The 72,089-nt window shown below is 34.5% G+C and overlaps 2 protein-coding genes and 1 non-coding gene across 3 annotated transcripts; all 3 read right to left on the bottom strand.

Moving 5' to 3' along the window:
* Window positions 1–7,437: 7,437 nt before the first annotated feature.
* On the bottom strand, window positions 7,438–9,223 carry LOC112795032 (uncharacterized). The gene is made up of 2 exons (XM_025836988.1): window positions 8,171–9,223; window positions 7,438–7,485 (listed from the first exon to the last, which is right to left on the bottom strand). The coding sequence occupies exons 1-2, from the start codon at window positions 9,221–9,223 to the stop codon at window positions 7,438–7,440; spliced, it is 1,101 nt and encodes a 366-aa protein (XP_025692773.1).
* Window positions 9,224–11,230: 2,007 nt separating this feature from the next.
* On the bottom strand, window positions 11,231–14,109 carry LOC112796975 (protein OCTOPUS). Its single transcript, XM_025839683.3, has one exon. It carries the CDS (start codon window positions 14,078–14,080, stop codon window positions 11,426–11,428), a length of 2,655 nt encoding a protein of 884 aa, XP_025695468.1. The 5' UTR covers window positions 14,081–14,109; the 3' UTR covers window positions 11,231–11,425.
* Window positions 14,110–49,089: 34,980 nt separating this feature from the next.
* On the bottom strand, window positions 49,090–49,198 carry LOC112799142 (small nucleolar RNA R71). The gene has a single exon (XR_003200723.1). It is a non-coding gene; the product is annotated as a small nucleolar RNA R71 (small nucleolar RNA).
* Window positions 49,199–72,089: the final 22,891 nt, after the last annotated feature.

Here is a 72,089-nt window from a genome sequence, read left to right as displayed (position 1 = left end):
TTGGTTTAGAAGCTATACTTTTAACGAGACTTTATTTGTAAAATTCTTTATTAGCAAAAGTCCGATCGTTAGGGAGTCAAATCCTGAGAATTATAATGATGGAATGTTGGAAGCGGATTATAAAAGTCATGATGGTTCTATGATCAAAGACCCAATGATGGATCCTTTTCAAGCTAATATATGGCTCGTAACCCACCCACCTACAATAAAACGATAAATTAAAATTTACACAATAATAAACATTAACTTACATTAGCTTACGTGAAAATGAACATAATTTCTTAAATGCATATAATACCTTTCTGCCAAAGAAAATCGTCGCTGATCAAATCCAACAGGTCGACAGCTAGGGATGTGATGATATGTCCAGGATAGAAGCAACTCCTGCATTCACCAACTCCTACATCCACTCAAGTTTCGTTGCCTATAGTCAGTTGCATGACACATCTGGTGGTACAACCATGCAAGCACAATTAAACCCGTAAGATAGTCGGCCACAACAGTCCAGATCCTCCAACAGAGATAACCACCTCATGTTCATGCAGGAGTCAAATGCGTCTGGAAACAAAATGTCTCCTAAGATCTGCATGATGTATCCTTGGGTGTATTGAAATAGTCATTCCTTCGTCGCATCCTCAGCAAAGTCACTACATACACTCTCTCTAAACCATGATAAGTGGACAGTCCACTTATTCTGCACCTATTTGTGGTTCGGACTTGGTACATGTCCTAATAGCTATTGGCATAGGTTTTCCATGGAACGTCCATCGTCGAATTGCTTCCATCCACCGATTCAACCATTAATAGTATCTCTATCAACGTTGAAACCCAACTTATATGCCACATCCTGTAAAGTTATCGTCATTTTCCTAAATGACAGGCAAAAAATATGAGATTCTTGCCGCCATCTCTCTACCAACACAAAAACCAAAGTTCGATTATGATCCCAATCAACCATTGAAACCAACCCATCTGAAATGTATCCTGACGCGTTCATAACACTCTACTAGACTAAAAAAAATATGTCAAATTCATGTTTGAAATAATAGAAAATTTATATTTATTAGAAACATAGATTAAACATTATATTAGTTGGCCAACTCTATCAGCAATATGCTATGTTTGATCTAATTTATACAATGTATCCTAATAACCTACTAACTCTTGGTTCATCAACGTAGCTAAAATAAAATTTTTATAAAATTAATATCAGTAATTTTAAACTAACATATATATTTTACAACAAACGTATTAATAAATAACTCTAATTAATTAATAATAAAAATTACAGAAATTTATCTAAAATACTTAAATAAGTAATATCAATATCTTGGAATAATTAAGTTTACAAAATAAAAAAATTATAACATATTAAATCTACACTAACTTATCTAATAAATTATTTTAAATAATTAACAAAACATCTCTATCACTTGCCACTAATTTCAAAATAATTAATTCTAAGTAACTATTACACTAATTTTTAAATAAATAACTCTAAATAATTATCTCTATATTTCTAAATACATAACTCAAAATAATTATTTTTATATTTCTAAATCATTAACTCAAAATAATTAAAAGATATTTTTTAAATAATTAACTCTAATAAATTATTTCTATATTTCTAAATTACTAACTCAAAATAATTAATTCTATATTTTCAAGTAACTAATTTTCAATAATTATCTCTATATTTTTAACTAATTAAGTCTAAATAATTATCACAAAATATCTATTCTAAACTTAAAAAAATAACGTTAAATAAATAACATAACAAAAATATAATTCAAAAATAAAGTAGTAATTTAAAAAACTTACCTCCTGAAACTTGACTTGAGATGAGAGGAGAGTAAAAATAAAATATTGGGAGACAATAAAAGTGAGAGGAAAAGAAAAAATTATTTTTTATTGGGGGTGAGAAATGAGGGGAGACCACCAGGGTTATATACCTCACTCAAAGCTTTTTACACTAGCGGATGAATTTACTATATTTTATGATGTTAGTCGATGTAACGATTAAATTCTCATAATAGTCTCTAAAATTGACGCCTTGCATTAAAATTGTTCTTAAGATTTTAATTGGACCAATTTTAAGTTTGGAAAAATTACACTATAATAATTCTTGACCTATTTTTCATTAACTACATACTGACGTGGCTTGATGACATGGATTTTTGGTAATACGTGTCACCTCATGGTTTAGTCACGTGTAACAATATGATGATATGTCAGTCAACGACACGTGGCATGCTGATATGGATGAGTATGTCACGTGTCACAATACTATTTTGCCACGTATTAGATTATGCCACGTGTCGCAATGCTATTTGTCCATGTGTCATCTACTATGTCATCGTTACATGTGCACTAAATTAGTCCCTTATTTTACATCAAATTACTCATTTTAGTCCTTGAAATTGAATGTCATGCACCAAATTAGTCCTTTCATTAGTTTTTTCTCATTTTTTTATAAATTTAAAATTCTCATTATATATTTGAATACACCAATTTTAATTTTATCTTTCTACAAGTTATTTAAATACAAGTGTTTTTATAAAATATTTTTAAAATATTAGTTTTAATTAGACAATTTTTTTTACAATATTTTATTAAAAGAATTATGTGACATATTGATATTGATTTAATAAAGAGTGTAAGTTAAGAGTATAATAATATTTCTTAATACAATTTTTTTAATATTTAACACTTTAATAAATATTTTAGGAATACTTGATAAGGCACTTATTAACTAATATAAATTTACTATTTTCATCCATTTTAAGAATGTTCGATTTCCCATATAATTAACTTCTCAGTAAATTAATAAGATAGATTTATACTGTCGATTATAATAATTCATTTTATCTATAACTTAGTAAGGTGGCTTTTCATATATTACACTATTAATCAATATAAGTACTTATTGTACCCATGACTTGAACAATATTAAAACAGATACAAATAAATACAAGAGGCAATAATAAAGTTTTGGTTTTAGTTAACATGTACTCTAATGATATAAGTTAACATTATTAATTAAAAAATTTATTATAAAATATGTATAATAAAAAATATAATTAAAATTAGTGTATAAAAAATATTGAGAATTTTAAATTTATAAAAAAATGAGAAAAAACTGATGAAGTGATTAATTTGGTGCACGGCATTCAATTTCAGAGACTAAAATGAGTCATATGCAAAGCAAGGGACCAATTTAGTACACATGTAACAATGACATAGTGGATGACACGTTGACAAATAGCATTGTGACATATGGCATAATTTGACACATGGCAAAATAGTATCGTGACATGTGGCATACCCATCCATGTCATCATGTCACGTGTCATTGACCGACACATCATCATACCGTTACATGTGGCCAAATCATGAGGTGACACGTGTCACCAAAGATCCATGTCATCAAGCCACATCAGCACGTCGTTAACGGAAAATGGGTCAGGGACTACTATGGTGCAATTTTTTCAATCTCAGGAACGTAATTGGTGCAATTAGAATCTCAGGGACGATTTTGGTGCACGGCGTCAATCTCGGAGACCACTATGGAGATTTACTCGAGCGAACTTCAATACGAATCTATAAGTCTGCTAATGTGTTAGGTGAACTTATTGTTGCATAAAAAGGATCTCGAAAAATAACGATAAAAAAATTTTATTTTATTAAAAAAACTGAGTAAAAATTTGAATTTTTAATGCAATTTATTTTGTTAAATTTTTTTATTTTATTTAATTTGATCATTTTTCTAAGAGTAATACATTGTGTTTGTCCTTAACATTTTTTTTCTATTTAAGTCTTTAATATTTTAAAATAGACTCAATTTTTGTCTTACTATCAATTCTGTTAATAGATCATTAACAGCAGAATAATATTGAGACGATTGTGAAATATTAGAGACTTAAATAGGATTATTTAAACATTAAGAATTTAAACATTCGGAATAAAAATGATATTTTACTTTTTTTTTCCATAAAACTAAGCTTTCAGTTTTGATTAGGGTTACACACGAATCAAATTGGATCGAATATGATCAAAATTTCGATCTGATCCACATTAAACTCATCAGATCATATCGGATACAATATCCACACTTTTTTATATTCAAATATAATCTTATCTGCATTTTTGCGGATCGAATATCACATATATTTGTAAAACAAAAAATATTTTAAAAAATTTATTTCCAATAAAAACTTTATATTAAAAAATTATATAAAAAATAAATATAGAATAAAAAAATACCATAAAATCAAATAACAGATTGTTATATCAAAATTTCGTCAATTATATGCCATATAACCTCCATAAATATTATTTCTCATAAATAAGCTTCAAGTGTACACAACTAATACCATATTTTAGAGTCGGAATTTTATTCATCATTTATCTTTAAATCAAAAACTTCAACTGAAAAAAAATAAAATAAAAATTATCAAACAAATGTTGTAAATTCTCCTTCCAAACACTTATACCTGATATAATAATTTTCTTTTCTCTACCAAAATTTTGGAATTTGCAATATGCAAATTAAACATGGCCATAATCCGTTCTTAGATGTATCATTGTAAGATTAAATCAATAGAAAATTATATTAGTAGAATAATAGATAATAACAATTTGAATGTCACCTAATTCCCGATGTATTATGTATAATACCTACTTATTGGTACATTATATTTTTATTTTTTTTGAGTAATTATCTAAATCCGTTCCTAAAGATTTTAAAAGCGGATATTTTAATCTTTAAAAAAATTTAATACACAAAGCAATCTTTAAGGTTTTACTTCGACAGACAAATCAGTCTCCAGTTTATTTTCCGACAGAATAATTACTAGATTAGTTCCTAAAGACTTTAAAAATGGACGTTTTAATCCCAAAAAAAATTAATGTACAAATCAATCCCGAACGTTTCTCTCCGTTAGATATAACAGTCCTCCGTCCAAAAATAAAATAAAATTATTATTATTATTATTATTATTATTATTATTATTATTATTATTATTATTATTATTATTATTTACATAATAATATTGTACTATAAATTTTTGTATTTTTTAGACAAAAATAATAATAAATTTATTCATTAAATTCTTATGTATGTATTTATATATATATTTACTCAATAATAATAATAATAATCAATAAAATTATTAGAGATTATTTTACAAGAAATTTAAAGTTAAAATCATTGGATATTTTTGTATTTTATATTATCAAAAGATGTACTATTTTAAAAGACATATTTGTATTAAAAAAACATATATTTAATATAAATCCAAATTAAAATATTTTCTTTTAATACATGTTTTTTTAATACAAACATGTTTTTTTTAAATAGGATATATTTTTATTATATTAAATATAAAAATATCAAATAATTTTAACCTTCAATTTTTTTAGAATAATCTCTATTATTATTATTATTATTATTATTATTATTATTATTATTATTATTATTATTATTATTATTATTATTATTATTGTTGTTGTTGAGTGAATATATATATATATATATAAAAGAATCTAATAAATAAATTTATTATTATTTTTGTCTAGAAAATACAAAAAATTATAGTATAATATTATTGTGCAACTAATAATAATAATAATTATTATTTTATTTTATTTTATTTTATTTTTAGACGGAGGACTGTTATGTCTAATAAAGAAAAACGTTGGGGATTGATTTGTACATTAAAATGTCTGTTTTTAAAATTTTTGGGGACTAATCTGGGTAATTATTCTGCCAAAAAATGAATTGGGGACTGATTTATCTGCCGGAGTAAAATTTTGAGGATTGATTTGTGTATTAATTTTTCTTGGAGACTAAAATGTTCACTTTTAAAATCTTTGGGGACTAACCCGCCCCGCATCGGGGAGGGTTTTTAGTGGGGCGGGTTTTTGGGAGGGACGGATCGGGTCGGGTTTAGGTAATATCCGTCCCGGTATATATATAATATATATAATTTTAATATATAATATGTATAATATATTTAAAATAATTAGTAAATGATTAATAATATTGTATCATATTTAAATTTTTACTTTAATTTATGTTATGTATGTGATGATGGTTATATAAATTTTAAAAATTAATTTTATTTATCGGATTTTAATAATTATAGGGGCGGGTAAGGGCGGGATAAGTTAGGGTTCAACATTTTACTATCCGCGAATAAAAACAGAACGAGTTCTATGCGGATTGTTGTACGGCGGGAGCAGAATCGAGTAGAGCAAAAATCTGCCTCTACCCGCTCACTGCCACCCCTACTTTCGGTCTATCTTGTTTCTGATTTTTTTTTACGAGGTATAGTGTATTTTAATCATTCTTAAATCTTAATTAAGTTCCATTCATTCGAAAAAATGGACAAATCTACTCGTAATTCAGATAATAAACTGTTATCTGCTGATATCTCAGGTAACACCGTAACTGTATCAATGGTTGCAGGACTGAAAACTCTCTTTCTATTTTTTTCTTCTTCCTTTTTCTCCTTCCCTCCTTCCTCTTTTTTCACCAAAACCTCCATTTTCAAGATGCTGGAACTCCATTTGGTGCAAGATTCTCTGCTGAAGAAGGTTTTAGAAGCAATCAGGGGCAAACTTCGATTGCTTCGCAACTGAGTTCTCACTCCAGGCCATGGACTCAAGCGACGTTGCTCTTGTGGCGCTCCTATTGCGGTCCAAAGTTGGTGCGACTGCAACATCTCAATGGGAATAAACCTCAACAACATGGCCAAGATACTATGATTCGCCGGAAATGATGATATCATCACCGTAAAGGATGATGACAGCAGCGATACCGTCACTTTCATGTTTGAGAGTCTAAGTACTATTTATTTTCCCAAAAAATATTGATTTCAATTTTTATTTTAATTTTGTCTGATTATATCTAAGATTTTAGATTTATATGGTTCATTTTTTTTTAATCTTTAGTTGCTAATTTTGATATGGTATTATTCTAATTCTTTAACTTTTTTATTGATATTTATGATTTTTTCTTGCTAGAAAATTGTACTGAAAAGGAAAGGAAAGACCTATTACATTATTTGTGTGTTTGAAAGTTTAGTATTCTGCCGGGGAATAAGGGGCATGATCCTGATTCTGTAGTTGATATGAGTTTAGTTGTTAATGAATTGATACAAATTTTAGTGTTTTGTGTTTGGATTTTGAAGAGATTTTTAGTCTTACAATTATTTAGAGTTGATATTTGACACTGTTACCTGACACATTATTAGGCAACTATTTATCATTCAATAGTAGAAATTGATTTGTCCATTTTTTTTAATGGATAAAACCTGATCGAAATTTAAGGATAATTAAGATGCACAATGTTTTACAGAAAAAAATTAGAAACCGAATAAAATATTTACCCAAAATTAAAAAAGTATTTTCTGTAGCAATTGAGATTACTCAAACTCATTCTTTCTTAATATGTTCCAAACTTTGATCACCTGTGTTAATTCTCTGTAGCAGTTGTACATTAGTTCATAAGTGTAAAAGCATTTTTATTTTTGTCACCTATGTTCCAAATATTTTTTTATTTATTTTTTAAAATACCATGCATACACACAGTGGCGGAACCAGAAATTTCATAAGAGGGGGGCCAATTAAATATAAAATATAACAAAAAATTAACAAAATATGATTTGTAGCATATATATCAAAAAAGTAATTATATTATATAAAAGTCAATGTTCAACTACATACTTTAAGATTTTGATATTTTTAAACTTGCTCGACGATGCTTCATGGAACTAAAATCATCAATTATCATCTCTGAAGTGAATTTTGAAGCAATTTCCTTTTCAATATATACAATCATACAATCTGCTAAAAATTCATCTTCCATCTTGTTTCGAAGCCTTGTTTTAATAATCTTCATAGCTGAAAAGGCCCGTTCAGTTGTTGCTGTTGTCACAGGAAGAGTCAAAACAAGACGAATTAATCTATCAATTAAAGGATATATATTTGATTTTCCTGTCTCTGTCAATTTTTGACACAATTCAGCAAGAGTAGACAAATTCTGAAAATCTGGAGCTTTAACCACATCAAGTTCATAATGTTGTAACTCATAATCCAATTGAATCTTTTCTTGCTCAGAAAAATCTAAAGAATAGAAATTCTTTACAAGATTGCATATGTTGCAAACACTGAATAACTTGAAAGCATCTTTAGGATCTAGAGATGTACTCAGTATGAGGAGCTCGGTTGCTTGCTCACTAAATCTACTATTTAGCTCTTTCAATTGAAAATCTATCACGCTAGTAAAAATGTCAACACGATAGTGGTGTTCAACAGTGACAACATCCTTTTTACGACGAGACCGAATTATGTCACTAAAAGAAGCACCCATATCAGGTATCTGAATAGCATGATCATTGCAGAAAGAACTAACTTTCTCCAAAAGTGCTCCCCAACTACTATCTCTTAACTGTTGAATCAATGACTTTGTACTAGAAACCAGATGCATAGCATTCAAAATGTCTTGAGATTTTTGTTGCAATGCTTGACAAAGTTTATCAGTGATTCCCATGATTTCTTTCATCATATGCAAAATGAAAACAAAATCAAATGATAATAAAGATTTAAGAGCATAAGTAGCATCACCACGTTGAGAATATGTAGATCCATTAGTAGCCAAATCTTCCAGAACTGAAGTTGTTGCTCCAAACATACGTAAAAGGTTACAAATTGAGTTGAAGTGAGAGCTCCACCTGGTATCTCCTGATCTTTTTAATGTGCCAATTTGATTTGCTCCTCTTCCTGTTTCAATTTGATTAGTTGCAACTAAATGGGAAATTTCAGTTGCATAAGCAGATCGTAATTCATCATTGCGTTTGCAAGAAGAGCACACAACATTGATAATATTACTCAAACTTTGGAAAAAAGCATGAACATCAACAACTTCTTTAGCCGCAGCAACAAGAGCTAGCTGTAATTGATGAGCAAAGCAATGAACATAATATGCATAAGGACATTCTTGAATAATTAAAGCTTGTAACCCTTTCCACTCTCCACGCATATTACTAGCTCCGTCATACCCTTGACCTCGAACATTTTGAATGTTGAGATTGTGATGAGATAATGCAGAACAAATCTCTTGTTTTAGAGTAGCAGAAGTAGTATCTTTGACATGAACAACATCTATTAGCCTTTCTTTGACAAATCCATGCTTATCAACAAATCTAACAACAAGTGCCATTTGTTCTCTTCTAGATTCATCTCTAGCTTCATCAACATTTCATCTTGTTGATTGATAGGATAATTCCAAATTTGCGGACGCTTTCCGGGATCACGCATCAATGTATCAATATTAACTTGATCTATTTCAGTCCTTGCTATTTTGGAAGCAGGGGGTTGAATATCTTGCTCAACAAGTTGTGTCACAAGTTGTTCAATAATATTTTGAACATTACTCAAAGAATCTGAAGCTGAATTTTGTTCATCATATATTCTCTCTTTTCTCTTGAAAAATGAGTGAATTGTTTTCATCTTTGACATTTTTAACTTAACTTGAACTATCTAACAAAAAAAAACAAAAATAATTGCATATATATTATTTTCTTAAAAAAAAATATTAAACCTATTGAGCAATAACAAATAATTTTAGAAACACAAATATATAATAACCAAAAATAAAGTTATTGATTTACCTGATTATTTTTTGTTCCAAGTCTCACAAAAAAATAATTCTATTGAGTTTTGTCCTCACTTCAATCTTTGAACACTGTCCATTATAAAAAAAATAAATTAATTATTTTAAATAAATAATGTAAATAATACTTGACATTGTCATTAACTTAAAAAAAATTGAAATATACCTCTTTGAATCTTTGTTGTGCATTCAATGGTTAATATTTTGTTGTTCACTTCTCTTCAATGGTTTTTCTTCATATGTCTTGTTTTGGTATGGAAAGAAAATTAGAATGAGAAGAGTAGAAGACCAAAAGTTTGGGAATCACTAAAAGAGAGAGAAAAGTGGCGCTATGCCTATGATAGTTTGAAACAAATATTTGAAAAATGTACTAGGGTTACTTTAATTAATAGTATGGGCTTGGACTAGTATAATAGAACCATTTTTATTAATTATTAGAATGAGCTATTTGTTAACAAGAGCAACAATAATTCAAATATCTAATACATAATGCAGTTTTTAGTTTTTTTAATTTATAAAATTTTGTAAGTTATATTTTTTTAATATTATATATAAAAAAATTTAATATTATTAATTATTACTATTTACTATTTTTTTAAAAAAAATTTGGGGGAGACCATGGCCACCTTAGGTCTCCCCGTGGATCCGCCACTGCATACACAAATAATCAACCACTAAATCAACATTATATATTTGTAAATAAATACATATGATATTTAACTTATTTTAATGTATATTTTATATTTCAACATATATTTTTACACGTCAATGAGAGCCGACAACCATTCTGTATTTACCTATTCATAGTTTCTCACCTTATAACTGTTTTGTATTTACCTATTCTTACTTTCTCACCTTAACAAAATACTCGATATCCCATTCTTTTAAAGAATTTGTTCAATATATTCTTGTTGAAATGCAAGGGCACACTGACATAGCTGTGTGCACGTATCATAACAATCTCCTAACATTTACCGACTTAGAAATTTGGTAGTCGGTTTAAAGAAGTCGAAGCTCATCATTAGAACTACTTACTGTAGATAATTCCAAGGTACAAAGTTTACCTTAAGTGACAAGAGCATTGAATGAACATAAAACACATTGACATGACAAAGATAAGCTAAGTGATGTGTTCGTTGGGACCATGGTCGGAAATCACATGTAATAAAGTTTGATTAATTGATATCAAGGGTGAAAAAAGCACTCGAACAAAGTTATCCTGTTGTACTCAAAACTACAACTTATAACAAACAGCAAAACCAGGTGGCATGAGCCCACCTAGTTATCACTTTTTGCAGGAAAATCCATAACATGCCAAAAATTCAAGTTAATATGCTCCCAAAATTATAAGCCCTTCCAACCAAACACCATTCGGCTACCCTTTTGCAGCATAAAGACATAAAAAGCAACCATATTGTGTCCAAAGCCTAGGCATAATTTTCAGGAGCGTCATATATTCTATCATGCTTTTTTTGGCAATAAAAGCAAAAACCACCATTGAACTTAAGAGAGGGAAAGAGAATCAAGCCATTAATTAACATCATGGTCATATAGTTAAAGTAAAAAAAGAAACCACTGAAATTATTGTTATTGAGTTTACGGGTAACATGCTAATTACTGTAAAAGAAATGCAGGGTGCTTTTTTATCCAACCAACCAACCAAGAATACATAGACGTGTGTTTTACACAACAAATGCAGCAAATCTAACAACACCATCAACAAACCAAAGAACTATGGACCTTCAATCTTTAATACAATCCAAGTACACTTCTAGCAATGGAATGTGCCTGGTTAGACCTGCCTTTCCCGGGCCAATTTCTCCGGCTGCCACGCATCGGCGTCAAGTAAAGCCTTAACAGGCCACTGTCTATGCTGTTGTTGTTAGGAGAATACCTTGCACTCCTATTTCTTTCCAAAACAACCTCATCCCTGCCCTTCTTCCCATGCCCATTAGCCTGAACATCACTCTTCCTCATGGCCGCCAACGCTCCAACTCCACCTCCAAAAGCTGGTGCATTCCTCCAACTAACACTGCTGTTGCTCCTCAACGCATTCCTATTGAATACGCCTCTAACATCCCCGTTCCGCTCACCTCTAAACTCCTGCCATGACTCGGAAAAAGATCGTTCCACACCGTTCCCGCCATTTCCTCTACCATACCTATTCTCCTCATCATCGTCCTTATTACCCCCACCTCCTCGCCGGTTAATCAAGCCCCAAATGTTCCACGCCTTACTCCACCTGAATGACTTCTTAGCCCCTTTCCGCTCCCCATTGATCCCAGCTGCATCTCTAGACCCCAACTCAAAGGTCTCAGAGTGATCATCCCTCAAGGAATTCGAGTTTGAATCCCTGTCCCTCAAGTCCCTATCAGGGAACACGGCCTTCGGCCCATGATGCGACAAATCAACACCACCACTGATACCAATACCAATACCAACGCCACCTCCCACTCCACCAATGCCAACGGCAGGAGTTACCTTGGCATTTGCAACCGGAATTGCACCAGAAACAGGCTTCAACTCATCCATCTCAGCCACAACCGCAGCCGCAGTCTTCCTAATTGAACTAGACCTATCAAGGCTCTTCCTCCTCCGGGAGGAACTATCAGAATAATACTCCCTAGTCTGCAAAGTGCCACCGGGGACCTTAGCCTGATCAGCATTCTCAATGATGGCATTCATCATAACATTCACAGGCTCCTCCACAGGAATCTGAGTATCAGTCCTCAAGACCTGATGAACAGGAGCATCCTCCACCACAGACAACATTGAAGGCATCCTCGGAGGAGGAAATGTCCTCCCTATGAGGTACCCATCCCACGACGCCCTTGGCTCGTCGAAAGAATACCTCGGGTCGTCCAATGATACCCTACCGGCCTCAAATGACATCCGTCCAATGTCCAGCGAGAACCGCGGATCGGTGTCACAGGACCGCCTGCCGAACCCATAGTCAGCGATCTCCGACTGCGTCTCACGGAATTGCCTGCCAATGGGCTTCTCCACAGGCAGCAGCGTGGTGCCGGATCCCAGGGCACCATTTCGGCAGCGCTGCTTCTTCAGCTTCTGCTTCTGCCTCCATTTCTGCAGCTTCTTGCTGAACACTGAGGCTGCAGACCAGAAGCTACCCTTGAAATCGCGGCCGGAACTCTTCTTAGCGTTCGAATCCAGGTCGATATGTTCCTTCATCGGCTTCAGCAATTCCTCTTCCGGAACAACCACAATTTCTGGTTCTGGTTGGAGTTCAGGTTCTTCTTCCACGATTTCTGTAACTGCAACCCTCTCTTCTGTCACAATGTTGGGAACTACCGCATTTGTAGGTCCTTCTAGAACCCTAATTTCATCTTCGTTTTGATCATTTTCTTCTTCTTGCTCTTGAATCTCTTCCTCCAGAACAGAAGCGCTCTCTGATTCTGATTCTGATTCTTCTTCTAAGGTGACGGGAGCTTGAACTATAGTGGAAGAGGAAGCGAGGTTTCTGGTTTCAACCTCGCCGGAGGGTTCTTTTTTGGGGATTTTGCGCTCGTCGTCTTGGTTGAAGAGAGAGAATAGAGTGCTGCGAACCCTAACGTCACAAGATCTTCTCTGAGGCTCAAATGCGCCGGAGAAGAAGCCCTCGTTGTTCTTCGAGGCGGAGAAAGATTTTGTACGGCGGAGCTCAGGGAAGAACGAGGAGGACGTGGATGAGGTCGGCGGCGGGCGGTTTCCGCGGTTGCTGCCGGACGCGGAGGGGCGGAAGATGGCTCTAAGGGCGGCGGCGGCGGTGGAGGAAGAGGTGGACCTGCGGGGGCCGGAGGAGGAGGAGCTGGCGGCGCTGCCGTTGGGATCGAGCACGGCGAGGCGCTCGCAGAGGCATGAGGGGCAGAATCCGGTGAACTGCTCCTGTGGGTGGCGATCGCAAGATGTGGAAGGACGGTGAGGCTGCAGAAGTTGCGGCGGTTGTTGCTGGTGCAGCGGCGGTGCCGGAGGTAACGGCGGCGGAAACAATGCTTGCTGCTGGTGATGCTGAAGCTGGTGCAGTTGCTGGTTGGGTTGTAGTGAGGGGTTGGATTGGGTTGTGGGATTCATAACCGGAAATGGTGGTGTGTGAAGTTGGCGGTTAAAAATGTGGTCATGTTCCGGTGGGAGTAACGAGTGAAAGAGAGGGGGGGGGGGGGGGCGGGGGAGAGAGAGAGAGAGAAGAAAGAGAGAAAGAGTGAGGTAGTGAGTGAGTGAGTGAGGGAGTGTGTGTGTGTGTTTTGCTTGCTTTGTCTGTGTGTCTGTGTGTTTGACAGAGAAAGGGAAAGGGGAGAAAGGGAAAGATAGAGAGAGAGAGGAGAGAGAAGGCACTGTTTGGTTCCCAACGGACACAGAGAAAGTGAAGAGATACAGATTTTGTGTCAATTTTGTGATTTTGTGAACCATCCATAAAGCTCAACAAAATACATTAAAAGGGCTTAAAACAGAGCCTATATTACATGGCCATAAATACAACAATTCAATTCTCCGTTTAATATATTAATATGTACGAACACTAATACAAATATAGACTATATATATATATATAAATTTTATATATATATATATATATATATATATATAAATTATAATAATATTTTAATATTTTATTAATATTAAAATATAAATAATTTTTAATTATTTTAATATTTTTTAATTATTAAAAGTGTTTAAAATATTTATTATTTTAATAAGTAATAATATATTTTATTTTTAGATTTATTGTAAAAATATATATTAAGAATCAAGTTTAACATGCTGATACTTAATGGTATTAGATATATCTAAATGTGTCTGATAAAAATTTTTTTATTTTTTATTAAGGCATGATTGGATACGACAGACACGCATACAGACGAATATAGTATTTGAAATGTGTCTGATATATAAACATGACAAATCACTAAAATGTCCATATTTTATAAATAAATTTGGATTCTTTAAATTTTGAATTTTAAATTTAAGAATAAAGCGTGATCTTTTATTCTCAAATAATTTTTCTCTCATTTTTTCTTAGTCCTACCTATGAAATAAATAATAAAAGATTATACTTTACTTTCTAAAATAAAATTCAAAATATAAAAGATCCAAATCCTTTATAAATAGTACCATAATATTGCTATTTTTAATGTCATTTTAAGTATTATTTTTTAAATGTATATTTATATTCATTTATGAAAAAAAAAGTACAATATTCAATAATATCAATTTATTGTTTTTTATTAATATTGTAATAGTACATTATACTATTTTATTCTAATATTATTTTATATATGATTTTTTTAATATATATCTATAACATCAATTTGTAAAAAAATAAGTAATATTATCTGATAATATTAATTTTTTTTAGTATTAAGTAGTAACGTCGGTTTATTATTTCTTACTACATATTGTGATAGCACGTTGTTATTATTGTTGTGGTTGTTGTTGAAATTTATAAACAAATAATCTTTTATGATTATAATTAGAGAATCATATCTGAATTTTTCTCGACCTAAAATTTACCCGAATGAAATTTATTTAATTCTTGACCTCTCAACACGTTAAAAAACAATTGTTGACCTCAATGGAAAATTTTTACTCCTCGAATATATTAATTAACTATATACTTCTACATTTTTCGACAAATTTAAAATATGATTAAAATTCTTCAATGAAGTTTTGGGATGTGTTTGACAACCGCTTTGAAGAGAATAAAAGTACGTTTAAATCTTTTGAACGCTATTATTTATGTTTGATTATTTTTTTCCTTCTAAAGGTAGAGGTGATTTTACATTTACTGAAAGTAAAAAATAGTTACTTCTGCGTTCACTTTAACATGCATTTACTTTTTAATGATCATTATTGGTGTTACGGTAGGTAACCGGAGATTAATACGACGAATGGCGTTTGGCGGCCCAAGTGTGTGATGGAGGAGAACTCCGGGTGTGTCCGCAACTCGGGAGGCTCCGTCCGACTTGTGCTCGCGTGGGAATGAGGGGTGGTACCTGCAAAGACACTCCGATGCCTAAGTTAGCAAGAGTGTAAGCAGGTCTTAGAGAGTATTGGACTTAGAGATACCTGAAGGAGTGTCAGGGTATTTATAGAGGCGAGCCAATAACCACCGTTGGTGTAGTGCCGTATCTTTAGGGTGGTAACCGTCCCTATTATCTTGGGGAGGTTAAGATATGGCTTTATGAGGCGGTTAGAGAGATTTTAGGGGCGGTTACTCATTTGAATGAGTGTTTATCTGCCAGCTAATCTCGCGTCCGACCTCTTCTGACCAAGTCGTGGTTGATACCGACTTCTTATGTGAAGGCCGGTACTTAGCTAGGCTCTAATCCTTTGGATTAGGCCTTTTAGTCGGACCTGGGCCTTTGTATTGGGCCAGGGTATGAACAGTGCCCCTACTTGAGCCCAAATTTCCTTTAAAGTTTGGGTTCAAGTATTCAACTCGGGTGCGTAGTCGACTTGTTTGAAAGAACACGGATCTTGGGAACCGACGTGATTTTCGCGACTTTTGGTTTCTGACAGTTACGTCAATTCAAGCGTCGTGTCCGTTGAGGGATCATTTAGGGATTGAGGGCTTTGGTAACGGTGCAGTCTCATTAATGACTGCATCGCTTTTTACCATTATGCCCCTTAGCCTTTTTTATAAATATTTTCCCTCTCTTTCCATTTTCTGTTTCTGCAATCTTTCAAACTTTTCCCTTATCTTGTTCGTATTGCATTCTTGCGTTCGAAGACTTCTGCTCTTCTCCAACCTCTATTTTCGGATAAAGGTTAGTTTTGCTTTTTCCATGTCATGCTTTATGTTTGCATGTTTTTGTTTTGCAAGTAGATAGGTTGACCTGTAGATTCTAGTTTCGAATCTCTCTTCTTTAGCGGCCGTATTTTTTGATTTTCTTTTCTTTTTCCTTTTTGTAGGTTTTCTGCCACTTTCTTCTTTATATAAAAATGGCTTCTGTAGACATTCTTTCTCAGTGGGTTGACGATACGGTCCTTGGGGAGGAACCGTTGGTCGACGCTGAGTTCATTACCCACCTCCGTACTCATCATAGGCTCTGTACTTCGGACGAAGACGAGCCCAAATATGAACTGATAATCCCGGGTCCTGAAGACCGGGTCTGTTTTGGGAGAGTTGATGAGGCGGCCCCTCACTTTTTCTTTATGTATGAATGCATAATCACCCGTTTGGGTGTTTTTCTTCCTTTCTCGGATTTTGAGATATCCGTGTTGCACCACTGTAAGGTTGCCCCTACTCAACTCCATCCCAATTCCTGGGGTTTCTTGAAAATTTACCAGTTTATAAGCCATGCCCTGGACTTCCCGACTTCTTTGAAAATCTTCTTTTATCTTTTCCATATGACTAAGCCCTTTAGTGGGATGAACAACAAACAACAATGGGTATCCTTCCGAGCCATTCAAGGTCGGAGGATTTTCACCCTTTTTGATGAATCTTTCCACGACTTCAAAAACTTTTTCTTCAAGGTTCAAGCTGTAGAGGGTCACCACCCCTTTTTTCTGGACGAGTACTCCTCCCCTCGCTTTCCCCTTTATTGGCTGCCGGCCACCCCTTGTGAAAAGATTGGTCTAGATGACCTAGACAAGGTGGAGGCAGCCATTGTAGGGTTTTTCCGAGAAGCATGGGGGAAGGCCCCATACTTGGATACGAGAAAGATCCTCCAGGGGACGTCGGTATTTGTTCAATCTTGCATAGGTAGCGCATGCATTTCCTATTTCCGAGTTGTATTTCACCGACTTGTATTTTACCGACTTGTAACTTAGTCGTTTCTTTTGTAGATATGGCAAAAAAGAATGCTCAGGAGGCTTACCAAAGGGTCCAGGAAGCTAAGGCCAAGTCCCGGACTAGGTCCGGGGGCGGCAAGGCGGTCGTCTCTCCTCCTCCTCCTCCTCTTCCTCTTAGAAATGTTGGTACTCCCTCTCAGCCTATCCTTATTTCCTCCTCCTCGAGTTTGGCTCGACCACTTCCTTCTGCCCAATTGCTCTCCGAGCCTGAGAAGAAGAAGCGCAAGACTTCCGAGTCTGGCCCTTCTTGGGAAGGTGGCGTTAAGGCGGATGCTCAAGCATTCGTCCGAAAGAACATCTATCCTTTGATACTTATGGATGATGCTTCTGTTCGGAGCCACCTTACTGCTTTGGCCGAGGAGAGCTTTAGGGCGGCGGGAGTTTGTGGCAAACTTTTGGATATCTTCGAGAAGACTCCCCTCAGCTCCTTGGGGACTACCTCAAAGGTTGCGGAGCTGGAGGAGAGGCTTCTCATGTTTGAAAAACATGAGAGGGAGTTGAAGGCGGAGAGGGATAAGTTGAGGAAGGAGAGAGATGACCTTCGGGAGAAGGAGAGCCAGCTGCGAGCCCAATGTACTATGGAGGTGAATCTCAGGAAGGCAGCCCAGGAGAGTTACCAAAGCCTATTTAAAGATATGGTGGAGGTGAAGAAGGATTTGGTGAACTCTCGGAATACTTATGCTGACTTGGAGGACTCTATCGCCGATGGCGCCGAGGAGTCTTGGAGAATTTTCCTTGAGCAGGTCAGGGTTATAGCCCCCGACTTGGATCTTTCTCCATTACATCCTGACAAAGTGGTGATTGACGGCGCCATTGTTGATCCTCCTGCTCCCGAGGTCCTTTCCGAGTCAGACCTAAAGACTCGGGGGCAGAGGATTATAGAGTCTCCTCCTCACTCTAAAGACGCTCCGACTTCCTCTTTGGCTCCTCCTCCCGGTCCTGGTGGTGTTCCTCCTGGTGGTGGTGATTCCTCTACTCCGTCCAAGAAATGACTTCCTTTTATTTTTGTGGCTATATGGGGGCCCGGCCTGTGGGTCCCCCCTTTTTTAAACTTCTATTTATTTGCTTGGCGGTTCGTGAACAATTTGCTTTTGGCCTTTTAAGGCCGTAAACAAAACATTCTTTTTGTTGCCCTTTTTGGATAAGGGTTTTAAACAAAATAAATGCCCTTTTTGGATAAGGGTTAATCGAAGTAGGTGCCCCCTTTTTTTTTGGATAAGGGTTTAAGTTACTTGGCGCGTGTGCATGCTTTTCTGTTTTTGATCTTTTCGGAAAAACCTTTTGTTTAGCTTGCATTATTTTTTCGAGCCTTTTTCGTGCAAAGGTTTGTGTGCAAACTTTAAACTTTTCAGGTTTTCATATTTCTTTTGTTATCCTTTATACTCAACTTTGCTTTGTTGAGTTTCGTGACTTAGGTTATTTTTGTGATGCGTTTTTCATCTACTCGGAACTCGGTTTTCTTGTACTCGGAGTTCTTTCGAGTTTGCGTTACTCGGATTTCCCTTCGACTTAAGAGTCGGATAGTTTCCGAGTTTAATACGATCAACTTGTATAACCTCTTTACACCGACTTGTACCTCGTCGTTTCATCCTGACGACCATGTTAGGTCGGTTCATGGGATTTTCACGCTTTGTCGAGCTTAAGTCGGCACGTTTCGTAGAAAGATTTATAAAAAATAGAGGAGGATATTTGAGAGAAATATAGTAATGAAAAAGATCTTTATTAATCGGGAAGGTACCTTTTGCTACTAAGGGTCTTGACAGCATATTTTCCCTTAGCCTCTACTATGATGCCTCGTTAAAAACCCCTCTCCAGAAAAAACCCTTTTTTGGGAAAAAATCATGAAGCTGGGAAAAGAGTACATCAGGGAGTAGAGTTCGCTTCTAGCTGTAGTACCTTTTCATATTACAAGCATGCCACGACCTTGGTAACTCAGTACCGTCCAGGTCGGTTACTTTATAATAACCTTTCCTTAGCACTTCTTTGATCTTGTATGGGCCTTTCCAATTTGCGGCGAGCTTTCCATCTCCTGACTTGTTGACCCCAATGTCGTTTCTGATTAGGACCAAGTCGTCTACGGCGAATGTTCTTCGAATGACTTTCTTGTTGTATCTGGTAGTCATCCTTTGTTTTAATGCCGCTTCTCTTATTTGGGCGTTCTCTCGGACTTCGGGGAGCAAGTCGAGCTCCTCTTTGTGCCCCTGTACATTTCCGACTTCATCATGGAGAATTACCCTTGGGCTTTGCTCATTGATTTCTACAGGAATCATGGCTTCTACGCCGTATACTAGTCGGAAGGGTGTTTCTCCTGTGGCGGATTGGGGGGTTGTCCTATAAGCCCACAACACTTGAGGGAGCTCTTCAGCCCAAGCTCCCTTCGCTTCCTGTAATCTTTTCTTCAAGCCTGCCAGTATGACTTTGTTAGCTGCCTCGGCTTGCCCATTGGCTTGTGGGTGCTCTACCGAGGTGAATTGATGTTTGATCTTCATACTGGCTACCAGGTTTCTGAAGGTGGCGTCGGTGAATTGGGTTCCATTATCTGTGGTGATGGAATAAGGTATCCCATACCTTGTGATGATGTTTTTGTAGAGGAACCTGCGACTTCTCTGAGCGGTGATAGTGGCTAACGGTTCTGCTTCTATCCACTTTGTGAAGTAATCTATTCCCACGATTAAGTATTTAACTTGCCCTGGTGCTTGGGGAAAAGGACCTAACAGATCCATCCCCCATTTTGCGAAAGGCCAGGGGGAAGTTATACTAATGAGCTCTTCTGGTGGAGCCACGTGGAAATTTGCATGCATTTGGCATGGCTGACATTTTTTCACAAAGTCTGTGGCATCTTTCTGCAAGGTCGGCCAATAGAATCCTGCTCGGATCACTTTTCTGGCCAGCGACCTTGCTCCGAGATGGTTTTCGCAGATCCCACTATGTACTTCCTCTAAGACCTCGGTGGTTCTTGAGGTCGGCACGCACTTCAGCAATGGTGTTGATATCCCTCTTCTGTAAAGGATATTTCTCACCAAAGTATAATATTGTGCTTCCCTTCGGATCTTTTTAGCTTCCTTCTCCTCTTTGGGGAGGATGTCGAATTTTAGGTATTCAACTAAGGGATTCATCCATCCGAGGTTTAGGCCGACTACCTCAAGCACCTCTTGTTCATCTTCTGCTTTTGATACCGAGGGCTCTTGGAGGGTTTCTTGAATCAGGCTTCTGTTGCTCCCTCCGGGTTTGGTACTTGCTAACTTGGATAGGGCGTCAGCTCTGCTATTTAGATCCCGAGTTATATGCTTGACCTCGGTTTCCGCAAAGTGCCCTAGATGTTCCAAGGTTTTTTCCAAGTATTTCTTCATATTGGGGTCCTTTGCCTGATATTCCCCACTTATTTGGGATGTCACCACTTGTGAGTCGCTGTAGATCGTCACCTTTGCGGCGCCAACTTCTTCTGCTAATTTTAATCCTGCAATCAAGGCTTCATATTCTGCCTGGTTGTTTGAGGCTGGAAATTCAAATTTTAAGGAAACCTCTATCTGGGTTCCTTTTCCATCTACCAATATTATGCCTGCGCCGCTCCCTGTTTTGTTGGAGGATCCGTCTACATAGAGTTCCCATGTAGTCGGTTTTTCCTCTTGTTCACCTGCGCATTCTGCAATAAAGTCGGCGAGGCACTGGGCTTTAATTGCAGTCCGAGTTTCGTATCTCAAATCGAACTCGGAGAGCTCTATCGCCCATTGAACCATTCTCCCTGCAACATCCGTCTTTTGAAGGATTTGCTTCATGGGCTGGTTCGTACGGACTCTTATTGTGTGAGCCTGGAAGTAAGGTCGTAGCCTTCTTGAGGCTATCACTAAGGAGTAAGCAAACTTCTCTAGTTTGTGGTACCTTAGCTCAGGACCTTGTAGAACCTTACTGGTGAAATAGACCGGGTGTTGCCCGACCTCGTCTTCTCTGATCAGGGCTGATGAGACAGCTCTGTTTGCGACGGATAAGTATAGGACGAGGTCTTTTCCCGGTACTGGTCAGGTTAAGATAGGAGGTTGGCTTAAGAATTTTTTGAACTCTTGGAACGCCTCCTCACATTCCGGAGTCCATTCGAATTGGCATCCCTTCCTTAATAGGGAGAATAATGGAAGGGATTTTAATGCCGATCCTGCCAAGAATCTGGAGAGGGCTGCAAGTCGGCCATTGAGCTGTTGAACCTCTCTCAAACAAGTCGGGCTTTTCATTTCTAGGATGGCTCTGCATTTGTCGGGATTGGCTTCAATCCCTCTTTGTGTTAGCATGAACCCTAGAAATTTTCCTGCTTCTACTGCGAAGGCACATTTTGCGGGATTTAGTCTCATCCCATGCAACCTTATAGTGTCGAAGACTTGTGAGAGGTCGGTTAAGAGGTCGACTTCTTGCTTGGTTTTTACTAACATGTCGTCGACGTATACCTCCATTAGGCTCCCTAGATGGGGGGAAAACACTTTGTTCATCAGCCTTTGGTACGTGGCTCCTGCATTCTTCAATCCGAATGGCATGACCACGTAGCAGTAGTTGGCTTTTGGTGTGATGAACGATGTCTTCTCCTGGTCGGGTTCGTGCATCGGGATTTGGTTGTATCCCGAGTAGGCGTCCATGAATGATAGGTATTGGTACCCTGAGCTGGAGTCCACCAGGGTATCAATACTTGGTAGGGGATAAGGGTCCTTAGAACATGCCTTATTCAGGTCGGTATAGTCGACGCACATTCTCCATTTACCATTTTGTTTTTTGACTAGCACTACATTGGCTAGCCATGTCGGGTATTTGACTTCTCTGATAAAGCCGGCTTCCAGGAGCGCCTGTACTTGCTCTTCCACTATGGAGGCCCTCTCTGGGCCGAGCTTGCGTCTCCTTTGCTGTACAGGTTGGGACCCTGGGTAAACCGAGAGCCTATGGGACATGAGCTCGGGATCAATCTCGGGCATGTCGGAGGCCTTCCAGGCGAAGAGGTCGGAATTAGCTCTTAGGAGTTCACCCAACCTTTGTTTCAGGGTTTCCCCTAGGTTGGCTCCTATGTAAGTGTTTTTTCCTTCCTCCTTACCGATTTGTATCTCCTCGGTTTTTCCTCCCGGTTGGGGTCGTAGCTCTTCTCTGGTCCTTGCACCACCTAATTCTATGGTGTGGACTTCTTTGCCCTTCCCTCTCAGATTCAGGCTTTCGTTGTAGCACTTCCTTGCCAATTTTTGATCTCCCCTCACCGTTGCTATTCCTCCTGGAGTCGGGAATTTCATGCAGAGGTGAGGAGTTGATACCACTGCTCCGAGTCGATTAAGGGTAGTTCTGCCAATTAAGGCATTATAAGCTGACCCTTCATCGATGACTATGAAGTCTATGCTCAGAGTCCTTGATTTCTCCCCCTTTCCGAAAGTTGTGTGAAGGGGCAAAAATCCCAGTGGTTTTATTGGCGTATCCCCTAACCCATATAGGGTGTCGGGGTAAGCTCTCAACTCCTTTTCATCTAACCCTAGCTTGTCGAAGGCGGGCTTGAAAAGGATGTCCGCCGAGCTTCCTTGATCTACTAGGGTTCTGTGGAGATGGGCGTTGGCTAGGATCATGGTTATCACCACGGGATCATCATGCCCGGGAATTACCCCTTGTCCATCTTCTTTTGTGAATGATATGGTGGGGAGGTCGGGTGTCTCATCCCCGACCTGGTAGACTCTTTTGAGATGTCTTTTGCGAGAAGATTTAGTGATTCCCCCTCCCGCAAATCCTCCTGAGATCATATGGATATGTCTCTCAGGAGTCTGTGGCGGTGGGTCTCTTCTGTCCATATCGTCTCGCTTTCTTTTTCCATGGGTGTCCGACCTCTCCATGAGATATCTGTCAAGCCGACCTTCTCTAGCCAGCTTTTCTATCACATTTTTGAGGTCGTAACAGTCGTTGGTGGAGTGACCATATATTTTATGGTACTCGCAGTACTCGCCGCGGCTTCCCCCTTTTTTATTTTTAATAGGTCTTGGGGGTGGCAGTCTTTCGGTGTTGCAAATCTCTCTGTATACATCCACTATGGAAGTCTTTAGAGGAGTATAAGAGTGATATTTTCTGGGCCTTTCGAGACCGGGTTCTTCCTTTTTCCTGACTTCCCTCTCTCTTTCCCTAGAGGAGGAAGTAGGTCCAGGTCATGAACTCAAGTCTCTTAGTCTTGCATTCTCTTCCATATTGATGTACTTCTCGGCCCTTTCTTGTACATCACTTAGAGAAACGGGATGTCTTTTAGATATGGACTGTGAGAAGGGGCCTTCTCTAAGTCCATTGACTAACCCCATTATTACTGCCTCTGTGGGCAGGTCTTGGATCTCTAAACATGCCTTATTGAACCTTTCCATATAGGCTCGTAAAGACTCTCCGACCTCCTGTTTTATTCCCAGGAGGCTCGGGGCATGTTTAACCTTGTCTTTTTGGATTGAGAACCTCATCAAGAATTTCCTTGAGAGGTCTTCAAAACTAGTGATGGATCTTGGGGGGAGGCTGTCGAACCACTTCATTGCTGCTTTTGATAAAGTGGTCGGGAAAGCCTTGCATCTCGTAGCGTCGGAGGCATCGGCTAGATACATCCGACTTTTAAAGTTGCTGAGATGGTGCTTGGGATCTGTAGTTCCATCATAGAGGTCCATATCAGGGCTTTTGAAGTTCCCTGGAACTTTTGCCCTCATTATGTCCTCGCTGAAGGGATCTTCTCCGCCCGGGAATCGATCTTCCCCTTCATCGCGGGAGTTCTTGAGGGAGGATTCTAGCTGCAGGAGTTTTCTTTCCAACTCTTTTCGCCGTTCCATCTCCTCTTTGAGGTACCTTTCGGTTTCCTTTTGCCTCTCCCGCTCTTGTTCCAATTGCTCCAGGCGGCTATGAACCAATCCCATCAGTTCAGTTATGTGAGGCGGTGCGCCTTTTTCTGATTTACGCCCATCTGAGGAATTTACCTTCGGATTCTTTACTCCAGAGGTGCCCTCTCTGTGTTGATCATTGTCTTCATTGCCATTGCCCATGTCTAGATTCTCTTGTTCAGAATCTGTATCCACATGGCCTTCTTCGTGAGATCTATCCGCCATCGTTTGAGTGATCTCTCGGGTCCCCGGCAACGGCGCCAATGTTACGGTAGGTAACCGGAGATTAATACGACGAATGGCGTTTGGCGGCCCAAGTGTGTGATGGAGGAGAACTCCGGGTGTGTCCGCAACTCGGGAGGCTCCGTCCGACTTGTGCTCGCGTGGGAATGGGGGGTGGTACCTGCAAAGACACTCCGATGCCTAAGTTAGCAAGAGTGTAAGCAGGTCTTAGAGAGTATTGGACTTAGAGATACCTGAAGGAGTGTCAGGGTATTTATAGAGGCGAGCCAATAACCACCGTTGGTGTAGTGCCGTATCTTTAGGGTGGTAACCGTCCCTATTATCTTGGGGAGGTTAAGATATGGCTTTATGAGGCGGTTAGAGAGATTTTAGGGGCGGTTACTCATTTGAATGAGTGTTTATCTGCCAGCTAATCTCGCGTCCGACCTCTTCTGACCAAGTCGTGGTTGATACCGACTTCTTATGTGAAGGCCGGTACTTAGCTAGGCTCTAATCCTTTGGATTAGGCCTTTTAGTCGGACCTGGGCCTTTGTATTGGGCCAGGGTATGAACAATTGGTTTTAACAAATTTTTCTAAAAAAAATTTTTAAATTTGTTTCAAGTCATTTTAAATACTTTAATTTTTTTATCAATTTAATACTTTCTTTCATATTTTGATTTTTTATTTTTTATTAAATTTGTTAAATAAAAGAATACTGAGAATATTAAAAAAATTATAAAATATTTTTTGTTTGGCACTGTAAGATTTATTATTGTAATTCTTATTTATTGTTTATTATTCTAATTTATTATAATATGTATTATTATTCCTATTAGAAATGATAAACTAAATAAAAAAATTAATCATAAATAATAATAAAAATATTATTAATAAAAAGTTAGAATCCAAAATAATAAATAAAATAAGATTATTGAGAATATTTATAAAGAGTATTAAAATATAATATTTTATATGGTATTTTTAATTTAATAAATATATATTAATTTTTATTATAAAAAATATTTAAAAAGTTGTTCATTTTTATATGTTATTTTTAATTTAATAAATAAATATTAATTTTTATTATAATATTAAAAAATTATAACATACTAAAATAGAATATTATAAAATAAACTATGTAAAAAATATACTAAAAGAAATATAAAAAGGGTTAAATATACTATAAAAAATAATATTATAATTTAATATTATGTTTTTTTAATAATTAGTTAATTATTTATATAAAAGTAATTTTAACTAATATTATTCAAATAATATTCACTTTATCAAAATCAATTTTAGTATAAAATTGTCAAACATAAATTATATTGATATAAATTCACTTCTATCTAAAATTAATTTTATAAAATAACTTTTATTCAAATTCCAGTTTAACAAATGCTAATCCAAACATACACTTATTCAGAGTTGAACCAACTACCAATTTTTCTCTATTGAGACATAAAATAGTGATGAAATATAGAGAAAATTATTATGTTTTAAAATATTAAATTAATGTATTGTGCTCTATTTAATAAAAAAGATGTAGAGACATTAAATAAAATATTTTTTATTTTTTATTATTACTATCAAATTTTATAATTTATTTTTTATTATTTTATTTTTTATTTTGTGTGAAGAAAAAACAAAAGTTAATTAGATTATTTATTATTTATTATATCTTATATTCAGTTCATTACTAAGTAAAATATAAAAATACTAATTTTTATGTCATTGTCCTTTGTATTCTATTTTTAATATCTTGTCTTATCTTATTCTCAAAATTAAACACAGCTTTAGAGATGAAAATAGATTAGGTCTGTCAAAGACCTGCAACTTAGCCTACATTCGACTTGGTCTAGCTTGATCTGTTATAAAATAGTTTTAGGTTTAGACCGATTTAAAAATTTAATTTTATTAATAAGCTAAGTGCAGACTCACAAAATAGTTTAATAGACCTCTTAGGCTTGTCTAAGTCTATTAAAATGTAAATAAATATATAAATAATTTTTTATAATTAAAAAAGTTATTAAAATTTTTAAATTTATTATACTTTATTATAAATATTTTTTATATTTTTAAAATTTAAATATTATTATAAATATTAAATTTAGTATATTGTATATATAAATTTTAAAAGAAAAGTAAGTTTTTTAAATATTTTATTTTTTATTTTCGTAAAAATAATATATTAGATCTTTTAACAAGTTTGAGATTAGGCCAAGCTCAACGACAGTGTAGGCTTAATACTTAAAGGGTTTAATTATTTTGTAGGTTCTTATAGTTTTATTAAATTTTTAATTAAATTTTTATATTTTTTTCTTTTTAATTAAGTCTCTATACTATATCAAAATTTGTAATTAAGTTTTTACTGTGACAAAAATATTAGAATTAATAAAATACTCTATTAAACAAAATAAATATACCTAATATTTGAATAAATATTTTATTTTATTTAATAAAATATTTAATTAATTCTAATATTTTTGTAATAGTAGAGATTTAAGTATAAAATTTAATATGATATAAAAATTCAATTAGAAAACATAAAAACTTAATTAAAATTTTAATAAAACTATAAGAATCGGTAAAATAATTAAACATACTATAAAAAAAAGGTCTATAATAAACTATATGTCTAACTTAAATACATTACAAAACTAACCTGATACAGATGAAGCGTATCCTATTCTATTTTTATCCATATTTTCTGTTGTGAGTTTAATATTTTCTTTCTCTAGTAATTGTTTAAGCTTTTTTTCTTAATGAAGTTTTCTTGATTTTTTTATTCAAATAAATAATACATTAATTTTCAAAATACGCAGGAGAAGAAATTTTGACGAAAATGTGCATGATAGAGTGAAAGGCAACATCCGCAAAATGGGTCTGACATGACAGATTGAAGGATTGACCATGAATTAGATGACGTCGTGAATGGCACTTGCGAAGTGGCCCAAATCAGATGCAGCAGCAGCAAAATGGAGCAACTCATTGGCGGCGAACACGAATTGGACATATTGTAACTGGAGTCTACGAAATAGCGACCCGTCAGTCAAAGATGTAAATTCCAGTGAGCACCAGTCTCCGTACGAGCATGCATTGGTTAAGCTAGGTGGTCATGGACAGAAGTGTAAGGGGTTGGTTGAATATAAAAGGGAAGAATGGGGAGGAGACCAAGTTGAACATACAGAAGAAGGGAAAGAGAGTTTAAAAAATTGGATGGTGGGAAAAACAAATTGTGCTGTCGTGAAAAATATTGTATTGTGGTTTAAAAAAAAATTTAAAATGACTAGGGGTGAAAGTAACGTGGAAGAAAATCTTAATCGGTTAGATGAAATTTATATTGGATATTTGTTTCACAAAGTTAATTTCAGTGATTATGTTTAGTGAATTATGTTATTAGTATTCTTGTTAGAACCAATTTTGTTGTTATTTAATCTTGGTAAGAGTATTTTCAATTATATTTTTCATGTTTTTTTTATTATAGCCCACCCGTGTTCTTATTCCGCATGGCACACTTGTTGATGTTTTCACGTTTGGATCCAAGCATGGGAATTATAATTTTTTAATAGAGTTTCGAGTATTACAATCCACTGATAAGTGCCTTTGTCGAAAGATGGCATTCCGAAACGCACACATTTCACCTTCCTTAGGGTGAGTGTACCATAATTTTAGAGGATGTTGTAATACAATTAGGGTCACCTATTGATGGCGAGCCTGTGAGTGGTACTCTGAGGTCATAGAGAAAGTTCCAACAAAGAGATATATGACAATGGTGTCAAGAACTTTTAGGTGATGTTCCAGCCGGCCATGTAGGGACAACGAAGTTTAACATAAAGTTGAAGTGGCTCAGGACTCACCTGACTTATCAGATAGCCCTCATTCAGTATGCACGTTGTTACATTCTGCTTACAGTGTGTTCTGTCAACTGAGATCAGTGGCTTACAGTGCTTGAAGGCTTAAACACACGACAGAAATGACAAAAAAATCTGATGAAATATGAGACTGTCACGGTCCAATGTATTGTCGACATAGTACGGTCCCGTTTGTAGGTCAACAATTGTCTCTGGTATCAATATGCTTAATTAGTAAAACAGAGAAACGACTAAAAACACCATCAATAATAAAGTCCAATAAGTTTGACTTACAAGTTATACCTAGAATGAAAGTTTGCAGAGCGTTGAAATATCTCCGCAGATGGTCATATGACTTCTCCCAATCACCATAAATTTTGGCAATTGCCTTCTGCTTCGCGTGCCAAACCTTCTTGTAAAAAATCTTGTACCTGTATGCTGACTTTACTGATCCTTGCAACACCTTTATGCAAATGGTCGCATCAGCGTGAACCATGAAAAATATATGCTGGCAGATGACATTGCTATCAAGTTGAGCATGATCTTACGACTTCGAAGTTGCCAAACAACTATGAGGCCTTTGGTATTTTTAAATTTTCCAAAATCTGGAAGATTTGGTCTTTGCAACCCGTACCATCCAACGACATTGGTCCCTACACTACTTGCATCGACATACATACCGACTTTGATCTGACTCTACCACCTTGTATTTCGCGCTTCTGCGGAGGTTGTAGTTCTTGACAGCAAGCACTGCTGTTTCTCTATTGAGAAACTTCAACCCAATCTCGAACTCCATCTCACCCGACAAAATATAGTTATTCGGTCTGTCTTCTGCAGTAGTCGAGTTCATTGCTCCAAGATTTAAAGATAGGTAGTGTGCTGGAGTGCCGTTAGATATACCACCCCTCGCTACACCTCCCAATTCAGGCACGAATTGGAAGAACCGTCTCGCGATAAAAGTGATTGGGTTTCGAGAACAACTTCTGTTTCGTCACTGATGAAAGGTTTTTGTCGGTTAAGAATTTCTTCTCGGTAAAAGAAATCATTTGTTATTGATCCGTCACCTTATAACTCAGTCTTTATTATGCATTATGAGTTATAACTCGGCGGTAACTATCATTCATTCTTTTGCTTGTAACTGACACCTTCATTACCGACTTAATGACCATCATTTCTATCTTAATGACCAAACGGTCATAACATTAATTCTATTCATCAATTTTATGCCTATAAAAAGAACCTTCTATATCTAATCCCAATAAGACATTCTATATTCATAGAATTATTATAAACACAACATAACACATGATAACTTTCATTTCATGTATTACATTCTATATTCATAGAATTATTATATACCTCTTAAACACTTATTGACTTGAACGTCGGAGTGTCTTTTGTAGGTACCCACCCCCTTGTTCTCTCCTTGCCGACGTATAACTCATCCCGACGAGAAGTTTGAAGACATTCATCGACGGACGAGCTATACACCGGCCAAACTCAGTAAGAACAATTGGCGCCGTCTGTGGGGACGAGTAAAATCATTCCCACTCCCCTTAGGTTCATAAAACTTGATTTACATTCAAATTTTTGAACCAATCTCAACAATCTTGTTTAAGATTTTAATACCTCTTATCAAATTTTAATCTATCGTAACTTTTTTATAAAGTATATACTTTATACATTCAAATTGCTTCATTTTTACGTATCATAATATTCCACATCTCATAATCAATTAATGAACCAATCCGAGAATAAACTCGGCTTTCAATCAATCCGAAACGAACTCGGTTTTCAATCAATCCGAGCACAAATTCACTTATCAAATTTGCTTAATTTTTTTCAAAGTTCTCTATTTACACAAGTAAAATTATATATTTTATTCAACATACTTTTACATTTATATTTTGAGTAACTAATACTTACTGATTTATTAGTTATATTCAAACCTCAATATATGTTCTATACAATAATGACATATAACAACCATGTCAATTGCATTTTTATTTCATTATGTATTATATTCTATTGCTTAATAATTTCATTTATACAATTAAATGACAATAATGATGAGTTTAAATCTTAAAATTGGATTCTATCAAAAAATTAATTATATATCAATTGTATATAACTGCTACACTATTCACTTTATGCTATTAAATTTTATGTTACTATTTGTTTAATGTAGAAAATTAAACAGGCAATTTATTATTATTGCACGAAGAATATCCCTCGTCATACTGTAACTGCTAGAAACATTATACTAAATGTATAATTCAATAACTGTTATCTTATTGTTTTATTATCAAATTAAAGCATGTCCTACAAAACAAAATTCAGATATTCACATTTGGCATGTATGACATTCATATATGTCGTCTTCTTCTCTACAATTATCAACTTTCAAGGTACATATATATATTTTTTTACTTTGAACTATTTTACTTTTACAATATATATTATTCAATATATGTTGCGACTTTATACCTATTCATTTTCTCAATTTATCTTATTCATGTCAAACATTCACTATAAATTGTTAATATTCAATAACTAATTGCTTTGAGCGAGAAATTTATCAATAAGTTGTTGTGGGTTGGAAAAATTCCCAAGACAATTAACTTTTATATCATCGGATCATACAATCGATTCCGTCAATGGATATTTATCTCTGAACTTTTCAGTTCATATACAATCAAATGCTAAAATTGTTCTTAAGCGGAAAAGTATCCCCCACACAACTATCTTGATTGAACGACTCTTATCACTCAATTATTTTTTGAATAAGTGCCGACATAATAACCCGACTAAACTTGGGGGCTCACCATATCATTATTCACTCATCTTTTAACCGAGTTATAACTCATTTTATTTTCTAAGCTTAGCCTGGATCATATGATCGGCGGACAAAGCTTGGGGGCTGTGATCCGTCACCTTATAACTCAGTCTTTATTATGCATTATGAGTTATAACTCGGCGGTAACTATCATTCATTCTTTTGCTTGTAACTGACACCTTCATTACCGACTTAATGACCATCATTTCTATCTTAATGACCAAATGGTCATAACATCAATTCTATTCATCAATTTTATGCCTATAAAAAGAACCTTCTATATCTAATCCCAATAAGACATTCTATATTCATAGAATTATTATATACCTCTTAAACACTTACTGACTTGAGCGTCGGAGTGTCTTTTGCAGGTACCCACCCCCTTGTTCTCTCCTTGCCGACGTATAACTCATCCCGACGAGAAGTTTGAAGACATTCATCGACGGACGAGCTATACACTGGCCAAACTCAGCAAGAACAGTTATAAATATAGTTCTCAACCAACAAACAATCTTCAATTAAAGTTTAATTTTAGTTCTCACAAGTTCAACCCAATAAATATATTTTAGAAACATTTTTCCTTACCCCCAAAGGCTAATTTTCATCAACATCACGTTGAGCAATTTCTTAAATATATTTTAGAAACAATTCAGTTTTATTTTTTTTAAGCTTTTCCTTTTGTTACATGGGGATGCTTCCGATTTTCAAAGATTCCTGTCGAGAGAAAAAGCAAAAGTTAATCACGCCATAACAATTTACATTTCAAGAGAGAGAAAAAAGAAAGGGCCTTCTTCTGCACTGTTATCTTCCTTTCTCACATTTCGCTTTCTTTCTTGCTTTCCTTCTCTCTCTCTATCTTTCTTTTTTATTTTTATTTTTATTTTTATTTTTATTTTTTTTCCGTTGTCTTTAACTTTCCTTTTTTTTTCATCTCTCTTTTTCTTTTTCCTGTTTCAAGTTCCTTTTTTGTGTTTTACGGCTTTCTTTTCCTCCAAACAGCTCCGACTTCCCCACTTGGCTTATATACTCTTCATAAGTGAACAAATAACTGTGCTTCCATCAAAGGCCTCGAACATAGAAGCCAAGCCCCACATCTTATTCTTATAGGTCATAACCTAAATAGTTTTAAAAGTTTAGTGGAAAAATTATATTGGGTAGCAAAATTATTTTCCCAAAATTAAAACAAAAACTATAAAAAATACTGAGGTGTAGATCATTCAAGAAAACATAGAGTGAGAATCATCTACAAAAATTTTAATGAAAATAGTGATTTTTATGCATGTATTAAAATTTATTAAATATTGAGTGAGTTTAACCAAAACTATTCTCGTTCTCTAATTGATATAACAATACCTAATTAGTTATGAAATATGTTACAAAAATATACTTTAAATATATTAGAAATCGAACAAAATAAGTACCGAAAATAAAATATAAAAGACAATAATATAAAAATGAATATTTTTATATTTTATTTAATAATAAATTAAAATAAATTATAAAAATTTGATTTATTTTATTTTTTATTTAAAAAATTTGAAAAAAATTACAATAATAAAAAATATAAATTATAAAAATTAATAAAAAAATAAAAAATAAATTATATTTTTTATTAGTATATCTATATATTTTTTATCAGAATAAATATAAAATATAATAATTTAATATTTTTGGACATAATACTTTTATAAATATCTCATTTATCAAACACAATTTCATAGTTTTATATCCCTATTTTAGTGTTTTATATCTAAAAACAAACACAGTTTCATAAACACTATAATGAGTCTCCTTATTACTAGTTCCTCGGTTTCTAAAAAAATACGTTTTATTATTATTATTATTATTATTATTATTATTATTATTATTATTATTATTATTATTATTATTATTATTAGTTTTTAATCAATCAATTTTTTTCATATTTAATGAGTTGATTTGATTTTAATTGATGAAAATAGTTAGTTGGAGAACTTAATTAAATAGTTAGTAACCAATTTAGTTTGTTGAGTGATTAATTTACTCGTTTGGTTAAGGGAAATTTGAATTTTGTTTTATGCATACAGTAATTATTGGTCAGTGACAAACCTTTAAATTAAGCTCAAATTTACGACGGATTAATTTTTAACTTGTTGAATTGAAAAAATACCATTCACAACAACAACAAAAAAATTTAATAGTTAACATGCTTAATTAGACTTAAGGGTCTAGGCTACCAAATTTTATCCGGCTCGATTTAACTGATATAATTAGAACATTTTTAATACTTGATTTTAGTTCAATTTTATTTTAGATCTCACAAAATAAAACATAAATATTTATAAAATTATATATCATAAAAATTGATTTGAGATTCAATATAAAATTTATGACTTTAATATTTGGTCTCAATTTAATTTAAATTTTGTATTATTTTTAATTATTTCATATAATAAATTATACAAGTGATATCGTTTAATTGGTCTTTCTTTAGAGTGATACAATCTCTTTTTACTAATATCGATCTCATTTTAAATATTATATTCAATATAAATATTAATTTTAAATCAGTTTAGTTAACGTAATTACTAAAACTAATACCCAAAAAATATCGCTCGTAGGAACAAATACTCAAATAAATGAAAAATTCTAAATGAAAATATACCTTTGAATTTTTTTCTTGATTTTATATAGCTGAGTTTAATTTTGATATCAGTGTAAAATATTTTTCTTAATCGTTTAATTATATCCATTTTTTAATAATTATTTAAGTAATTAATATAAAAAATAGTTATCTTTGTTAATATGATGTTATGTAATTAAATCTATTTTATATTAACAGTACATCAAAATTAAATTTTTAAATAATAGTCATGTTAAATAAAATAAAAAAAGTAAAAGAAACGAATTTGGTATAATAAAAAATTAATACAGGTAGTTTTATATAAATTTAATTTATCTAAAATTAACTAAAATAATTATTTTAGTCAATTTACGGAATTAATATTGGACACTTAATTTAGACCGAATGTAGTATTACTATATATTTAGCTATAATTTATTTCTGCATACAGATATAGAATGGTTTTGGATTAAATTGTCAATTTATTATGTAGTTTGAGTCTAGTGTTTGTATCCCTAAGCCTTTGTCAAAGATGTTTTTTTCCTTTTGTGAGTTGAGGAATGAGACATATGGTTAAGCATTTTTTGTTAGTGTGGCTTGCCTTTTTTACGTTTAGGAAAAAAGGGTATGTAGGAGACTCTAAATACTTGACAAATGAATGAACTAAGTCCCACCCCTCAAAAAGACAAAAATAGTATAAGCATGAATGTGAAAGGCCACACAAGCTTCAAGCTCCTTCATCCATCAATATCAAAAGGAAACATGCTTTATATCCATAAATTAAACTCTAGTTTTCTCAAATGGAAAACCTCATCCCTGTCAACTTTTGGGACAAGCAAATTTTCCTACTCATTGTTTTCATTTGCTTTTGAACATTAATTCATAATTCATATTACCTTTCACATGTTTCTATTTTCTTTTGGCGTGAAGTTTAGGGATTAATTTAATTGCACTCTTAATGTAAAGTATTAGACACTATCATGCATATTACACTAGATACATATAGTTTTGAGATAGTTCGTTATAAAAGTTAAATACTTTGAATAATGAAATAATGTAAGTATGTAACAATGTTATAAGAGGAAGGTTTTAATAGAATAGAAAAGAAAAAGCCATAATTAGAAAAGAATTAAAAAAATAGATAATTTTATTGAAGAAATTCTAAAAAAAAATCATTCCTTCTATTTTGTTTGATTTATTACATTCTTATTATTTTTTTATAGTAATTTTAATTAATTAATAAAATTATTTTAATTGAATCTCAGCCTACTTTTATTCATTACATTACTTTTTTCTTAACGACAATCTTATCTTTAAGGTTGTAAAACAAAATGTAAATCATAATTATAATTAATAAAACTAACAACTACTCTTAAAATAATATTTTTTATTTTTATTCTATTGTTCAACAGAAAGAATTACAACAAAAATTCTGCCATGTAACTAATTAGGGGAGTCTGGCTAACTGTAGTCAACTAGTAATTTTTTTTAGAGAATTTGAATTTAAATTATCATAAGAAACATTTAAAATTTAACAAAAAAAATCTAAAAAATAATATCTAAGACCAAATAAACAAACATCTAAAATTATTTTAAAAATTACAAAAATTATTTTAAAAATTTATTTTGAAATTTTCAAATTTTTTTAAAAATTTCTAATAAAAAGAAACATAAAAAACAAACATCCAAAATCTAACAAAAACAGCATATCCAAAATCTTTTCAAACTTTCAAAACCTAATGAAACAAGACATCTAACAAAAACATTAGAAAAAAAACATTCAAAAACTAAAAAAAAAATCTAAAACTATTAAAAAAATTATCCAAAATCTAAAATGAATAAATATCCAAAACATAAGAAAAATAAACATCTAAAACTTAGAAGAAAAAAACATCAAAAACCTTAATGAAAAAAGTATCCAAAATCTAAAAAAAAATCAAACACCAAATAATAATAAATATCCAAAATTATTTTAAAAATTATAATAAAAATTCCAAAAATCATTTTAAAACTTGCACAATTATTTTAAAAATTTCTAATAAAAAGAAATATCCGAAATATAACAAAAAGAAACATTCAAAACCTAACAAAAAGGAGATATCCAAAAAATTTTTTAAAATTTCAAAAATCTAACAAAAAGACACATTCAACAAAATATTGAAAAATAACTTTTGAAAACTAAGAAAAAAAATCAGAACTATTAAAAAAGTTATCCAAAAGGCAAAAAAAACATCAAAAACATAAAAAAAATAAACATCTAAAACTGAAGCGAAAGAAATATCCAAATCTAATGAAAAAAAAATCCAAAAACTAAAAAAAATCTAACACCAAATAATAGCAAATATCTAAAATCATTTTAAAAAATATAGTAAAAAGTTCAAAAATTATTTTAAAAATACTAAAATTTATTTAAAACTTCCAAAATTATTTTAAAAATTTATAATAAATAGAAACATTTGAAACATAACAAAAATAAACATCCAAAATCTAACAAAAAGTAAATATCCAAAATCTTTTTAAAATTTTAAAACCTCACAAAATGAGATATCCAACAAAATATTAGAAAAAGAACTTCCAAAAAGTAAGAAAAGAAACATTTAGAACTATTAAAAAAACTTTCGAAACTCAAAAAGTATAAATATTTAATGTAATAACCGTAATTACTTAACTACTTAATTAAAATAATTTAATTTTTTAAAATAGGTGCAAAAGTTTAAAATATTAATTATAAAATTTAAATATAATATTTGGATTAAGTAGATTTTTATGAATTGAAAAATATTTTTTTTTGGAAAAAATTGCGTAAAAACGTGTGCTGATAAATTAGCTAGCAGTACTGGTTTAAGTCTATCTGGTACTGCGTGAGAATAATAAAATCTATAGAAAAACTTAGAAAAATAATTAAAGTTTAAAATCGGGCGCTAATTCTAAAGGTTTGGCCCAAGATTTGGGCCAAACAAGCAAAAAACGCTAATGGGTTAGACCGGGTCCAAGTTAGACCCAAATCCGACATATATATATATATATATATAACCTTAAGTGAGGCCATTTCAGCCTCATAACTTCATAATCCCACACACTTACAGCTGCATGGGTTGAGAGAAGAGGGAAGAAGAAATACTATTCACTTTCTCACTCTTTTGCTTGTATCTTAAGTTACAGTGCTCCGATTCGTGTCTTGATTGTGGTTATGCGAAGCTCTCGCCAAGCCCATTAGTTCTAACTAACTTTTACTGGTAAGATTTTGACTCCATTCTTCAGTCCTAAAAGTTTCAAAAATTTAGCTTTTGATATTGAATTGATTTTGTGATTTTGATTTCTTAGTGGTATTGTAGTATTGAAGTATTGTTAGATTTTGGCCCCAAAATATTGGGTAAGATAAGAATGTCCTAAACCCTTATAAATTTATGATTTTGGTAAATCCTAGGTATTAATTATGATGAATTAATAATGTATAGAGTTTGGAATTTATGATTATTGGAGCTTTTCGGTTGGTTGTGGTGGCTTGAATTAACTTGAAAACTTGTGGAAGTTTGGCTGAGGTCGAATTTTGGTATCTAGTGCATATTTGGAATCGGTCAAGGTATGGTTTTAGTTTTCTGGATGTAATATGTAATATTTTTGGATACTTAGGCTAGCAGACCTTAGAATAGGATTGCATTGGTGGTTGATAATTATGATATATGATTTTTTTGATGATTGTGAAGATATTGGTAAATGATTATGTTGATTTATGATGTGGGGTTGGATAATGATTATGAGGATTAATAATGAATTATGAGGCTTGTTGATGTTGATAAATGTTGAGGATGGTGAAATGATGTTTTGTGATGTTAATTATTAAAATTCGAGTTTTATAAGTAAAATTTGGTGTATGGAATAGATGATATTATATGTTGCTAAGTTGTAGAATGATGAGAAGGTATATAAATATAATTTAGGTACATTGGAACTGTTTTGGATGTGAAATAATTGGTTTTGAATTGAGAGTTTTGGTAAATTTGAGGTTTAAAGATTTTTTGTAAAAATGAATTTTTGGCCAGCTTTGGCGGATCATATCTTAATCCTCGGTTTTTGAAATTGATTGGATTTTAAATCAAGTTAAAGATAATTCAAAGAGTTTTAAAATGATATAGATTTCGTGAAAATCAGAATTTTGTAGAAAAAGATATGATCGTTGAAAATTGGTGTCAAAAATCTGAATTTTGTGATGTTGTAGAAAATTGTAAGTTCTGGTTTGTGTGCCTACGCACCGAGCAGAACGGGTGTTATGACTCGTGCGTACACATGAGAGGTGTGTGCATGCATACCCTATGAAAGTTGCAAGTTGTGGGTACACAAGCTGGGAAGAGCCTTCTGTTGAGTGCATCCACACGTATTCATGCGTACGCACAAGTTAAGAAAACTTTACTGGTGCGTGCGTACGCATAACCCTATGCTACGCACAAGCCCTGCTTTTTAAATAAAAACTTTATTTTCAATCGTTTTACCTTCTCGGTAAGCTTGCGAACTTTCGTAACGCTTGTTTAAGATCCCTTAACTTGTTTTTAGGTTTTGAAACATAGAGAATACAATGAGTGATTTTAATTAGATATTTTCTGGTAAAAAATTTAGAAGACGGAGGTTTAAGTTTCTGAAATTTTGATTGGACCGTGGAATACTATATTAATGATGATTGTGAGAACTTAAGAGCTGATGGTAAACTTGTGAAATCAAGGGATTAATGACGGTTATGACGAGTCGAGGACTCGAAGAGAAGTGGTGAATTATTGAATGTTAAAAGTGATCACTGAATGAGATATGAATATATATTGTATTATACTAATATCGTTGAGACGATATGCGCCTGACAGGGACAGTAGGTTAATCCCGCCTGTCGAGGTCGCGGCGGTGGCGTAAGGGCGGTGGTTAGTCCCACTTACAGTGAGATGTGAGGTCTGTGGCTGAGTATCCCGCTCGCATCCTTTTGGAATCACAAGAGTGTGTCGGGCACTATATCCCTGGTCCGTGTGCCGGGCACAATATCCTTGGGGGTTCCCATTTATATTTGTGACCGAAAGGCAACATTCCCATGGAAATGTGTCGGGTTGGCAGTTGAACCGACAATGTGATATCATAGCTAATTGGACAGGCATTCATTATGTGCATTTTTTATATGTTTGCTTGCTTTGTTTACTTGCATACTATGTCTAAATGTATAACATGCTTAATTGCTTCTTGATTATTTGCTATACTTGATTATTTTTTGTGTTTTACTTGTGTGCAAATACTTGTATTTTCTACTGGGATTGAGGAGGTTCATTAGGCGGTGGCGATGGAATCGTATGGCGGTTAGGCTAGTGAAGGCTATGGGACAGCAATGAAAATGTTAGATTAGAAACCCTTAAGATAGATGACCTGTTTAAGAATTTATTTATCTGTTTTATAAGTTTCAATATTATGATTGATGTGAAGTTCTAGGATTGTCTCTGGCGTCTCAAAATCTTATATCTCACATTACTAGGCACTGTTATCATATTGAGAACCTCCGACTCTCATACTATATTATGTTGTTATTTTTTAGATGCAGATCGTAATCTACCTCGGTGAGTTGGGTGATGGTGACAGAATGGAGAATCTTTATCATCCTTTGGATTTCTTTTGAATATTTTGTTTTAGTACTCTCACTTTTGTATCTACATTTGCCTTAGAGGCTAACTTTGAGAGAGATGTTGCATATGCTGTTTTAACTTTCCGAACTCTGTTATGTCTGTATATAACTAGTCGACTTAAACTCTGCGGGCTGCAGCTAGTATTTTATAGTTATTCATATCTACATATGCCTTGTTATCTTGTATCTATATCTTGTGCCTTTAGCCTTGTAGTATTTTATATATATATATATTATCGTATAAGCCATAGAATTATCATGACATTTAATTATTCTTTGCTTTATGACATGAGGTAAGACTTAGGATAATTAGGGTATTATATTTAAAATATAAGAAAAAGAAATATCTGAGACTAAGGAGAAAGAAACTTCCAACATCTAACGAAGAAAAATATTCAAAATCTAAAAAAAATCTAACACCAAATAATAACAAATATCTAAAATTAGTTTAAAAATCATAGTAGCAAATATCCAAAATAATAACAAATATCCAAAATTAGTTTAAAAATTCGCAGTGGGTGAGCTCGGTGGTTGGTGGTGCAGAGGACGGCTGCGGTGGCATGTTTAGGCACTTCTTTCATGGTGCGTGTTGCAGCTCAGCGGGTGGTAAAATCTCAGCGATTAGTGACAGAATGTTGGCCGGCGGCTAGTGTAGCGGTAAGGATGGTGCGTCACTTGACAACTTGACAGCTGTAGCTGTGGAGCGAAGGAGAGTAATAATGGTTTGTGTGGTTGTTTACTTAACTGGGAATGGGAGGAAAAGTGAAATTAGAATAACTCTTTTGGGTATTATTTTAAATTTTAAATTTTGAAATGGACGAGCATGATCAACAAATGGGCTACAAAAGGGTTTTCTTTGATCAGTAAATCTTGATTTTCACTACACGAAAAATAGTGAAAAACCTTTTTTGCTTGTTTTGGAGAATTTAGAGGGATGAGGAAGCAGTGAGGTTTGTTTCCAATAGAGAAAGGGAATAGGGTTTTATTATCGTTGGTGGTGTCTTCTAGATCCTTGATAATAGTATCCGCTTCAGTCGAGAGAATTTTTAAACTTGCTTGTTTGAAAAGATTTTGTGGTTTTGCTTCCCCCTCCATGCTCTACGGGTTGCTTTTCTTTGGCTTTCACTGAAGTCACGGCCAAAGAGGTAGAAGCATCCATTTCTATGCAATCTGAATGAGAAGGGTTTAGTTGTTAGTTCTTGAAGATAGATTAGAACAAGAAAGAAAAATTGTTGATGAAGAGTGAACCCCAAATAATTAATCTGTTAAAAAATGTGGGGTTAGATTTTTTCTTCTTTCTTTCTTTTAAATAGGAAGGTATAATGTGAATTAGAGGAATCAATAGAGATATTAAATAATAATGTAGAAATAACATGAAGCAGAACGTACCAAGAAAATATGAAAGAATAATAATGCTTGAAGCTTGGAGATTTTGTGATAATGATGATGGAAAAAAAAGACGGAGATGAAGAACTATTGAAAATAAGCAGTTTTTGGATTTTTTTTTCGAATTTTTGATTAAGAAAGATCCTTAATTAAATAATCTTGAAAAATTAAAGAGAAAAGAGAGAAAGAAGAGTAAGTAATTGGAGATGCATGAAATAGGCACAATTAATGGGATCGTGCAAAATTGAAATGGTTACCAAGTGTGAAAAACTGATTTCTTTTGTTTTCAAATTTATCTAAGTTATTTGAGTAAAAGATTAGTTTTGGATAGGATTAATTATTTCATCTTTAAAATTGATTTTAACAATAACTATAATTCTAGGAGATAATTTGTTAGTCGATAAATTTAATGATCGAAACATTAAACATCAAAGTATTGGTAGTCGAACCTTAAAAGGTGTGAGTTCGAAAGGAAGATATCAAGAAAAGGGAAACCGATCCTTTGAAGCGCATTAAAAGTTGAAGTCAATAAATGGAATGATGGGATGATGATGATGTTCATGAGGATAGTTATTTGGCTTTGTGATTGGCAGAGCCTGTTATTTTTTTAGACTTTTTAGAGGTGACAGTTGCCAACATAAGATTGGTCATATTGTTCTATAAATTAAGAGGGCTTGGAAGGAACAATGGGTTGGATCGTCTTCAGAAAACACTCACGCACACTCATATCCCAACGAATTTCTGAATTTGCCTCGAGTTTCTCTTCTATAGGATTCCTTCCATATCTTTTCATTTCTTTTAAATTCCTGTAAATTGCTTTTCTGTAATTTACTTTTCCTTTGCAAGTTTTTCTTTTTTTCCTCTTTAAAGTCTATCATTTTAGATTAAAAATCCTTCGACTGTGTTGAAGGCATTTTTACTACTTTTTTTTAATTTAAAGTCATTTACTTTATTTTTTTTATAATTTCAAATAATTTAATACTAGTTTACATTCCAAGTGTTTTTTTTCACTTGTTCAACAATGGAGTCTTTAGTGTAAATTTCAAAACTAATATCCATAGAAGAGGAATAGGTTTCACTCTCAAATCATATATATCGAACCAATTTAGATTTGTAAAAAAATCTACATAACAATATGAAAGAGTTAATACTCAAATTAACCTTCTGAAATTTATTTTAAATTTTAAAATAATTCTTAAATTTTTAATTATCTTAATTGGTGATTTCTATTTTTGTATAAAAATTAATTTTTGACCAACTTCGGTGGTTGTAATTTGGTCCTCGGAGTTAAAAATTCTTCAAAATTGGATTTTTATGAAAGTTCATTCAACAATCTTTCTAAAGGTTCATAAATTGTTGAAAAAAGAATTTTGTAGAAGAAGTTATGTGTGGCGGAAGTTTGAGGTTTGAAAATGAAATTCTGCATCTTTTTCAGAGTTAGTGAATTTTTTATGAAAATGTACGCCCACGCGTACGCATGGCCGATGCGCACGCGTATGCATGGCCGACGCGCACGCATCATGCACGATTTTACTCTCTCACGCGTGCGCCTGGCCGACGCATACGCGTCGCTGTATTGATGCATGTGTGTGGTATTAATTCCAAAGAGTTGTGATGGTAGTGTGCCGGTTTTGTGCGAGGAGTGCAAAATGCATCCACGCGTACGTGTGGCTGATGCGCACGCGTCAGCCTACCTCTCTACTTCCCACGCGCGCGCGTGGGCGATGCGCACGTGTCACCCTGTTTTTAGCAAAAATTGATTTTTTGAGTTTTTAAAGCCAAATTTCAAACTTCTAAACCTCTATTTTCATCCTTTAAGTCCTAAATTTTTATAGTATGCCTAGTAATGAGAAGAAGTTAGGAAATGTGATAACTTACTGATGAAGAGAGACTTGGAGAAATGAATTGTGATTGAGGAAATGTAGAAATAATGATTTGAAAATGAATGTGACATGTGACCCTGGATAGTAGGCAGTGGCGTTGTCCACTTGCTCTGGGTATGAGATGGAGAAGGAGAATTATGATAAATGAGTTTAATTATGGAGTTTTGAATGAATGTATGTCTGTGATACCTGGGTAGTAGCAAGGTCGTGCTTCGTCCCGCTTGCTCCGGGTCATTGTTTGAGAATTGGTAATAGTGAAGAGTGATTATGAATGGATGTGTATTTGTGATACTTGGGTAGTAGCAAGGGTTGTGGTTCGTTCCACTTGCTCCAGGTTAATGTTTGAGATTTGATAACAATGATGATTGATTTTAAACTTAATGAATGTATGTTTTGAGATCCTGGGCAGTAGCAAGGGTCGTGGGTCATCCCACATGCTCCATGTCAGAGATAGTGACGCCTGGATAATAGTAGCAGTAATGGTGATTTCACACGCTCCAGGTTGAGCTTTTAAACACCCGCTTGGGTAGTAGCTGCAGTAGTAGTTGTTCCACTGGCTCTGGATTAAGCGGGTAGTAGTAAAGGGGTTGTAGCTCAAGCCCACTTATTTTGCATGGGTATTTCTGTCCGTGATTAGCTACCAGGACATGTCAGGTTGGCTATGTAACCGACAGATGATATTATCAGCTATAGGGCAGGCATTCATCATTTGCATTTGTTTGACTTATTTGGGTTTGCCTATTTGTTTTGGATTGCCAAATTGTACATATATGATGTGCTACTTGATTAAATGCTACTTGCTTTACTTGTACTTTGATTGTGCATTACTTGTCTGTATTACTTGTGTTTGTACAACTAAGAGGTCCCTCATGCTGGTGTCGGTTGACGCTGAGGGCTATTCTTGTTGAGATGGAATAATGATATGATTAATTTAAAATAATGATTATCGAATGAGGTAATTTGAGTTCCCTAGGTAGATGTAGTGAAGTGATTTCACTTGCACCAGGTGCAGATATGAGGTATTGGCATAGAATTGTCAAGACAGAATAGCGGGTGATGGTTTTGTTTAAGATTCTAATTTTGTTTTGTTGGAGATTTAGGATGTTAGGAAGTTTAAAAGAAAGATGAATTAAATTTAGTATTCCCTTATGACAGTTACCTATTTATGGATTAGTGAGAACATAAGATGAATATTTGATGAAAGAAAGTTTAGGATGCTTAGTGAGTTTTTATTACAATGCATTGTATTTATTGGCACTTTTACCGTATTGGGAACACATGGGTCGGGGGTTCTCATTCCGTATGTATCTCTTGTTTTTCAGATACAAGTCTAGGTGCTCAGAAGTGAGCTATGGTTCATCTGAGAGACAGCGAAGATCTTTATATTTTTTACTTTATATTTTGCTTAGAATCTCTCCACCTTTATTTTGAAATGCCTATATTATGTATTGAACTCTTTTGAACTTGCCTATAGATGTTTTTTTAATATTTCTTTTGGGAGAGATTAGGAGATACTGTTGTCAACTACTGTTATACCATACCCTACCCAGCCTAAATTTCGCGGGTCATGACTAATGGCTATTTACTTATGTTATATATCTATATACTGTCCTTCTCTGGTTCTCCTTACTGCCTTTATCTGTATGTCGCTTTCGACTTCGCGCTTTATCTTTTAGTTGTCGATACGTGAGTGATACGACTTCGCAATTTTTATTTTCACTCTTTTCAGGCTTCTCGATTAATACTCATTTCAATTTTACTTATAATTATGTATTAAAAATCCCCCTTGAGAGTCGTACCACCTTATTATCATTGACCTATAACTCGAGCATAAGGATTTGAGTATTAGGGTGTTACAATATATACATATATATACATATATATATATATATATATATATATATATATATATATATATATATAACTTACCTAGGCTTCATTCATTTCCACTGAATAGAATTTGAGAAAGAAAGAAAGAAACCGAGTGAGAGAGAGACCGTGGGTGTGGGAGAGAAACCATAAAAACCTCCAAGTTTCCGGCCTCGATTTTTTGAGATCCGCAACTCCAATAAAAAAATCTAATCCGATAAAAGTATTCATATCTTCCTCCTCTAGAGGTTGGCATCACTTTTGTTTGGTGAAAATTGACGGTGACGTATCTCCGCTTCCCCTTGAATTCGGCTAATTGGAGTTCTAGAAGGCACAAACGATTTTTGATGTTTTTCTCTTCAGTAGCTCGGTCAGAAAACTTTTCTGGAATTTTTGTTGTGATTTCTACACAGAGGTAGAGTTTTAATAATTTTATAATAATTAAATATGAATTTGATAAGTGAATGTTGTTTGATTAATTATTCAAGTTTGAATGAGTTTATGATGAATTATTGTTGTTTGCTTGAGATTTTGATTCGGTTATGTATGAACAGCCATCTAGGGTGTTTTAATTATCTTGGGAGTCAAAAATGGATTTTCAAAAGTTAAGAATTATATTAGATAATTTTAAATTATTAAGAAAATTATTATGTTCTGAGTTTTATCGAGAAAAGTGTTAAATTTGAATTTGATTTATTAAGAAATGAAGTTTAATGAAAGAGAAATAGATTTGAAATTATTTTTAAGAGAGAGATTTTGATATTTGGAAAACACTTGGGCAGTACGCAAGGGTTATGGCTCAATTCCACTTACTCCAAGTCAAGATTTTAAAAGAATATGATTTTGAATGTGAGCTTTGACTTGACAAGGATCGAGGTGGTGTACCGCTTGTCTAGTGTTGTCATGGACGTGGGGATCTTGGTTGTTTACCGCACACGGGTTGTGAATGTGTTTGTGGGGATGATGGTTATTTACCGCTCACGTGTGTGTTATTTTTCCAATTGATGATCTTGCAAAGTTTGTGGTGGTGTACCGCTCATAACGGTGGGGTTCGTGGTGGTGTACCACCCACCAGGGGGTTCGTGGTTGATGAGCAAATATTTTATATGCTTTTTTGCATCATTTTCATATTATTTTAGTTATGTTTTGTTTAAGTTTTATTATATTTTCATAGGTTTTAGTGTAAAATTCACATTTTTGGATTTTACTTTAAGTTGTGTTTTATGGTGATTTCAGGTAATTTATGGCAGAAATTGAGAAGCTTTAAGCAAGGTCTGATTCAGAGGCAAGGAAAGCGTAGCAAATGCTATCAGATTCTGACATCTGTGCACTCAAATGAGCATTTTTGGATCTATAGAAATCCAAATGATGCGTTATCAACGGCATTGAAAAGCTAACTTCTAGAGCTTTCCAGAAATATATAATAGTTAATACTTTTTTTCGAAGGAGCCTGCCCATACTGGGTGTTGAACACTAAGGAGCTACCTCTGGTTGGCGTTCAACGCCCCATGTAGACAAGCCAGCATTGAACGCCCAAGAACCACCCCATTCCTGGCGTTCATCGCCCGCCACAACACAAGGTAGCGCCAATCACCCCCTAATGGGTGTTCAACACCCATTCCTCAAAGTTTGACGCCAAGCTCAACCCAAGTACTCAACCAAAGTGGGCCCAAGGATGGATTTTCGCACCTCTAGGCTAGACTGTCATACTTTTTGCACTTCTTAGTTATTAGATTAGTATTTAAAGGAGAAGATCACCCACATTTAGGATCTTCTACCTCATCTTTACCTTTTCACGTTTTACATTAGTTTCTGTAAAAGTATGAGCAACTAAACCTCCTAAGTTAGGGTTAGGAGTTCTGTTGATTCTCATGGATTAATAATATTACTGTTCTATTTCAATACACTTTTGATTCCATTCTCTTGTGCATTTTCGTTCTTCATCTCATGAATTGAGAATGACCCATGACAATCATCCTTGTTCTACATAGGTTCCGTGTGAGTCCTGACCCGGATAGCATTGAACCACAGCTAGAGAATGCACTACGGATTCCAAGAGGGTGCCTGGGCAGCTTTGGATATGTGACATATAATTCCGTTGATCGTGGGTTACTGAGCTTTCTGTGGCATCAAGGCTAAAGTATGAGAAGCAGCGTTCCCTGATCTGGAAGATCCGACCTTGTTTGTGGCATTTTGAGTAGGATCGCAAAAGGGAGTGAATTGCTTAGGTCTTCACCTTTAACTATAGTGGGAAGCCATGAGTTAACTTGATGAGGATGCTACATGAGTTGCTCGAATATGGTGGATTACTATGGCTTAGACGAGACTAACTTGATGAGGGTGCTACATGAGTTAGTTAATTACGGCTGCCATTGAATGAATCATTCGTTATTGAAGTTGACAGTAAGAAAATTTACTCCGGAAAGAATACGCATCTCCAAAGCCTTAACTAATATCCATCACTGCTTTTACACTAATTTGGTATTTTGTTTCCTTTACTATTTCGTTTATGCTTTCAAACAAACAACCATCTTTTCTAATCGCCTGACTAAGATCTACAAGATAGCCATTGCTTACCCAATCCGATAATCTCCGTGGGATTCGACCTTTACTCACCTAAAATATTACTTGGACGACCCGGTGCACTTGCCGGTTCAGTTGTGCGGAGTTCAATTTTGCGCACCAAGTTTTTGGCGCCGTTGCCGGAGATTGTTCTGAGATTGACAAACTGCCGGACTATCTTGTTGCTTTGATTAGGTATTCTTTAAGGTTTAGTTACTCTTTTAATTGTGTCTTTTGTTTTCTTTTTCAAAAATTTTTCAAAAACCATTTCTTTTCTTTAGTAATCTTTTTCTTTGTTTGAGACTTGTGTCAGTTTTTAAGTTTGGTATCCCTTTTTGTGTTCATCTTTTCTTTAAATTTTCGAGATTGTTTTTGAGTGTTTATCTTAGTATTCGAATTGTTCTTGGTTTTTTACTTTTGTTTGATCTTAAAATTTTTAAGTTTGGTTTCTTCTGGTGTTTTTCTTTCAAATTTTTGAAAATTAGTGTCATTTGATCTTAAATTTTTAAGTTTGGCGTCTCTTAGTTGTTTTTCTCTTTTCTTAAAATTTGAAAATCAAAAAAATATTTCTTTTATCTTTATTTAAAATTTTCGAAATCTTTTCTATCTTTTCTTATCTTGATTTAAAAATTTGAAGTTTGGTGTTTTCTTGTTAGTAAAGTTTAAATCTTGAATTTCAAATCTTATCTTTTCAAATCTTTTTCAATTATTTATCTTATCTTTTTATCTTTCTTTAAATTTCAAAAATCCTATTTTATCTTACTGTAATTTCAAATTTTAAAATTTAATTTCAAAATTCAAAATTTCAAAATTCAAATTTAAAATTTCAAAATCAAATCTTTTTCAAAACTCAAATTTCAAATCTTATCTTTGCAAATCTTTTTCAATTCTTTATCATATCTTCTTGCTTTAAGTCCTTCCTATCTTATCTTCTTTTGAATTTTAAAACTTTTAAATTTCAAATATTTACCTTCTTTTAAAATTAAAATTTTAAAATCAAATCTTTTAATTTGTTTTCAATTCTGGTTAGTTTGTTAGTTACTTGTTTTATCTTAATTTAATTTTGAAAGTTTGGTATTTCTCTAATTCTTCTTTCTTTCTCTTCTATTTTCGAAAACTTTTTACTTCTTTCTCTCTCTCCTTTTTCGAAAATTCTTACCTCTCTCTCTCTCTCTCTCTCTCTCTCTCTTCTATTTTCAAAAATCTTCTTTTTCTTTTTTCTATTTATTTTTCGAAAACTCTTTTAAATTAAAAGATATCTTTCTTTTCTTTTCTCCTCTTCTAACTCTCTCAAAGGATCTCTATACTCTGACCTAGAGAATCCTTTTCTTCTTTTCTTCTTGCATTCTTCCTTCTTGTTTATGAGCAAGAACAGGGATAAAGAACATCTTTTTGATCCTGACTCTGAACCTGAGAGGACTTTGAGGAGGCATTTACAACAAGTTAGAGCACAATACTCTGGAGGAAATCTCATAGAGCTTTTCGAACAAAAAGTTGAAAATACAAACATGGCAGCCAATCCTAATGTTGGAGGAGACGCAAAGAAGGTCCTACGTGACTTTACTGCACCCACTTCTGACTTCTATGCAAGAAGCATCTCTATACCTGTAATTGGTGCAAATAACTTTAAGCTGAAGTCTCAACTGGTCACTCTAGTTCAACAGAAATGCCAGTTTTATGGACTTCCATTGAAAGATCCCAACAGATTCATCTCTGATTTCTTGCAGATCTGTGATACTGTCAAGGCTGATGGAATGGATCTAGAAATTTACAAGCTTATGCTTTTTTCCTTTGCTGTAAGGGACAGAGCTAGGTTATGACTGGATTTTTCAGCCTAAAGAAAGCCTAGACTTTTTAGGAAAAGGTGGTCAATGCATTCTTGACCAAGTTCTTTCTACCTCATAAGCTGAGCAAGCTCAGGGTGAAAGTTCAGACCTTCAGATAGAAAGAGGGTGAATCCCTCTATGAAGCCTGGGAGAGGTATAAGCAATTGATCAGAAAGTGTCCTCCTAACATGATTTCTGACTGGACCATGCTAGATATCTTCTATGATGTTCTTTCTAAGATGTCCAAGATGGCACTGAACCACTCTGCTGGTGGTTCACTCCACTTGAAGAAAACACCTAAAGAGGCATAGGAACACATTGACATGGTTGCTAACAACCAATTCATGTACACTTCTGAGATGAACCCTATAAGCAATGGGGTGGCTCAGAAGAGAGGAGTCCTGGAGATTGATACTCTGAATGTCATATTGACTCAGAACAAGATTCTGACCCAACAGGTCAACATGATCTCTCAGCATTTGATTGGATCACAAGCTGCAACTGACAGCACTTAAGAAGCCTCATATGAAGGAGAGGCATATGATCCAGATCAACCCATGATGGATGAGGTTAACTACTTGGAAAATTCCTCAGGAAATCCCAATAATGAGCCTTATGGAAACACATAGAACTCATCATGGAGGAATCATCCCAACTTTTTATGGAGGGATCAATAGAAGCCTTAGCAAGGCTTCAATAACAACCAAGGTGGAAAAATCCAGAATAGGTTTAATAATAGACCATTCCCACATTCTTAGTAACAGATAGAGACTTCTAAGCAGAGCCTCTCTGACCTAGCCACTATAGTCTCCAATATCTCCAAAACCACTCATAGTTTCATTACTGAAACAAGATCCTCCATTAGAAATTTAGAGGTACAGATTGGTCAACTGAGTAAGAGAATCCCTGAGACTCCTCCTAACACTCTTCCTAGTAACACTGAAGTAAACCCAAGAGAAGAGTGCAAGGCCATCACTATAAAAGTTGAGGCCGAAACTGAAGAGGAGAAGCTGGCGTTGAATGCCAGCAAGGGAGTAGCTGGGTGTTTAACGCCTAAGGAGGAGCAGTCATTGGCGTTGAACGCCAGCAATGGAGTAGAAGCTGGGCGTTCAATGCCCAAAGAGGGACAAATTGTGGCATTGAACACCACAAAAGGAGTAACTAGGCGTTCAATGCCCACTAAGGATCCCCTTGTTGAAGAACTAAAGGAAACCAAGGCTCATGAGGAGACTATAGAGGTTCCCTTGAATGCCTGGTTGAAGATTATAGAATTTGAGATATACTCCTTCTCTGATGAGGAAGAAGAAACTGGGGAAGAATAAGTTGCTCGGTACCTAGAAATTCTGATGAAGCTGAATGCTAAATTATTTGGAATAGAGACATTAGAGGAAGAACCTCCAGTGCTCACCAAGGAACTCAATGCCTTGGTTCAGAAGAAACTACCTCAGAAGCTGCTGGATCCCGGACACTTCCTAATGCCCTGCACCATAGGGACAATTACCTTTGAGAAAGCTTTATGCGACCTTGGGTCAAGCATAAACCTCATACCTCTCTCTGTAATGGAGAAGTTGGGAATCTTTGAGGTGCAAGCTGCTAAGATCTCATTGTAGATGGCAGACAAGTCACTAAAAAAGGCATATAGACTGGTAGAGGATGTCTTAGTAAAGGTTGAAAACTTCTACATCATTGCAGATTTTATAATCTTAGATACTGGAGAGGACGAGGATGAATCCATCATCCTTGGAAGACCCTTCCTAGCTACAGCCAATGCCATAATTGATGTGGTGAAGGGAGAGCTAGTTCTGCAATTATAGGAGGATCACATCTTATTCAAGATGCCCAAACCTAACTCCTTCCCTAAGGGAGAGACAACTGTGCAACACTTAGTATTCCAACCTTCTCTTTTAGTGCAGAGTTATACAGAGCCCCCGGACACCAAATATAAGTTTGGTGTTGTTAGACCATCCACAAGCACTGAGGATAAGGGTACGAAGAAGAAGGTACCTAAAGGCTGGAGGGATAAGAAAATCCCCACTGAAGGCCTCTCACCTGGCATGAGAGTTGTCTTCATAGACAACCCAGTGATTCCGTACACTATCTTGTCTCTAGAACATGTGGAGCTCATCCATGAGAGCACATGGAAGAAGTTTACTGTAAGGGGTAACATTCTGAGCCCCTATCCATCTCCGTAAAGGAGCTAACCGTCAAGTTATTGACGTTAAAGAAGCGCTTCTTGGGAAGCAACTCAACCATAACTAGAGTCTTCCTATTTTTTCCTAAGTTTATTTATCTAATATTAGTTTATTTTCGTAATTGTTTCTTTAAGTTGTGATCATGTGCAGTAGTTAGAACAGAGACAAAGACATTCAGAGATGGAAGAAGAACACCCTGGAGTACACTCCTTGCTAGCATTGCATGCCAGACAAGGAGGCAAGAAGGGCGTTCAACGTCCCAATGGGTAAGGATGCTGGCGTTGAAGGCCACATAAGGAGAAGTGTGGGCATTCAACACCCATGAGGGAGCAGCTTCAACGCCCTATATGGAGTAAGAAGATAGCGTTGAACGCCAGCCAGGGAGCAGAGGCTGGGCGTTCAACGCCGTATATGGAGCAGGAAGCTGGCGTTGAACGCTAGTCAGGGAGTAGAGGCTGGGCATTCAACGCCCACAATGGAGCAAGAAGCTAGCATTGAACGCCAGCCAGGGAGCAGAGACCGGGAGTTCAACGCCCACAAGGAGACAGGAAATTCGAATTTCCTAGCTTCTCAGGATTAGTGGGTCCCACAGAATCTCTACCTACCCCACATTCTTCTTTCTCTTACTTTCCCTCTTCTCCATATACACTCTTCTCCATATATCCTCAACCAATCATATCCACATCACCTTTTTCTCTCCATCACCCCTTCATACTCACACATACAGGATTTAAATTAAGACGAGTGAAAATTCAAAGTCAATTTGAGACTCTAGACAAATCTTAGGGCTAAATCTGAATATCAACTATAAAGTCGAGTGAAATTAATGCATTTAAAAATATTAAAAATTTTAAATTTATAAAAATAATAGAAATTAATTTAATGCATTAACATTTAGTTTTATAAACTAAAATAAGCCACTTAATATAATACAATATTAGAGACTTAATTTGATATACCTACATTGAAGATATAGCGGATAAATATATAGATAAATAATATTACAATACGTAGTACAAATAGATATGTAGATAAATAATATTATGATACATGATACAACCGTCTACCTCAGTATGTCACGTGTCACTAATTAACTATTATTATATTATTATACATATCAAAGTATGATGTGATACTTATTATTGACAATTTATGCTATCAAATTATATTAGTACACCGTTAACAAAAATAAATTAAGAAATAACTTGTGATAATTTTGTTTATTTTAAAAATATAATTAATATAATTTAAATATCAAAAATAATTTTAATCGCAGTCTTTACGGGAACAAAATTGAATAAAAAAAGTATATCAAGCACCAAGTTGATTCAAAATGATTTTGGAGCAACTTAATTCAACCTTACATTTTAGGAAATAAAACATTTACTTCCATATAATAACAAGCTAACGTACAAAGTATCCACAATAAATGTGTTAATAAGAAATTGCCACGTCTCATACTATAATTAATATTAATTTTTTATGTTATTATATTTTTTTATATGAACTGTTGTATGTTCTAGTACGAAATAATATATAAAATTATATAAATAATTTTATTAAAAAATTAAATAAAATATATATAATAATTATTATAAATATTTTATAAAGTTATAATTAAAATCAAATTTTTAAGATTTTTAATATTTAAATATTAAGAATAATTAGTATTTATCTTAATTAATTTGAATTTATTGAATGATCATCTTACTTGTGAGTTGTAACATCTTAACTATCAAAAGTCACACTTTTGGCTGCGCCACTCTAATAGTTCGGATATTACGACGACTTTTATACTATTTAATTACTAAAATATGAGCATGTTTAAAACTTTAAATCGCAATACCACTCTAAAATACTTTTGTTATGTAACATACATCCATACAAACAATACAACTTACAAAAACTCACACAAAGTACATACATATGTATATATATTAAATAATTTTTTTACGAGCATTTACTAATACAATTTCTATCACTCTTATAAGATGTAGAAAGATAAAGGCGAGGGAACAATAAATAATAACTACAACAATACAAAAACATCACGACAACAATTAAATAAGCTCTTCCGAACTTCATTGTATAGAACCTGAAAAGAGAAGATCTGTAGGGGAGTGAGAACATCATCCTCGAAAGGGTTCTCACCATAGGGTTGCAGAATTACTATAATAGGATACGCGAGATAAAATCGTTATAGTGATTAATAACCGCCTTATGCGTCTTTTCAAAGCAAAGGTTTACTATAAAAGAAATATCTGAAATCTTTTCTGAAAGAGAAAACTGTTCATTTCGTAAAAATTCAAAGGCCTTTCAAAAGATTTACCTATGCTGAACCAAATTAGTTTTTCATACTTTTCTAAACCAGAAACATCAACCAAACGTGGCCTTCGGCCCACCTCATGATCAACCACGGTCCTAGGCCCAAACAACCCAAACAACAACCAATCACTACAGTCCAACAGAGTCTCAATTGCAAACACAATTAGGAAAGTTCAAGCACAAACAAACAGTTACTGCAAGTAGAACAATTAGCAGTTAATCACAAGTAATCACAAAGGCAAGCCAATTGGGTTAGGGAGCTCTGTTGTAATTTGATGGATCAATACTAATTTTCTTATTCTTCTTCTATCTTTCCTTTTGATTTTACTTGAAAGCTTTCGATCTTCATCCAATTGGATAGTGATCTTGGAAAAGAAGCTATTCAAACATGGATCTCTTCGGATCCTTGAAAGAGGAATGAAGAGATTAGCTAGAAATGCTTTCTCATGCTGGACCAAATTGAGTGTGGATGGGTATGTGGCTATAACCCTCTAAGAATTTGATTTGGGAAGTGTATGTGGTATAATCAGTGACCACACTTCATCTCTTCTCATGAGCAATTGACCAAGGAATTGGCTATTGATCAAGATTTGAGAGATTGAATTGCAAGAAATTGTGATTCAATCACTTAAGATTGCCAAGGAGATCAATGAGTGCATTGATTGAGGAAGAGATGAAAATGAAATTGATCCGGAGAACGCAACATCTCCTAAGCCCAATGAACTCCCCATTTCTGATCTTCCCCATTCTCTTTATTTTCTGCAATTTACTTTTATGAGCAATTCCCCCATTCCCATTTACAATTCTGCTATTTACTTTCAGTCATTTACTTTCTCGCCATTTAAATTTCTGCAATTATCAACTCTATTCATGGATTCGCTCAACTAGATCATTCCTCTAATTAAAGTTGCTTGATCAATCAATCCCTGTGGGATTCGACCTCACTCTATTGTGAGTTTTTACTTGACGACAAATTCGGTACACTTGCCGAATGGAAATTTGTTGAGAGACAAGTTTTACCCCGATCAGATGACAATGACCCCCTTCTCTCCCTCAGTCGCGCTCTGTCTCATCGCTCCTCTTCCTCTCGCGTGCAATGGCAATATCATCGGCCAAGGTTCGGTGGTGGTGACGCCCTCAACCGCAGTGAAACGTGGCGCCTATGGAAGCTTGGTGGTGATAGAAGGGCGCGGCATAGGTGACAGGGACCGCTCCATCACGACCTTTGTCTCCCTCTCATGCGCCATCCTCCCTTCGTGTCAGGTCCTCCACTGCGAGCCTCTTTCCTTTCTCGTGCAACGATGGCAATGGCGGCACTGGCTTCGCGGCAAGGACGACGACGCAGACAGCTACAACAGGGGCAACGGGATTCGCGGCGAGGATGACGGCGTGAGGCAGCGGCGATTCGCAAGGATGGTGCGAGATCTTCCCTCCTCCGGCGCTCTCCTTCTCTCTCGGATTCCCTCTTCTCTTCTTTGATCCCTTCTTCTTCCTAAACCCTTTCTTTTTTCGTTTCTTTCTGATGGCAGCTGCTGCTGCTGCTGGGTTTGAGGGTGGCTAGGGTTTGGGGGGTGTGTGTGGGTGTTGGGTTAGATTTAGGGTTATGGGTAGTTTTGTAATTTCAAATAAAAATAGGGATAGTATAGTAATTAGAAATAAATTTTAATCCAATAATAATAATGTATAAAAATACTATTTGTTCATCAATTTTATAAATTAATTTCAATAAAATGTTCAAATCCAAAAATTAGAAATAATATAATTAACTTCTTTATTTTCCAAAACAATAGTATTAATATTCTAAAATATTAATTATTTAGTCCATATCATATAAAATTCTTATTATTTTGTAACTACCAACTTTATAATTTAAATATAGAAAATAATTCAATAATTATGAAATTGGATAATAATCTTAATTTATTTCAAATTCAATTAATCGAAACTTGCTTTAATTATCTTTAATAAAAAAATTTCTGAAATTAAAGTTACAAAAATATTGAATTTGAAATTAGCTCATGATAGTCCTTTTTTTAAAAGTTCTGGGTCTTACATCAGTTTAAACAACTATTAGGAGTTAAAATATCGCCTTGTGTGTAGAAATTCATTGGCTAGCGGTAAACCCCTAAAAATAAATGGAGCATCAATACGTGGTTAGACTTGACAGGAGTACCCGAATAGCGGGTACCCGACCTGTCCATACCCGATTGGAGAGGGTAATAACTTGACCCGAGTCGGGGCAGATTTTACTTAGGACAGGGCATGGTCAGGTTTAGGATGTACCCACCCCTGATATATACTTATAAACACTTTTTAGGAATTAGGATTTGTCTCGCATCACAGATTTAGTGATTCACAACTTTAATCTATACTCTATAGCCATACAAGAGAAACCCAGTCATCCTCACCCAGGGTCTTTTTTTTTCTTGGCTTCTTCATAGAAAACTTCATAGCTCCTGTCATCGTTGTTACTGATCCCACCGCCGTCTACCCTTTCACAGCTCCTGTCACAATCGCTGCTTATCTTGTTACTGTCATTGTTGAGCCCGTATCCACCTTTCTCCTGTAGAGTCCCTTTTTTCTAGGTAAATTTCCCTCTTCCTCTCCCTCTCACTCTCCCTTCTCTCTCTCTCTCTCTCTCTCTCTCTCTCTCTCTCTCTCTCTCTCTCTCTCTCTCTCTCATTGTGAGTCTATTAAATTCTTCTCTTCTTCTTCTAGAGACTCATCACTTAGTCACCATCGCTTTGAGCCTGGGCGTTGCATTACAATTTCATTTGAGTTCGTCACTGAATAAAATAAATTTTGTTTTCAAGTTGGACCAGTTGAAAATAGACATGCATAAAATCATTTTTGCATGTGATTTCTGAATTTTCTCATCCAAATTTGATCTATGTGGTTGAGTATTTTAGTATGTCGATCATCGTGATTTTGTTGCGACACTAATGTGATAAAAATTACGAAAATTTTATAACTAATATATGAGACAGATCAGATTATTAAAGTAATCAAGAAAATAACATTCAGATGTGCGCATAAAATTTATAATATGTGATTATCTCAGGAACATATATATGTATAGCCCAAGTGAAAGATTGTTAGGAAATTATTATTTCTTAATATATTTATGGGCAATACATATATTTAATTATAATCGCAAATTAAGTAATTTCACAATAAATGACTTATATAATGGTGATCTCATTTATTGTCATAAATGTTGAATTAAATAATCCATTATTATTATTGATTTGGATAAATGAGATTAAAACCATAGATATTATCTTATTTGAGTTTTAGGGTTTAATGGGTTTAATGAGCGTCACACTCAAATATAAATAATGACTTCAGAATTTTAGTCTCCAACACATCAAACTCGTCTTCGTAGCTCTTTTCTTACAGTGGAGTTGTAATTCAGCCCTATTAGGGATATAGAAAGTTTTGGTTGATGAAGATCAAAGAATCACAAGAGCCAAGCTCTCTGATATCAATCATGCTCTCGAATGAAGGGACGCTTTCGCACTCTCAGTTATATTTTTAATGATTTAACATGGATGATCTTGAGGTTGAAAAATCCTATAATTTTTCTGAAAATAGAATTTTTATTCAATCAAATGGTGATAAATAATTTTATTGAATTAAATTATATTAATATGATATCAGAGGATAAAAAATGCTAGAAAAATAAATAAATAAATAATATTTTAAAAGTATACAAATATTAAATTGTCATTTCAATTTACTTTTTTAATCAACAATAATAAATATCTTGAATTAATTAAATTTTTATAAAAAATTATATACCTAAAATTATTTCATTTTTTCAAAAATCTTTTGAACATACAATGATTCAATGAGAGGTTGATTATTGAGAATTGAAATAATATTTTTAAATTTATATTTTCAATAAAATGATGTACTTAGTTCTATCCATCCTATATAATTCTATATTCACTGTTACTTATTTATCTAAATTATTCTAACATTGAAAGAATATTATTTTTAGATGAAAAAAATTAAAATATATTTATTCTATTTTAAAAATTAATATTTATATTTAACTTAGGATTTTAACAAATATGGCAAAAAATATTAAATTTTTTAGTTAAAAAAGATAAAATATCTATAAATATATTTTTGTGCTTTAACTTTATATTTTCCAAAAAAATTTGGCAAGTTAATGGAATCAAATCATATTTCTATAACATATATAAGAATGTATATTACATATAAATAAAAAATATTAGATGTAATAAGAACGAATACATAAATTAAAATAAAATTTAGAAAAATAAAAACCAATAAAATATTGAAGGAAAAAAACGTAAATAGAAGAGAAACAAAATTATTAGCTGGAAGAGAAATAATTTAATAAATTTTATGTGTATATAAAAGAAGAATAAAAAAAATATATACATTACCTTATTTAATTTAGTAAGATTTATGAGAATAAACACATAGAATAAGAGAATAAAAATAATAAAAAAAGTTAAATATCTAAATTAATATTAAAATAAAAAGTAATAAAATGATAACAATCTATCATAATTTTTATTTTTAAATATAATTAATTAATAACAATATAATTAGTTTTTCATAGTCTTAATCTAATTTTTAATATAATTAATTTTAATTAAGTAATCAAATAAATTAAATATAAATATGTCTAATTTAATCTTATAAAAAAATAGTAAATTTTCTATAATTAGATATTTTATATACATATATATATATATATATATTTATTGGGATAAAACGTCACTTTAAAATGAGATTATTAATATTAATGATATATAAATATTAAAATTGTATTAACGCATTAAGTGAAATATATTATTAGAATAAAAAATTACAAGAATTAAAATAACTAAAATTTATTAACTTTAATTAGTTAAATTAGCATAAAATAAGAAAGAGATAATTCATCAAATTAAATAAATTAAAAAATATTACTGAGCAAAGTAAATATCACAATAATTATATTATTAATTTAAAAAAAATTAATTCAATCCATTCAAATTTTTATTTAAAATATACAATTAAAGATCACCAATTAATAAAAATTTATAGGATATAATAAAAAATAATTTTAATAGTATAAATAATTAAATTAAATTATTATATGCAATTTTTATTTTTTACTTTATTATAATTTAAGTTAGCATTTATGGTAAAAAAAACTAATTTTAAATAGCTCCAATTTTTATTTTACAACATAAGTACAATTTATACTTTTTTATTTTATGATTAACCAACATTTTTTAAATTTTTTGGTTAAGTCTTCTGTATTTTATGATTGATAAATTTTCTCTACAAAACACAAATTTGTGATGAGTTATAAAAAATCAAATAAAAGATAAAAAATAAAATAAAAATTTATTTTGAAACTAAAAATTTGTCAATTGTACTAGAAATTCTAAAAATTTGTATCTTATTATATAATCAATTTTGTTACTCACTGCAATTTCATTATTCCTTTGTATCCAAAAAAGTATATAATGTCACACTTATTTCAAAAAAAGATGAAACTCTCGAAATACACGATAAAATGTATAATTTAAGAACAATAAGATAAAAAAATTTCTAGAATTTTTTTAATAATATTTGAAATTTTCAATGACGATAATACAAAGAGTTTAAATCTACCAAATAAATTCAATAGTTATCCTATCTTATTTAAATTTGAATTTTAAAATTTAATTTGTATCTTCTTTTTTTCTAATATAAATTATTTTTGACAAAAAATAGAGAAAAAAATTTATTAGACCAAAAAAGTATTTATCAATAAAAAATGATTATAAGAAGATTTATAATTAAAGAAGAATATAATAAAAACATTAATAATAATAAAAATAAATAAAAACAAATGATGCTCATATTAAAGAATGTTAGAAAAGAAATAATAAAGTTCATATTAATAATAATAATGCTGAAGAATGATGTTGTTACTTTAGACTTCTAGACTCTGCTTTTGGCCATTAATTTTTTTTCCTTTCTTTGTTTTTATTTAAATTATCAAGTCATAAAAAAATAAAGAACAATTCAAGAAAACGAAAACAGTAAGATCAATAGTAACTATACAAATAAAAATATATAGGAGAAAAATAAACTATTATATAATAGAATTAACATGAGTAGTGAATGAGCTAATCGGTTTGGTCAGAAAAGTATCAAAGCATTGACAAAAGAGAAGGAAAAAAAGACACGGAAAAAAAGTATGAAAAGTATGGTGATTTCACCAAAAGAAAATCAACTTATCTTTCTCAAGGAGGATACTATGACTCTGATTCCATGTTAGAAAGAGGAGAGAGAGCAATAGGAAAAATATTTGTGAGTATTCAAGTTGTGTAGAATGATACAACATAGAAGGGTTTTATAGGTGATAAGAGAATCAAAATAATAAAGACGTAATATCCTATAATAAATATTCAGATATGTTCAATAATGTTAATTAATTGATCTTAATTATACTCTAACAATTATATTCAATTAATTGATATAATTAAGCTATCGTAATGAATTGTATTTAATGAGTTAAAAAAATAAATTAAAAAACACTCTTACAAGCATGTTACGTCAGCTTTATTATTAAGTGCAAAAATTTAATCTTTATATAATAGAATAGATAATTAAAATTTAAAATAGTAACTTATTAATCAAGTTAACTTTTTTAAATTCTTAAATGGGTTTCATATATTTTTTTACAAAAGAAAAAGTTAAAAACCCATAAACTATTACTTTATTTAGGTGAATACTAATATGTTATTAAAAAATATGAGTGTCGTATTTTTTTATGTGATAAATTTTTGTGTGGGTAATTTACCATATTAAATAAACTGCTAATCAATTTTACCAAAATACATATTATACAAATTGGATACCAAAATGCATTTTTTTCATAAATTATGTAAATTGTGACAGGGGTATCGCGGTTTACAAAATGCACGTAATCCGCTATAGGGGTGTCGCGGATTACATTGGTGAAGAACCATCACATATACCACTACAGCGGTATCGCGATTTATACTTTAGTGTGTTCTTAGTTCATTTTTTATGGACGATGAGTTTTTTTTATGAAAGTTTAACTTATATATAGCGCAACATAGGTTGCTGGTTTGATTTAATTGAAATTAGTCTGTTGTACTCATAAAATTATCAACAAAATTAGACCACGTTAACCAGAGATAATGACTAGTACATAGAGAATCGATCAGTAAATACAACTTTACTTAACAGTAAGCACGACTAAAACAAAACAAGAACACAAACAAGGAAAGAAAAATGCAAGCTAATAGTGACGACCTAGTGACACCTATGCCTCGGCACTGGGGGCGGATCGTCGCTGAGGGCAAGTCCTGCGAGTGTGTCTTGTCTGTCTGTATAGCCCACATCGCTTCGGCCGACCAGTATCAGTCTCATCCATGGTGTTACGGATTCTTGTTGACCTCGGTCGCCCTTCTCTGGCACGTCTCATGTTAGGATCAGGGATGATAGTCGGACCGGCGTACGGTGGCCAGAGACCCTCTGGAGTAGGGGGCAAAAATTTCATCCGGTATACGCTGAACACCTTACTCATGGTATAAACCTCATGGGCGTACGTAGCACAGTCTAACCGGGACTGAGCACAACATGCAATCGCATGGCAGCAAGGGTAATGGAGAGCTTGAAAGTACTCGCAGTCACAAGTGCGATTTCTGAGGAAAACCCGATACGTCCCATGCGAGAAGTTATCGATAGGAGTCGTCTCAGCCACGGTATACTCAGACTAATGTTTGTCGAACAGAGTAACCGTGAACCACCTCACATCTTTCAGGTTGCGCTCTATTGCCTTAACCAGGGCCTGGTGAAACTGTTGGCCTGATCCCAACTGCGCCTCTGCTGTCTGCCCTCGGACGACAAAAAGCTCTGGTAACCTCCCATATGTGGATTTTACAAATGTACTGTTATTGGAAGATTCCATGTTCCCTTCAGTACAGAGTTAACACACTCGGATATGTTCATCGTCATGTGGCCGAACCGTCTGCCTCCATCCTAGTGTTGGGTCCACTTATCGTACTCCAGCCGGTTGGCCCAATCATACATGGCCAGATTCTTAGTCCTTATAATATCAAACCAGTAGTCAAACTTGGCCTCAGTCTTCTCATACGCCGCATTCACGAGCATCCGCCTTGCATCCTGACCCTTGAAACTGAGAGCAAAATTGGCTGCAACGTGTCGAATGCAATACGCTCGATATGCATGATGCGGTTTCCAACCATTGTTCGATGCCTCCAACGCAGCCTTAATGCCATTGTGTCTGTCAAAAATCACCAGAATCCCTTCCTGTGGGGTCACATGTTGACACAAGTGGGATAAGAAAAAAGCCCACGACTCAGCATTCTCCCCCTCAATAAGTGTAAATACAACTGGCAATATATTCGAGTTTCCATCTTGCGCAATAGACAGAAGCAAAGTCCTGTCATACTTCCCATACAGATACATTCAGTCAATGCTAATTAGTAGCTTGCAATGTTTAAAAGCCTCAACGCATAGAGGGAACGTCCAGAAGAGTCGATGAAAGTACTCTATAGACTCATCAACCTCACCACCTACACGCACTAGAGAAGTCTTCAACAAAGCTACGGTTCCATCCATCGTTGCTTGCAACCCAAGGATCCACCGGGGCAACTCCGCATATGACTCTTCCCAATCTCCGTAAATCTGGGCAACTGCCTTCTACTTTGCCTTCCACACCTTCCTGTAGCTAGGTCTGAATCCATAGGTTGACTCAGTAGCTTCTTGCAACACCTTTATGGTAACCGCTGCATCCGCCCTAGCCAATGGATGGATCCTCGCACAAATTACGTGGTAATCGAGTTGTCAGTGGTCACTTGATATCGATGTGGCCAGGCATGTGTGGGCTCCATTGTACCTTTTAACCTCTCAGTTACCCTTGCGCTGTCAAAGTGCCCCGCGGATGATCCAGTTGCAGCCATTTTCAAACTCCTTGCATCTCCTAACATACTTCAGATGATCAGATTTCATAACCCGATACTAAACTCCACGACGAATGCTATAATCTTTAACACTCATCACAACTTCCTCCTTAGTCTGGAAAGATTGACCAATCTAAAATTCTCCAGAAGCATTGCCCTCGTGTAATCTTTAGTATCCGAAGGTGTGTGCATCATCTGGTTGTTGACTCACTGCTTCCAGATTAAGCGTCGAGAAATGCGGAGGTTGTTGGTGGGATCCAGAACTGGATGGCCCTTGAGGTGCAGGTGGGGGCACTGGAGTCTCCTCCTCACTATCCCTTGATATGTGATCGGGCTCATCATCCGAATCATAGTCCCACATCGTGTCCTCAACATGATCCAGCTCACCACCACCAACAAGACCAGTAATCAAACCAGGTGATCTATCTGCCGGTGCTAAAACCGGTGGAGGTGCAGGTAGGAGACAACCAGGTGCAACGACAGGCATCGAAGTAGAAGCATCCCCACCGTCGTCGATTGAGGATTTGGCGCTGAAGCCTCAGAGCTTTCCACACGGTCTTCCAACTTGGCAAACAACTCGTGTATTCTCACCTCCGGAAAACTCCGCTGACAATGAAACAAGACTCCCATGTCTACGTCCGACCCTTTGACAACTGTTTCATACTGCACACCACTTGACACGACCGCCATCAGAATCTTGTAGAACACCTTCTTCACTAACTTGGCCCCAACTAACCCTGCCTTCTACAATATGTTCCTCTTCAGATCCGACAAAGTATCAGTCAAACGGATAAAAATGCTTAGCGGTTCTTTATCCGTGAACTTAACACCATGCCTTACTTTTTTTATTTTACCAGAACAGTGGATTAAAACCATCAAGCTTTCCTCACTATCCATTTCTAAAAGTGTGAAAATGACTCTCTTCAAATAACCCACTCCCTATCTTGCTTGGTATTTATAGGCAAAGTTTACAAAGCATAAACTGCTACACCCTTTTAGCGGTTTATGCATATATCAAAAAACACATAAACCGCGACACCCTTGTAGCGGTTTATGTGATGGTTCTTCACCAATGTAATCCGTGACACCCCTGTAACGGATTATGTACATTTTGTAATTCCTGTGACGGTTTACATAGTTTATGAAAAAAAATGCATTTCGGTATCCAGTTTGCATAATGTGTATTATGATAAAATTGGTTGGCAGTTTATTTAAAATGGTAAATTGCTCTTTTTGTATATTTATGTATTAAATTTAAATATCCAAATTTTAATATATAATATTGTTCAAAATTTTATTATCACAGATGGTAGATTATAAAAATTTGATCAATTAAAACAAAAAATTACTATTATACATCTAAAGAATCTACACAAAACACATTAAATATATGATCGAAATTGAGGTAATGCCCAATTTGATCCCTAAAATTTTCAATTCACTTCAAATTAGTCCTTCACTTTTTAAAATGACCAAATAAATTTCTCACTTTCAGAATCATGAGTCTCCGTTAGTCCAAAAGTTACTAGATATTTTAACGGTGCTAATGTGTACAGTTAAGTGCCAAATTGGCACTTAACTAAATGACGTCATTTAGAGGTGAACTTCCAATTACAACAAAACGACCCCGTTTGCACCTTATAATTTATCTTTCCAAAATAAAAGACTCCCAAATGGTCCCCCATTAACACGAAGACATTCTCGTCGCCATCATCGCCTCTTTTTCTTCCTCAAGTCAGCGTCGTCGTTGCTCGCTGGTGCTCGTCCACTGTCCTCTCATTCGACTAGTGAAGCTCTTTGTCTCTGTCAACATCATCAGATTCAAACATTGGCCATGGTAAATGGTAAGGATTTATAGGTTTATTATTTTTTTATTGTTTTACATTGTGTTGGTGTTAGTTGGGTGATTTTGATGTTTGTGTATTGCTAAGAATAATGGATTTAATAAGGAATTAGAATGTCTTTATCTTTGTTACAATTCAATATTTTTTAATTTAGATACCAATGCCATATCATATCTGGAGAATGTCTTTGATTTTGCAAGCTTCTGCAAGCTAATCTGTTTGATTAAATCATGGTTATTTGTGTGAATTGAGCTCTCTTATAAGCAATTTTCACCAACACTGGAAAGAAGGAAACTATCTACCCTGAATCCTAAGCTTGAAACACATCCTATGAGACTAACCAAATAATAAGATCCCAATAAGAAAAGAGAAAGATCAATAAAAGTGAAAAGAAAAGAAACACAATAAAAACAATGCTAGGCACCAAGGGTTTTAAGATTGAGGCATGTGCCTGTGGTGTTCATGTGCAAGGGATATGCTTGGATGAATAAGCTCTTAGGGGTGCCTTATCACTTGGTAACTTGGATTAACTGATCCGGGATTATCAGCTGAAAGTCCGCTATCAAGAGTGACCTTTGCTACAGAACACTTAGTAATCCAAAGAGGTGCTGGACACCAAGGTCTCAAGAAAGAAAAATAACAAACCATGTGCCTGTGGTGTGTATGTATGAGGGAAAGAGACTTGGGGGAGTAAGTCTGTAGGGGTGTCTTAACACCTAGCACCTTGAGCCAACTGGTTCGGGAGTGTTGACTGAAAGCTTATAATAAAGAGTCGCCCTCTTACAGAGCACTTAGCCAAAAAGAAGAATGTAATAAACCTTGGAAAAGAAGGAAGGATCAACAATTAAGAAGTCTCAAAGGATGTAATCAAGAGAGTGGCCAAGGACTTGATAAAGGCCTGAAACCTAGTAAAGGAAGAACCTAAGTTGCTATGTATGAAACCCCATAAACCAGGAATTCTACTTCTATATTATCTTCTTGCTCTTTCATTCATTCTTCCTATGTTTCAGTACTTGCTTAGGGACAAGCAAGCTTTAAGTTTGGTGTTGTGATGCCAGGGCATCTAGGCCAGTTTCACTGACCTTTTTTTACTGTTTTAAGGTAGTTTCATGCATTTTCTTAGTGAATTAGGCAAGTTTTAGATGAAAATACACTTACACCTTGATTCAAGCAACTATTGTGAATTTCACATGATTTCATGAGGATTTTGCTAGAATTGAATGATAAATTGATGATGCATAATCTCATGACTTTGGCTAGAGCTTTGATGCACTTTAATTGCTTGATTTCAGGACAAAAGAAGCAAAGAAGAACCACGTTAGTACTCATGTTAATCTAGTTAACGTGACCACTAATGTGGAATGGTAAATAGCTTGCAACGTTAAGGAGAAAAGTGATCACCAATAATGCCCACGAAGCCATCATAAGCCCACGTTAATTGCCACGTTAACTAAGTTAACGTGGTAGTTAACGTGGAGACAAAAGAAAGCTCCAACGTTAGTGGTAAACGTGAACACCACTAACGTTCTAAGATTTGGCAATGAGCCACGTTAACTTAGTTAATGTGAACTCTAACGTGGAAGATGAGGAACAATGCCAACGTTAGTGACACTCACATTTGTCACTAACATTGGATCAACGAGCATTGCCCACGTTAGTGGTCACATTAAGACCACTAATGTGAAAGTTAATGTAGAGCTGAGATTGATGAGCCAACGTTAGTGACACTCACTTTTGTCACTAACGTTGGAAGATGGCATAACTATAACGTTAGTGGCCACGTTAACTTAGTTAACGTGAGCTCTAACATGGAAAGTAGGGGCACTTTGAGCGTCAGTGACAAAGGTAAGTGTCACTAACGCTCTCGAAGATGAAGCATAACCACGTTAAGAGCCACGTTAGTTACACTAACGTGAACTCTAACGTAGGGACAAAGGGCATAAGGCAACGTTAATGGGAAAGGTGAACCCAATAACGCTTGCGAAGGGTTATAAGCCAACGTTATTGAGAAAGGTGAGTCCTAATAATGCCAGCAAAAATTTACAAGGCAACGTTAGTGGTCACGTTAGTGCCACTAACGTTGGAGTTAACGTAGGCTATATGGGATTGGAACATTAGTGAAAATTGTGATTGCCACTAACGTTCTCGAACCCACAATGTCACTTAACGTTAACTTCACTAACGCCCATGCCTAATTCATACTTCTCTACAAGCTGGGCCCACTAAATATTGGAACTGCTTCAACTTAAGATCCAAAGCCCACATCCAAGACTTGAAGAACTCACTAGAAGATCAAGAGGAGTAGTATATATAGGAGTAGTTTTGAACTATAGAGGAGCTTGGCACTTTGGAGAACTACTCTCTGTATATTTACTTTTCTGCACTTTAGCTGGGATGTATTATTTTCTGCCATTTTCTATTTCTAGAGCTATGAACAACTAAATCCCTTTCATTGGGTTAGAGAGCTCTGTTGTAATTTGATGGTTCAATTATAGTTTTCATTCTCTTCTTCTTCTTCTTCTCTTTTGATTTACTAGAAAGCTTTCGATCTTAATTCAATTGGTTAGTTGTCTTGGAAAAGAAACTCTCCATAATTGGATCTCCTCTGAGCCTTGGAAAAGGGATGAGGAGATCATGCTAGAAATGCTTTCTCATGTTGGACCAAATTGAGGTCTGGGCAGATATAGTGACATGTAATCCTCCCAACACTTTGATTTGGAAATGCATGTGGTATAATCAGTGACCATACTTCATCTCTTCCCATGAGCAATTAAATCAATGAATTGGGTAATTGTTCAAGCTTAGAGAGATTGGATTACCAAGGAATTGGAATCTAATCACCTAAGATTGCCAAGGAGATCAATAGATGCATTGATTGAGGAAGAGATGAAAATGAACTTGATCCGGAGAATACAACATCTCCTGAGCCCAATGAATCCCCATTTCTGATCTTACCCATTCTCTTTATTTTCTGTCATTTATTTTCATGCTCATTACCCCAAATTCCCATTTAAGATTCTGCACTTTATTTTCTGCTTTACTTTTCCGCCATTTAATTTTCTGCCATTCTCAAACTACACTCTGTTCAGGTCAACTAGCATACTCTTCCAACTAAAGTTGCTTGACCAATCAATCCCTGTGGGATTCGACCTCACTCTATTGTGAGTTTTTACTTGACAACAAATTCGGTATACTTGCCGAAGGAAAATTTGTTGAGAGACAAGTTTTCATGCATTAGATGTCAGAATATTTTTCGAACTAACAACTTGCAAGTAGACTTTTGAGCTACAAATAAAATTTGAGAGGATACTATGAACAACAACGAAGAGGAGAGGAGAGGAAGAAGAATATATAATGAAGATGAAGATTTAGGGGGTTAGGGTTTTATAAGTGGGAATAGATCAATTTGGGTATTTTAACTAAATTTTTGGGGACCAAATTGAGTTGAAATCATTATATGTCTACATCAGCGTGCATCAAACTGTCAATTTGGCACTTAACTGTACACATCAGCGCCGTTAAAACGTCTAGTAACTTTTGGACTAACGGGAATTCACGATTTTGAAAGTGAAAAATTTATTTGGTCATTTTAAAAAGTGGAAGACTAATCTAAAACGAGTTGAGAATTTCATAGATCATTTTGAACATTATCTCGATCGAAATTTATCTCTATAATATAAAAAACAATACTCTTACCTTATTACAAAACTTTTCAATAATAGTAATTTATTTATTATCTTTAATAGTAGATATTTTTCGATAAAAAATATTTTACTTCCTGTATCCACATCTTAAATCAAGTAACCAAAAAAATAACTATATTAGTATACACCAAAGACCAAACTTTATATTTGGTACGAAAATGATTGACGGGGTGCATGAAGGTTTAGAGGGACCGACTGTCCCGCTCACTCATTCGTTTTTCAACAACTGCACGTCTGCACCGTACTGAACTGCACTGCACCGCACCGCAGTATAGTGTCTTACATTATATTCCCTTTGCATAACATCAAACAACTCTTACTCGTAAGTCTCAACCCTGCATCCTCTGATCCATATATTTGGTGTCTTATAAAAAAATTTATTATGCTATTGGAAAAAAAAAATATTATTACATATTTATTTGAATATTCTACTATAATAAGTTTAAATAGTTTGGTGGATAATTATTCAATTAAAAAATATATAAATTAATATATATGTATAAATATATAATGACTAATTTTCATTTATATATAGTGTTTTGTAATATAATATAATATAATAATATATATTCATTTTAATTGTATATAGCATTTTTGTAATATAATATAATACGTATATATTCACTTTAAATCTATTAGTAGTACATTAATAGACACCAAATTTACTTAAATATAATATTATTTTAGATAGTATCTTATTCTTTAATTAAGAGGTCTTAAATTCAAAAAGAACGTGTTTTCTTTTGAATAAAGTAACAGCATTCGAGATTTATCAAAACTATACATATTATATTATCCCTCTATTTGACTAATATATACATTGACCTTCTCCTAAATTACACCAACTTATTCCTCTTGGTGATAATATAGTTAACAGATCCTTATACATGTGTAAGTCATCTGTATATTAATGGATTTTATTTTGTTTTATTTTCTTAATTTGGAATTGAACACATACACTTCAGAATAATGTTAAAGAAAGAGCTTTTGCAATTGCTTTTCTATCTCTACGAATTCCCTATGTAAAGAGAGATTGTGGGGTTGAAATTGACTTTTTACAAATATATTTTTTACAATCATTTCTATTTATTGATGCAATGTGCCGGTATCAAGTTAGGATAATTGCATCATTCTATTTATTGATGCTGAATCTCATGTAATTGTTGTCTATACATCCTCATATAATATAGGTAAAGACCTAAATTATCTAGCTCATCCGAATTTGAATTTTTTAAATTTTAAATTTTTATTTAAAAAAATAAAATATAATTTTTCACCTTTAAATGGTTTTTTCTTTTGTATTTTTTCTTAGTGCCACTTATAAAATAAATAGTAAAAAATCACACTTTACCCTCTAAAATAAAATTCAAAATTTAGAAGATCAAAATCTCATCCCATCTTAAAATAGACATTCCTCTAAGTAGATCTTCTCAGTAAAAGTGATGTTTTAAGTCGTTTACTATTCATATGCATTGTGACACCATAAAATTTGTAGAATTTCTCAAAGAATCGTGCAACAATCAGATGAATGTGTTGCAAAGATCCCATGGTTCAAAAGCAACATGGTTTTTTTATTATTTGACAAGTATTCTATCGATGATGGACTTCAATTTGTTCTTCGATTCAAAGAAATCAATACTGACTTGGATCACGAGTGATAATTGTTCGGTGGTCGATTGGTTCCTGAACGGGTTGGAGATGCTGACTATACAGATGGAGGATCTGGATGCGGGTTACTCGTGCGTGACTGGACCTCCTAGGCAAATGTTGGAAGGAGAGAAAAAGAGCTTTACGATCTCCTGGGCTGATAGAGCGGTGAGAGGGGGAGCCACCTGCAAAAGGGACTCCGACGCTCAAGTCAGAATCCGCACAAAGTGGCAGAAAGAGTGAGGGTCGTGTGATGTACCTTGGGAGAGGGGTAGGACCCTCCCCATATATACCCAGTACTAGGGTGGGTCCCACAGGAGCAGACCCACCTTCTAGGAAGTTTTCTTCCTCTAGCTGGCTAGTTTCACACAGATAGGGAGGTGGCACGCAGGTCGTCCCCTGGCTTGGGTAAGGCGTGTTGTCGGGTCGGCGGTTTGTCCGGCCTCGAATTCTTGCACAGCAGGGCTGGGGCAGAACAGTGCCCCCAACGCACCAGCTACGTCAACAAGCGCCATTGGTGGCGCGTTCTCCTCAGTTTCTTCATTGCTGGTTTCCTGTCTGGTCGGTTGTTCGCAAGGGGGCGTGACCCCTACGCGCAAGCGGCGCTTGTCCACTTTTGGAGAGTGCCAATTGTCGCCTCGTTTATCATGCTGGTCATTTAATGCGCGTTATGATTGATTTGAAGGTTTGAAAAAAGTCTGTTTTGCCCCTGATTTTTGCGCTTCTTAGTGCGGTTATTTCCTAGTTTTTATCTTCTTTCTTCCACTCTTCTAACTCCTTCGCGTTCCATTTTCCTCTCCCAAATCCTTTCTGCATCACTCTTTCTTACTCTTTCCTTTAAACCTTCTGGGTTCCGCTGAGGTTCGCTCTAGTTCAATTGCATCCTTCCAGAACTTCTTCGACATCCTTTGACGATTGTCTTTCTGGTAAACATCCTCTCCCTTCGTTGTAAATTGTTGCAAATGTTTAAGCGTTCTTGTCGTTACTGTTACTATTTCTTATTTTGCTTTTGCAATCTTCGAGTTGTGCATGTTTCCTTATTTAAACTGTGTCGCCATTAGTTAGGCTCTAAGGAGGTTACCATTGGATGTTCAGTTTTTTACCCTGTGTGTAACTGTAAGTAGTGAGTGGGCTTCCTGTACACGTAGAATTAGTTCTGGCTTCACCGGTCTCCCGACCATGCGATTTTAATGGCAAAGTGGTGCCCCCACTGTAGGTATGGCGCAGCGTCCTGCCGTGAGAGTCCCCGTGGATTGGTACCCTTGGGTCACATCGGATGTGAAAGATACCCCTTCCCCGATGACCTTGGAGAAACTCAGGGAGTTCTGTCAAGAAGACTATCTTTGCGGGAGAGGTTCCGAGGAGGACCTCTACGAGGTGTTCGTCCCAACTGACCGGGAATGGATATGCCATTTGAACTTGAACACCTCCAGGACGTCGATTGGATCTGGATGTATAAGACGATGTTTACCAACCTAGGAATTCGCATTCCCTTCTCCCCCTTCAAGATGGCACTATTAAACCGGTCTGATGTGGTGCCGTCTCAATTGCATCCGAACAGTTGGGTCTCCATCTGCTGTTTCGAGATGGTTTGCGAGTATCTATAACTGCCGACCTCCATGGAGGTCTTTCTATTCTTTTTTGTTTTAACAAATCCTTCCAAAGAGGGGAAAGCCAAGAAAGGGTTTATGTCGTTCCAATCAGCCCAAGGTCGGAGGGTCTTTGGCCTGTTCGAGGACTCCTATCAAGATTTCAAGAAGAAATACTTCAAGGTTCGCCCCGCCGAAAGTCAGCATCCCTTCTGGCTGACTCTGGAGGGGGAGCGTCGCATCCCGACATACTAGAGTTTTAGGGCTGGGGCCAATGCGTTCACAAAAGTGACGTATAAGGGGTTGTCTCCGGAGAACAAAAATGTTGCCGACATGTTGTTGGCTGTGTTTGGAAAGAATCACGTTAACTCCCACCTCCTAATGGGAGATCTTGAGATGGGCACGGCCTATATTTGTGAGCCGTCGAGTGGTCGTTGACCCCCACCTTCTTTTGTGGTTTTATTTCTGCTTTATCGTGGTTTTAACGGATTTTTCTGTTTTGAAATTGCAGTGTCCATGGCTGCCGATCAGGTGGGACTCGACAAATTGATGTCAGAGTTTCTCCTTGGTGATGAAGATAGTTCCACTACTCCGCCTGTCGATCCCCCGGCCGCACCTGGTCCCGAAGTCCAGTCCCGTGCCCCTCAAGGGGAAGTTGCTGGGACCAGTACTGATCTGATTCCTCCAGCAGAAGAGGTTTGGGGGAGGGGGTAGGCCCAGAGGTTGCCATCGTCGATAATCCTACGAAGAAGAAGTCGACCTCCAGCCCAAAGGGGGTTCTGACCGTCATGGAGAAGAATTTTGATACCGGTT

The sequence above is a fragment of the Arachis hypogaea genome, chromosome 4 (assembly GCF_003086295.3).
Source record: "Arachis hypogaea cultivar Tifrunner chromosome 4, arahy.Tifrunner.gnm2.J5K5, whole genome shotgun sequence".
Lineage (NCBI taxonomy): Eukaryota > Viridiplantae > Streptophyta > Magnoliopsida > Fabales > Fabaceae > Arachis > Arachis hypogaea.
The sequence above is the reverse complement of the archived record's forward strand: the minus strand, read 5'-3'. Positions and strand labels throughout refer to the sequence as shown.

Bases quoted from the DNA above. Each gene is read 5' to 3' on its own strand.
- LOC112795032 (XM_025836988.1), bottom strand. From the start codon at position 9,223: ATGGCACTTGTTGTTAGATTTGTTGATAAGCATGGATTTGTCAAAGAA. The intron at 7,486-8,170 runs GTTTGCAACATA...CAACTGCTACAG, and splicing joins ATGCTTTCAAGTTATTCAGT to AGAATTAACACAGGTGATCA.
- LOC112796975 (XM_025839683.3), bottom strand. From the start codon at position 14,080: ATGGTTCACAAAATCACAAAATTGACACAAAATCTGTATCTCTTCACT.